Here is a 72,089-nt window from a genome sequence, read left to right as displayed (position 1 = left end):
TAGTATTCAGACAAAGGTAATAGATATTGGGAAAGCAGAAGCCCCTCTTTCTCAGGTTGTCAGTAGTCATAATTTTTTTTTGCAAGAGGATCCATAGAAAAATATTAATTTTGGGAGTCAACCCATGGTGCCAAGTCTTGGCCTAGCATGGAGTACGAACTTGGGATTGAGCTAGTAAAAGGACAACAAAAGACACGGAGTAGGTCCCAAATGAAGTCCCACGCCACACCATCTAGTCTTTCCTTCCCAAATTTAAGACTGCATGGTTGATCATTAAGTTAATTTGCTTGAGTTTGGGATCAATGTAAGTGATATCCACCCAAGAATGGTCTCTGCAATAGTCCTCGACTTTGGTACCTATCTTCTCTTTGCAATTTTGGATGAGTGTTTGAGTGGTCATCTTATTAAGAGGGGCACCTCCAATCCAAACATCATCCCAAAAGTTCACCTTCCTTCCATCACCAATGGTCCAGACGCTGCCGAGAAAAGGAATATCTTTAGCCTAGATAACACTATTCTAAATGAACGAACCACTTGGAATCTGATTTGAAGCCAAGAACTCCTCAATAGTGGGAGCATTCCTTAGGTATTTAGCCTTCCAAATTTAATTTCATTCCCCTCTTCCTTGATAAGTCATGCAGATTTGTTTGGCCAGGAGAGTTTTGTTCAAAATTCTGATATTCCTAAGTCCCAATCCTCCCATCTTTTTAGGTTTACAAATATTTTCTTAGGTAATGAGGGCCATTTTCTTCTTCTCCTCCACTCTTGACAATAGGAAAGCTTTCTATATTTTCTCAATGGCATCAGCGAATTTACCAGGGATTTTAAAAAGGCTTGAGGCATAAACTGGAAGGCTTTGGATGGAAGATTTTAAAAGTTGGATTTTCCCCTGCTTGACTAAGAAGGGTTCCTTTCCATCTTGCCCGCTTTCTGCTTAATCTATCAACAAGAGAATTCCAAAACAACTCCAAAGGTTTCAAACCCAAGGAAAGGCCAAGCTATACAACAGAACACCTACCCAATTAACAACATAGGATCCAAGCCAATCTATTATTTCTATCTTCAGGGGTATTAAAGAAGAACACAAAACTTTTATCCTAGTTAATAGTTTGAACCATAGCCATACTATAGGTGTTAAGAAGGTGTTTAAAATTGGAGGCTTCTTTGATGGTGGAGGTACCCATTAGAATGGTATCATCCATAAACTATTGGTGGGTGCAAGCTCTAAATCCCAAGGAAGGCAAAATTCTACAGAGGAGCCCTTCAGAAATAGAGTTGCTGATAAATCCACCTAGACATTCTGCCAGAATAATGAAGTGTATCGGGGATATAGAATCTCCCTGTCGAATGCCTCTAGAGAATTTGAAGAAGGTGGAAGGCACTCCATTGACAATGACCAAAAAACAAGGGGTAGAGATGAGTTCGTCGATCAAATTAATGAATTTCCCATGAAAACCAAAAGAAGACAACACCTTGCCCAAAAAACTCCAATGCACCCAGTCATAGGCTTTAGACAGGTCCAGCTTCATCAGAAATCCTTTTTTTTTTAGTCCACCAATGAATGAATGTTTTCATGGATAGCAGTGATGGAATCAAGGATTTGTTTTCCAGGAACAAATCCACTCTGTTGGGGCGAAATGATCAAGGGAAGAATCCTTAACAACCTACAGGTAACCACGTTTGAGATGATTTTGTAGAAGGAATTGTAAAGACTTATTGGTTAGAACTTATCCATAGAGAACGCACCCAGAAATTTGGGAATGAGAACCAGGAAAGTAGCTTTAAGTTCCTTTAAGATTCTTCTAGCTCCAAATAACTCTTGCACACCTTTGACCACATCAGCTTTGAGGATGTCCTATAAAGTTTGAAAGAAGAAAAGCGAAAATCCATTCGGGCCCGGGGCCTTGTTCCCATCAAAAGAAAAGACAACATTCCTGACTTTTTCCTTAGAGGGGATAGCCACAAGATCCTTATTTTTCTCCTTGCTAATGATAGGAGGGATGGAGTCAATGATAGTTTTCTGAAACTGACCATTCAGACCATGGTCCACCTAGAGCATAGAGGTAAAGAAATTCTTGGCTTCCTTCCCAATCTCCCCATCCTTCCTAATTTCATTTTCCCCATTTTTTAACTTAGATATTCTGTAAGCTTCTTTGTGTTTCAACACAGTCATATGGAAGAATCTAGTATTTCTATCTCTTGCTTTAAGCCATAGGGATTTGGATATTTGTTTCCAAAATTCTTCCTCTCTTCTGATAATCCTATGGAAATTCATCAGAACTTCATTTTCCTCATTGATTGAGACTTCCTTATATCCGCTACTTTGGATTTTATCCTGCATTTCCTTGAGTTCCATCTGATTTTTAGTTTTGGCAACAAACAGGTCATCGAAAACATCCTTATTCCAATTCTTGATGTTGTCCTTTACATGTCTAAGTTTCTTAGCAATTCTATACATAGTTGTACCTTTAACCTCAATAGACCATCACTTCTCAATGGCTTTTGCAAGGTTAGGGTTCTTTAGCCACATTCTTTCAAATCTAAATGGGAAATTTCTCTTAACATTGGTGTTAGCTACAATAAAGATAACAGAGAAGTGGTCAGACCCTATACGGGATTCATTCTTCATGTTGTTAGCAAATTCCATGCATAATTTATCTTCACCTCCAAAAATGATATCATCCACAAATACTTCAATAATCAAAATATCATCATCAGTGATCTTGCAATATAAATTACTGTCAGTACTGCCTTTAGTAAAACCAAGCTTCAAAAGATATTTATCCAACCTTGCATACCAAGCTCTAGGAGCTTGTTTCAATCCATATAATGATTTCTTTAACCTACAAACCATATCTTTCTCATGTGTTAGTGAAAAACCATCAGGTTGCTCAATTTATACCTCTTCTTCAAGTTCACCATTCAAAAATGAACATTTAACATCTGTTTGATAAACCTTATAGCTCTTATATGTTGCATAAGCAAGAAATAGCCTAACAATTTCAATTCTAGCTATAGGTGCAAAAGTTTCACCATAATCAATTCCTTCCTTTTGAGAGCATCCTTTAAAAACCAGTCTAGCCTTTTTTCTTACAACTTGACCATCCTCATTCAATTTATTTTTGAAAACCCATTTAGTTCCAATAACATTCTTATTTTTAGGTCGGGGAACTAAAGTCCAAGTCTCATTATTCTCTATCTGATCTAATTCATCTTCCATAGCTTTTAACCAATGTTTATCTTTACAAGCTTCAATAAAAGATGCAAGTTCAACTTGAGAAATAATACATACCTCTTAATTTGCCAGTCTTCTTCTTGTCATAACTCCCTTGTTCCTATCTCCAATGATTTAATCATTAGAGTGATTTGACCTTACATACCTTTGTGTCCTCTGAATTCCAAGTTCACTGATCTGATCATCAGTCACACTTGAGTTTTCAAACTGTGCTGGTGTAACTATCTTAGTGTCCTATACTAGTTGAGGCATTGTCGATTCAGTTATGATCATTTCCATTATCGGTTCCTTGTCATATGATATAGATTGATTTCTTTATTGCTCATCCACTTTCACATTTGCACTTTCCACAATTTTCTACGATCTTTTGTACAACAACTATATGCTTTGCTTTGAATTGAATATCTAAGAAAAATTCCTTCATCACATCTAGGATCAAAATTCCCAATTGAATCATCCCTTTTGATATAGCATTTACTTCCAAAAATTCTGAAATATTTAATAGTAGGTGTATGTCCAAACCATAATTCATAAGGGTTCTTACCTGTTTCACCTTTGATGTGAACTCTATTGAATGTGTAGACTATTATACTCATTGCTTCTCTCTAATAGATATGAGGCAATTTGGCTTCCATCATCATGGTTCTTAGACATTCGATTTTCAATCCAGTTTCACTTTCTACCTTCGCTTTAAAGATCTTGAATTTCTCAAAAGCTTCATACTTCTCCCTTAGAAAAGTCACCCACATCATTCTAGAATAATCATCAATTATTAGCATGAAATACCTATCACCTTGAAAGATTCTAGTCCTTGCTAGACCACATAAGTTAGTATGAATTAAATCAAGAACATCATTAGATTTATGTTGTATGATCTTAAAAGAAGCTCTAACTTTCTTTCCTGATTGACATTCCTTACATATTGGATTATGAGGCTTCATAATCTTAGGTATATCTCTAACTAGCTTAGTTGAACTGATCTTAACAATACAATAAAAAGTAACATGACACAAACTCTTATGCCATAGCTAACTCTCATCAATATGAGCAATCAAACATGTCTTATTACTAGTGTTCAAGTGAAAGATATTACCTGTAGTCTGAATACCGGTACCAATCTCCAAACCAGTCTTGTTGATGATTTTGCATTTTCTATCCTTGAATTGAAGTTGGAATCCCTTATCCACCAATTGACCAACACTCAAAATATTGTCCTTTAAACCTTCTACATAATAGACATTGCCAATATTATACTTACCATCTAGAGAAATAGTACCTCTACCTCTGATCATACATGCTTTGTCATCTCCAAATCTTACTTGACCGCCATTGTCATCTTGCAGGGATAGAAATTTCCTTTATCTTCGGTCATATGATGTGAGCATCCACTATCAATTACCCATTCATCCTTATCTTCAACTTTTGTTGCTAGGGCCTTTTCTTCATTCTTGATAGCCGGTTCCGGTTCATCTTCTTTTAAAGCATAAAACACCCATTCCTTTGCATTTTTGGATCCACTAGCAGAGTCTGTTACCAGTTCATCCTCATAGTCATCACTTACTCCTTCCTCATCTACTATGTAACATTGTTTGTTTCTCTTGAATTTATATCTATTTTGATTAGGCTTGAATGATTTCTTAACTCTCTTCAAATCTTATATTCCTTTCAGGACATATAGATGCAAAATGACTATTCTTATGACATGCAAAACATTTAAAATGTTCTTTTCCTTCATACTTACTTCTTGTCAGTCCTTTAGGTACTCTTGTAGAAAATAAACCTTCAAGTTGCTCAAATTCTTCATCTTGTTTCCTCATATCTTCCAATTCCTTTCCATATAAGGCTTTCCAATCATTCTTGTTGGTAGATGATGATGATGATGATGATGATGATGATGATGATGATGATGATGATTCATGAAAAGAAGGTTCAGACTTTGCAGCTCCAGAAGGTCCAAATTCTTCAAGCTCAAAAGCAGATAACTTCCCAATTAGAATGTCTCTCTTAATTGAGGTGTTTGCCATTATTCTCAATTCAGTAATTGCAGTTGCCTTCATCTTGTAAGCTAGTGGAAGGGCTCTCAAGACTTTGGAAACTATTTCATCTTCACTCAGAGATCCTCCACAATATTGAATTCCCATGACAATCTCATTTACTTTTTCCATAAATGTAGAAATTCTTTCATTATCGTCCATCTTCAAGTTCTCATATCTCACCTGATAGCCATCAAGTTTAGCAATTTTTACAGTAGGGTCACCTTTATTCAAAATTTTCAATTTATCCCACATAACCTTTGCAGATGATTTATCAGTCAATCCCATGATCTACTGATCAATAAGTGCACATAGGAGGGCTTCTCTAGCTCTGCAATCATTTTCAATGTTTTTATCCAAGTCTGTAGGAGCAGGATTGCCAAATGCCAGATCATTAGGTGTGTATCCTTTCTCAGTGATCTCCCAAATATCGTTGCCAAGACATTTAAGATGAGTCTCCATTCAGATTTTCCATATCCCATAATTTGTTCCATAAAGATTAGGGATTTCTCTTCTAAAGATAGTTGTCGATGGATTAGTTGCCATAGGATCTACCTCAAGTGGTTAAGCTTCTGCAAAAGAGGACCAAGGCTATGATACCAATTGTTAGGATAATTGGTGAACAACTAAGAGGGGGAGATTGAACCAGTTTTTAATAAATTATAACAATTAATCCACTATACAACCATAAATTGGAGCACATAAACATTAAATACTGGTAAAGAAGAAACAAATGTCAGTAAGAATAGATACTGGTAAAAAAATTAACAACTAAATAGATAATCAATGCAAAGAAACCATACCACATATCACCTTGATTTGTACGTGGAAAACCTAGAAAGGGAAAAACCATGATGGGAAGCCTACCCACAGTTAGATGATACTTCTGCAGAAAGTATGTGATACAATGAGGGGCATGCACATTTAGGAAGGCACACTTCATAGAGTGCACTGCTCATTAAAAAAGAGTCTCACTGACTATAGAGAGGTGAAAAGCACCACAAGATAATTGGACAACAATCCAATAGAATGAACTACCAGAGATAGTATCTACCATGCCTGATTACAGTCTCGGTTAAGCTCAACACCAGAGGCCTTTTACCTCTTCCTTAAACCCATTTGGATCCTCAATGATTGACAAAACTTCTTTGCGTATGATATTACATTACATGACCACGATACACATTTCCATTCCCATACCCATGATCTACAATGAGATATTACATCAATTTATACCAATCCTAAGGCCTAAATCAATTATGTCAGCCACCTAAAAGATATTACAATAAGATCATTACATATATCAATATTACAATGATATTCCATGTTAGCTTTAGACCAAAATAACATTAACCAATTCATAAATCACCCTAGTAACATGTAGAGAACACATTAACATGATACCGGTCCATAACCTATATAGGCACCAGACTTAATCTAGGTCCACCATGTCAAAGTGATGTCTCCACCAAGTTGAAGTGTGATCATAGAACATCTTCAGCATCCTGAAAGATGTACCAACACCACTTATGCATCCAGTCAAAGACTCTGTTAGAAAAGCCTTAAGCCTATGCCGGTAAGGGTTTACAAGAGTGTATGATAGCATCCGGTCACCAAGAAAATACCAAATGACCAAGACATGCTCCAAGAACATGTAACACATAAAATCAAACATACTCCATTGATCCAAACATGTCGTAAGTGTCCAATAGATAGTCCCTTATGCTGGTAACAGTAGATCTTCTACCGGTAACCAAAACCTATCTGCCGGTGACCAATCATAACAGCTAGTGTTGACATCAATGACAAAACTTAAATATAGCACATAATCAATTCCTCCATAATGCCAACAATCTCCCCCTTTGGCATTGATGGAAACACTAGTTGTAGAAAACATCTAAGTACCAAGAAATGACAACCAAGTCTCCCCCAATGGAAGACAAACAACTAACTCCCCCTTTGAATAATATCTCTGAGAAGTTCTGAATTTATTTTTCACATTACTATCACTCCCCCTTTGACATCAATGCTAGAGATCTAACAAAAATATCAAAGCAATAATATAAGCCTTTGATTGTCAAAGCTGACTACTCCCCCTAAGTAGTAGCACCACTCATCAGTGTCAGAATGAATAGTATCTCTGACAATGCATATCAAACTAATGTCGAACTGTATCAATCAAGTCTCTGTCAGAGGGGCAGAAACCCCCAACCTGTCTCTCATATACTCAAATGATTCCTTAGACAAAGTTTTAGTGAATATATTTGCAATTTTCTCTTTAGTGTTCACATAAACCAATTTGATTTCTATTTCTTCTACCTTGTCCTTAAAAAATTTATGCTTTATTGATATGTGCTTAGTCTTGGAGTGAAATACCAGATTCTTAGACATGTCAATAGCTACAGAGTTATCACAATAGATAACTATCGGTTTACTATAATTTACCTTGATATCCTTCAACATTTGCTTCATCCATAGGACTTGTGTACAATTGGTTGTTGCTACAACATATTTAGCTTCTGGAGTAGATAAAGAAATGCATGAATATTTTTTGCTGATCCATGAAACCAAATTATTTCCAAGAAAGAAAGCTCCACCAGAAGTGCCTTCTTGTCATCAGTATCTCCTACCCAATCTGAATCTGTATATGCACATAAAGTGAATTTATCATCTCTAGAATACCATAATCCATATTCTGTTGTTCCTTGTAGATACTAAAATATCCTCTTTACTGCACATTCATAATTTTGTTTAAGATTACTTTGATATCTTGAAACTGTAAATGATGTTCAATTTACATTCAATATGCAAGTTATATTCTACTTTAATATTTGCTTTATCTATTACTGAATTATTATATAAATTTGATTATCTTCTTTTATGTGCCAGGAGAGGAGGAGCATTTATAAATTTCAATGTCCATTCTCACACATTTCATTCGGCATATATAGTGGGCTGGGTACGATCAAGCGATGCCTTGACTGACCATGTCTTTTGGACATGGCCAATCAAGACATCACTTGATCATGCCCCCTCACAATAATGGTGCACGACATTTTATTTACCAACCTGTGCATATTAAAACATCGGATAATTATCAGTGGTGCATGGTTATATTAACACCCGATATAATTATCAGTGGTGCATGGTTATATTAACACCCGATATAATTATCAGTGGTGCATGGCTATATTAACATTATCTTTTACACCCGATATAATCAGTGTATGCCAAATGGTGTTATATTAACACTATCCTTAATACCAGATATAATCGATGTGAACATAGACTAATATCAATATTAAACGATAGTCTAACTGATAATTGTTCAGTCTTATTTGCAAGAGTTAACTTGATTTGTCAATCGGTGAATATGAATAGATTATCAAATTTGGATACTATGATAATGAATAGTTAATATAAAGGGAATGTTTATCAATTAAATGCTTGAGTTTATTCATTTTAATAATCGATATGATAAATGATTGAATGAGAGACTTCATTTATCTCTCATTCAATCATTTATCTTACCGAAGCTATCTATACATTAACACTCCCTCTTAGCTAGGTAAGATAAATAAGAGTAGTGTATCAAGCATCACAATTCAACTCATGGTTAGCATTCATTTACATATTTTAATTTTCTAGGGGATCATATCATCTATTCATGAGATATGAAGTATCACCTAACCACGTGATACAAAATTTCTATCACATTAGTCTTGTGATGAAAGGATGTCACCTCGGCACGTGATACCAGTATTACCTAATCACATAATACTTAAGGATAATCATATGAGAAAATCTTCAATTCTCACCTTTATCCAGGTTATGGTAAGTGCACTAACACTTCATATGAATGTTTTACCATAACACAATCATGGCTTCATCCATGATCTACTAGAGATCCAACATGATAACTGGTTTGGACATTATAAGATCGTCACCTTATAATGTCTCCATACAAGTGTTCATTATCTTGAGAGATTGTCATCTCTTAAATATGAGCCTAAGGGATAAAATCTAGGTATGTCCTATCATGACAAAGAGGTTTACACATTAAACATCTTATAGATATGCAAATATAGATTACAAAGCAAATTACCTTTCTATCACACCTAAACCTTTTCTAAAGTGATCAACCTTCACTTTGGAAAGCGGTTTGGTCAAAATATCTATAGTTTGATCTCCTGTACAAACATATTCTAGCTGGATTGCATTCCTATCTACCATATCTCACACATAGTGGTATGGAATCTCAATATGCTTGGATCTGTCATGAAACACTGGATTTACTGAGAGCTTTATGCAGCTCTGGTTGTCATAGTGTATAGTAGTGGGTTTCATAGGTTCACCAAACAACCCCACAAGCAACTTCCTAAGCCATACTGCCTCTCAGGCAGCCATACAAGCTGCGATGTATTCTGCCTTGGTGGAGCTTTGAGCTACTGAAGTTTTCTTCCTATTGATCCAAGATATCATGGCTGAACTTAGACTGAAGCAACACCCTAAAGTGCTTTTCCTGTCTGTCACACTTCTAGCCCAATCTAAATCTGTGAATCCATGTAGGTCTATATCAACTTTCTCATATTTGAGACCAAGGTTTAGGGTACCTTGTAGGTATCTCATAATGTATTTTACTGCAACCAGGTGTATCTCCTTTGGTTTACACATAAACTAACTTAGAGTATTAACTGAATAACAGATATTTGGTCTTGTATTTATCAGGTACATCAGGGACCCAATCATTTGTCTGTATTGAGTAGGATCAATGGGTGATGACTCTGTTGCTGCTTCCTTAAGTTTATGTAAATTGGTTTCCATAGGAGAGGTCACAGATCTACAGTTTAGCATTCTGAATCTCTTCAAAATATCCAAGGTGTACTTTCCTTGGTTTAGTATAATGTTGCCAGAATTCTGCCATACTTCCAATCCTAGGAAGTAATGAAGGAGTCCTAAATCCTTCATATCAAATTATTTGGATAGATCATTCTTGCATTGATCTATAAGGTGATCATTTCCTATGATTAATAAATCGTCAACATATAAAATCAATATTAGCATATCACTTTTATTTCTTTTGTAGTAGAGATTAGGATCTGCATCATTTTTGGAGAAGCCTAGCCCTGAGAGATAGGTGTCAATTCTTTCATACCAGGCCCTAGGAGCTTGTTTGAGCCCATAGAGAGCTTTATTGAGTCTACACACATGAGACTCTGCATCATGAATTTCAAAACCTTCAAGCTTCTCTAGGTAGACTTCTTCTGAGATCTCACCATCTAGAAAAGTTGTCTTAACATCCATTTGGTGTACCTTCCACCCCTTTTTTGCTGCAATGGGTAATATAGCTCTTACTGATGTATATCTGGCAACAGGTGCAAAACTTTCCTCATAATCTATTCCTTCCCTTTGTGAGAACCCTCTAGCTACAAATCTGGCCTTATGTTTTTCAATACTGCCATCTGCAGCATGTTTGATCTTAAAAAGCCATTTAGATGAAACCATAGATTTCTTAGTTGGCCTAGGGACAATCTCCCAAACATCATTTTTCATAATGGAGTGATACTCTTCAGACATGGAATCCTTCCATACTTGATGTTCAAGTGCATCTAATACATTGTTTGGTTTGGCTTTAGAGAGATCATTCACAAGGGAAACATAGCTAGTGAATTTATTAGGCCTTTTGCTTTCTTTGAAGGTTCCTAAAGGAGAAACAAATTTTTGAGCTTCTTCTATAGTTTTGGCGGCCCATAGTGGTCTTTTCTTAAGGTTTTCTCTAGGTGGACTTTGAGTCATAGTTTCCTCAGGATTCTCCCTCTGAAGCTCAAGAGTAGGATCTTTATCTAAGCTAGGGGTGGGGATATAGACTTTAGGATCTAGAGAGCTTTGGGCTCTTTTGAAGGCTAAGTTTTCTTCAAAGATCACATCCCTACTTAGTTCAATATTCTTTTGACTAGGTATATATCATGTAGGCTTTGGAGGTTTCACTATATCCTACAAAGATTCCCCTTTTCCAGAAGGCTCTAATTTTAATCTTTTCTCCTTAGGTACATGAATATAGACAGGGCATCCAAAAATCCTAAGGTGGCTTATATCTGGTTTTGATTTAGTAAAGACTTCCTCAGGGGTCTTATTTTCAAGATGAGAGTGAGGACATCTGTTTTGAATATATATAGTTGTGCTAGTTGCTTCTTCCCAAAGATTGATATTTAGATTCTGATCAAGAATCATAGCTTTGGCAGCTTCAACGATTGTCCTATTTTTTCTTTTTGCTATCCCATTTTGTTGAGGGTTGTAAGGTATTGTTAACTCCCTCTTAATCCCTAAATTTTTATAACTCTTTAAATAATTCTGATGTGTATTCCCCCCCATTATCAGTTCTTAGGGTTTTAATTTTGTTTCCTGAGTAGTTCTCTATTAGTGATTTGAATTCTTTAAACCTATTAAGGATCTCTTCTGATTCTTTACATTTCAGAAAGTAGATCCAGGTTTTCCTAGAGTAGTCATCAATAAATATTACATAATACAGAAATCTCCCCAATGAATTTACCGATATTGGTTCACATACATCAGAATGAACTAAATCTATAATTTTACTTATTTTCCTATTACTACTCTGAAAAGCACCTTTAGTATTTTTACCTAGGGCACATCCTTTGCATGCTTCTGAATGATATTGCTTTACCTTAGATAGACTTGTGACAAGGTCTCGCATTGATGATAAAGCTCTAAAATTTAGATGGCCTGGTCTTCTATGCCAGATTTCATTAGCATCTATAGTTTCATGAATTAGGGCTAAATTGGGCTCTGTGCATAGCTCATACAAGTAGCCTTGTCTTTGACCAATTGTTTTATCTTTATTGATGGATGAGTTCTTTGACCAATCCAATACTTTTTTTTCCATGAAGGTCACTCTATATCCATTGTCCACCAGTGTTGATATTGAGACTAGATTCCTCTTAATGCCTGGAACATATAGCACTCCTCTAAGTTGTAATGATACACCTGACTTTAGTTTGATGGTGCAATTTCCAACTCCTTTGATAGGGTGTGTAGAGTCATCTCCAATGGTTACCTCCTCATCATTCTCCTCTTTCATGGAGTCTGGTACTTCTCTGAATCATGTGATGTGTCTAGATAAGCCAATGTCGATTACCTAGGAGTTCACTTTGTTTGATGCTTGATTTGTGGGTGCTGAATAGAGCACATACTTCTCAGAGTCCTCTTCCCTTTGGATTTTCCTGTTTTGGCAAATGTGGCTTGTTTAGCTCTTTCTGGACATTTGGCAACATAGTGCCCAAATTTCTCACATCTGTAACACTAAATTTGAGAGAGATCCTTCTTGAAGGAGTTCTTGCTGTGACGACCTTTTCTCTTCCTGAATTGCCTCTGCTTGCCTTTCTTGTTTGAGTTCGTATTTAGAACTTGTAGGTCTTTATCTATATTCTTCTATTTGATCCCTTTCTTATTTTTCCTTGATTCCTCTTGGAGACAGTCAACCTTTAGCCTATCAAATTTAGGAAAGTTGTCCCTTGCACCAATGCCTTGGACAAATGTTTCCCAGATGCCAGGCAACCCATCTAGAGCAATGAGGGTTAATTCTTTTCTTTGGATCTCATATCCAAGGGTTGCCAGTTCAGCCCTTAAGGTAGATATTCACATGTAGTAGGCATTGACTGATTCTCCTTTTAACATGGCTATGTGATTTATCTCTCTTTTTAGAGCCAAGGTTCTATTGCCATTGGATATCTTAAAGTCATCTTCAAGTGCTTTGAACATGTTGAAAGCTTTTTCACGTTTTCTTATAATGGGCACAATATTGTTCCTTACCCCATCAACTATGATTTTGATAGCCTTATCATTTCCTTCTCTCCGAATTGCTTTGTTAGGTTCAGTCTCAAGTTCTTTAGTTTCAGTCTTTACAAATGATTCAATTCTATTCTTTTAGAATCATTTGAATTCTGAATTTTCATGTGGAGAAATTATCACCTCCTACAAGTCTGTCTTCAAATCTAATAGCGCTAGCCATTGATAGGATTGTGATGTTGAATATATACTTGATTTGAATTTTACGTAAAATTGAACAACCTCAGGTTCCATTTAACTATAGCTCTGATACCATGTAAATGATGTTCAATTTACATTCAATATGTAGGTTATATTCTACTTTAATATTTGTTTTATCTATTACTGAATTATTATATAAATCTGATTGTCTTCTTTTATGTGGTAGGAGAGGAGGAGCATTTATAAATTTCAATATCCATTCTCACACATTTCATTTGGCATATATAGTGGGCTAGGTACGGTCAAGTGATGCCTTGACCGACCATGTCTTTTGGACATGGCCGATCAAGACATCACTTGATCATGCCCCCTCACGATAATGGTGCATGGCATTTTATTTACCAACCAGTGCATATTGAAACACCCGATAATTATTGGTGGTGCATGGTTATATTAACATTATCTTTTACACCCGATATAATCGGTGTATGCCAAATGATGTTATATTAACACTATCATTAACACCCGATATAATCGGTGTGAACATAGACTAATCTCAATATTAAGCGATAGTCTAATCGATAATCGTTAAGTCTTATTTGTAAGAGTTAACTTGATTTTTCAATCGGTGAATATGAATAGATTATCAAATTTGGATACTATGATAATGAATAGTTAATATAAAGGGAATGTTTATAAATTGAATGCTTGAGTTTATTCATTTTAATAGTCGATATGATGAATGATTGAATGAGAGACTTCATTTATCTCTCATTCAATCATTTATCTTACCGAAGCTATCTATACATTAACAAAAACAATACTCACTGCATTCATAATATATGGTCTAGTCTAAGTTAGATATAGCAAGCCATCAATCATAGACTTATACCTTGTTGAATTTACTAGTGTAGATATATCTTTTATAGATAATTTCCCACTTGTCTCCATAGGAGTACTTACCGGTTTGGAATTATCCATACCAAACTTCTTCAACAATTCCCTTAGATACTTAGTTTGACAGATAAAGATGCCTTCGTCAATTTGAGTAATCTGCACATCTAAGAAAAAATTCATTTCACCAATCATGGACATTTGAAATTCATTCTTCATGTTGTTAGCAAATTCCATGCATAATTTATCTTCACCTCCAAAAATGATATCATTATCAAATACTTCAATAATCAGAATATCATCATCAGTGATCTTGTAATATAAATTATTGTTAGCACTACCTTTAGTAAAACCAAGCTTCAAAAGATATTTATTCAACCTTGCATACCAAGCTTTAGGAGCTTGTTTCAATCCATATAATTCTTTCTTTAACCTACAAACCATATCTTTGTCATCTGTCATTGAAAAATAATTAGGCTACTCAATGTATACCTCTTCTTCAAGTTCACCATTCAAAAATGCACATTTAACATCCATTTGATAAACCTTATAGCTCTTATATGTTGCATAAGCAAGAAATAGCTTAACTACTTCAATTCTACCTATAGGTGCAAAAGTTTCACCATAATCAATTCCTTCCTTTTGAGAGTATCCTTTAAAAACTAGTCTAGCCTTGTTTCTTACAACTTGACCATCCTCATTCAGTTTATTTTTGAAAACCCATTTAGTTCCAATAACATTCTTATTTAAAGGTCAGGGAAGTAAAGTCCAAGTCTCATTATTCTCTATTTGATCTAATTCATCTTGCATAACTTTTAACCAATGTTTATCTTTACAAGCTTCAATAATATATGCCAGTTCAACTTGAGAAATAGGACATACCTCTTCATTTGTCATTCTTCTTCTTGTCATAACTCCCTTGTTCCTATCTCCAATGATTTGATCATCAGAGTGATTTAACCTTACATACCATGGTGTCTTCTGAATTTTAGGTTCATTGATCTGATCATCAGTCACAGTTGAGTTTTCAAATTGTGTCAGTGTAATTAACTCAGTATCTTGTACCGGTTGAGGCATTTCCAGTTCAATTATGATCATTTCCACTATTGGTTCCCTATCATATGATATAGATTGATTTCTTTATTGCTCATCCACTTTCACATTTCCACTTTCCACAATTTTTTGCAATCTTTTCTATAACATCTATATGATTTTCTTTGAATTGAATATCCAAGAAAAATTCCTTCATCACATCTAGGATCAAACTTTCCTATTGAATCATCCCTTTTGATATAGCATTTACTTCCAAAAATTCTGAAATATTTAACAATAGGTGTATGTCCAAACCATAATTCATAAGGGGTCTTACCGGTTTCACCTTTGATGTGAACTTTGTTGAATGTGTAGACTGTTGTACTTACTGCTTCTCTCCAGTAGATACGAGGCAATTTGGTTTCCATCAGCATCATTCTTGCTGCATTCAAAATGGTTATGTTCCTTCTTTCCACCACTCCATTTTGCTAAGGGGTCTAAGGTGCAGATAACTCTCTCCTGATTCCATTTGTCTCACAATAATTGTTAAATTCATGAGAAATGAACTGAACCCCTTGATATGATCTTAGACATTTGATTTTCAATCCAGTTTCAGTTTCTACCTTGGCTTTAAAGATCTTGAATTTCTCAAAAGCTTCACACTTCTCCCTTAGAAAATTCACCCACATCGTTCTAGAATAATCATCAATTTTTAGCATGAAATACCTATCACCTTAAAATCTTGTAGTCCTTGTTGGACCACATAAGTCAGTATGAATCAAATAAAGAACACAATTAGATTTATCTTGTATGATCTTAAAAGAAGTTCTAACTTGCTTTCCCAATTGATATTCCTTACATACCAGATTATGAGGCTTCATAGTCTTAGGTATATCTCTAACTTCCTTAGTTGAACTGATATTAACAATACAATCAAAATTAACATGACACAACCTCTTATGTCATATCCATCTCTGATCAATATGAGCAATCAAACATGTCTTATTACAAGTGTTCAAGTGAAAGATATTACCTCCAGTTTGAATACTGGTAGAAATCTCCAAACTAGTCTTGTTGATGATTTTGCATTTTCTATCCTTGAATTGAAGTTGGAATCCCTTGTCCACCAATTGACCAACACTCAAAAGATTGTTCTTTAAACCTTCTACATAATAGACATTTCTAGTATTATGCTTACCATCCAGAGAAATACTACCTCTACCTCTGATCATACATGCTTTATCATCTCCAAATCTTACTTGACCGTAATTGTATTCTTGCAGGGATAGAAATTTCCCTTTATCTCTAGTTGTATGATGTGAGCATCCACTATCAATTACCCATTCATCCTTATCTTCAAATTTTGTTACCAGGGCCTTTTCTTCATTCTTGATAGCCGGTTCCAGTTCATCTTCTTTTAAGGCATATAATACCCATTCCTTTCCATTACTAGATCCACTAGTAGAGTCTGATGTCGATTCATCCTCAGAGTCATCACTTACTCCTTCTTCATCTGCTATGTAGCATTGTTTGTTTCTCTTGAATTTATATCTGTTTTGATTAGGCTTGAATGATTTCTTAACTCTCTCTTCAAATCTTGCATTCCTTTTAGGACATCTAGATGCAAAATGACCAATCTTATGACATTCAAAACATTTAAAAGGTTCTTTTCCTTCATAATTACTTCATGTCAGTCCTTTAGGTACTCTTCTAGAAAATAAGGCTTCAAGTTGCTCAAATTCTTCATACTCTTTCCTCATGTCTTCCAATTCCTTTGCATATAAGGCTTTCCAATCATTCTTGCTGGTAGATGATGATGATGATGATGATGCATGAAAGGCAGGTTTAGACTTTGCAGCTCCAGAAGATCCAAATCCTTCAAGCTCAAAAGAAGATAACTTACCAATCAAAATGTCTTTATTAATTGAGGTGTTTGCCATTATTCTCAATTAATTAATTACAGTTGCCTTCATCTTGTAAGACGGTGGAAGGGCTCTCAAGACTTTGGAAAATATTTCATCTTCACTCAGAGATCCTCCACAACATTGAATTCCCATGAAAATCTCATTTACTTTTACCATAAATGTAGAAATTCTTTCATTGTCATCCATCTTCAAGTTGTCATATCTCACTCGATAGCCATCAAGTTTAGCAATTTTTACAATAGGGTCACCTTCATTCAGAGTTTGCAATTTATCCCACATAACCTTTGCAGATGATTCATCAGTCAATCCCATGATCTACTAATCAGTAAGTGCACATAGGAGGACTTCTCTAGCTCTGTAATCATTTTCAATGTTTTTATCCAAGTCTACAGGAGTAGGATTGCCAGATGTCGGATCATAAGGTGTGTATCATTTCTCAGTGATCTCCCAAATATCCTTGCCAAGACATCTAAGATGAGTCTCAATTTGGATTTTCCATATCTCATAATTTGTTCCATCAAGCTTAGGGATTTCTCTTCTGAAGATAGTTGTCGGTGGATTAGTTGCCATAGTATCTACCTCAAGTGGTTAAGCTTCTGTAAAAGAGGACCAAAGCTCTTGTACCAATTGTTAGGATAACCAGTAAACAACTTAGGGGGGGTGAATTAGTTGTTAACAAATTATAATAATTAATCCACTATACAACCATAAACTGGAGCACATAAAGATTAAATACCGGTAAATCAGAAACAGATTCCAGTAAGAATAGATACCAGTAAAATACTTAACAACTAAATAGATAACCAATGCAAAGCAACCATACCACATAACACCATGATTTGTATGTGGAAAACACAGAAAGGGAAAAACCATGGTGGGAAGCCTACCCACAATTAGATGATACTTCTCCAAAAACTATGTGATACAATGAGGGGCCTACAAATGCCAGAATGGACACTTCCTAGAGTGCACTGCTCATTACAAAAGAGTCACATTGAATACAGAGAGGTTAAAACCACCTCAAGATAATTGGACAGCAATCCAATAGAATGAACTGCTAGAGATAACATCTACCATGCTTGATTACAGTCCTGGTTAAGCTCAACACCGGAGGCCTTTGACATCTTCCTTAAACCCAATTCGATCCTCAATGATCGACCAAAACTTCTTCGCATATGATATTACATACATGACCATGATACACATTTCCATTCCCATACTGATGATCTACAATGAGATCTTACATAAATTTATACCAATCCTAAGGCCTAAACCAATTATGTTGGCCACGTAAAAGATATTATAATAGGATCATTACATATATCCATATTACAATGATATTCCATGTTGTCTTTAGACCAAAATGACATTAACCAATTCATAAATCATCCTGGTAATGTATAGAGAACACGTTATCATTCAATAGCAGTCCATAACCTAGATAGGCACCGGACTAAATCTGGGTCCACCATGCCAAAGTGATGTCTCCACTTGGTTGAAGCATGATCAGAGAACATCTTCATCATCCTAAAAGTCATACCAACACCACTTATGCATCTAGTCAAAGATTCTTAGTAAAAGCTTTTCTAGTAAAGCCTTAAACCTATTCCGGTAAGGGTTTACAAGAGTGTATGATAGCATCCGATCACCAAGGAAATACCAACTTACCAAGACATGCTCCAAGAACATGTAACACATAAAATCAAACATACTCCATTGATCCAAACATGTTGGAAGTGTCCAACAGATAGTCCCTTCTTCCAGTAACACTAGATCTTCTACTGGTAACTAAAACCTGTCTATTAGTAACCAATCATAACAACTAGTGTTGACATCAATGACAAAACATCAATAAAACACATAATCAATTCCTCCATAATGACAATATTGGGTTTTCTTTAGATGATGTCGCCTTCCTAAAAAAACACTGAAGGATAATTTTAAGGAAGATTTTGACCGATTATTTCAGCCTTGTGAAGGGGTTTCTAAATTGAAAAGTGGCTACAATTGTGAGGAGCTCTCGAGTATTTGGAAGGAGGCTTCTTTTCTCTTCATTAAATAATTCACACTCGATGGTAGGAAGTGGAGATTTCACCTTTAAATCTTCCCTATGTTGAACCACCTAAGCCATGGACTTTCCGTACTAGGTTTTATTTTCCTTGTCTCAAGCTATCTCTAGGGCTGTTGCTAAGGGAAAATGCCCCCCACATTAGGGTCTTATTTTAGGCTGTATTATTTTCATTTGGACCAAATGCCCTCGGGTGATATTACCAGTATTGAAATTGGGTCCACCTATGGCCCCAAATTGTTTTATGACCTCATTGTCACCCCCTCCAACTCTGCTAACGTGTCCCATTCAGGTCCTAAATTTCATAATATAAAAAGCCCCACACACATGGCTAAATTCAAAGCCATTGTTACCTCTAAAAAATAGCCTTGTTGAGGAACCCTAGATTGAGGAGCATAAGGATGTAGAGATTGTTGATGACTTAGAGTCTGACCCGATTTCCTTTAAGGAATAAAACTCCTCTAAAACCACAAGTTTGAATTGTTCCTCAACCAAGAATATTAATTTCAATGCTAACCCTTGCTCTCCTCCCACAAACCCTCCCCTTCAACAAATAGTAAGCCCTTGAGCTTAATCACAGTCCTCACCAAGCTTGTGAAGGGCATTCTTGATGATGTGCAAACATAGGATGATCTGCTCAAATAGATTTTTGGGCAAATGAATGTAGCAATAAGGAAGATAAATAGGTTTAAGGCAGTTGTTGAAGCCAAAGCTAGGGCTAATGCCTAGATTGAGGGAGTGGACAAAGATAGAGTCTAGAAGGTGTCTAATGAATTTATTGTTTTAACAAAGAGTTGTGATGAGGTGAACAAGAGAATGAACAACCTGTATGGTAAGCTTGAAATGGCTAGGACAAAATTGAATATGGAAGAAATTAGGAAATCCCAAGAGGCCCTTAAAATTAAATTTGAGAAGGCTATCTAGACCATTTAGGATAAGATTAAGAGGAAAATGGAGAAGTGTAAGTAGACCGAGGCTATAATCACAAGTGCAAGCACCATAGAGTCCTTGGTGAAAGCTACCCTAGATTCTGCTATGGCGTCTTCTAGCTTTGCATTTGGCCTTCCAAAAAAGTGTCATTTTATGACAAAGTCCTAATTTTATGCCAAGATTGGTAGGATAAAATTTCACCCATGTATTTGGTCATCTCTTTGGGCCTTTCATGGGTGGTTTTACTAGTTTTTGGTTTCTAGATAGTTTATTTTTTGGTTTTGATCTTACTATTTTTTAGATTCTTTACTAGTTCTTCGGTGTCCCTGTTGGGTTTTTCTTTGTATTAGAGGGGAGTTTCTTATTAGGCTACGCATCCTCATGCATCCCAAGTGTTTCTTTATGGATATGTAATGGTATGGGACTATCCCACTTTTATTAATCGAACCATGATGATCTGGTGATCCAAAATCTATAAATTATGGTAGTCGAGGCTCAAAATAATAAAATAAACGGAAGTACCCTACTCAAGGGGTGACAAGTTTTGTCTTAGGTATTTCACCTGTGCATTATCTCCTATTAACTATAATTGAAAATGTGGGAATTCTCAAACCTATGGAGCTAGGTGGAGTCAATGCCCTATACTTGTAGTCATTGAAACATTCACACATCAAGTGTACTTGATCATGTGCATATATAAATAATCAAAATAACTCAAACCATTGAAGGGGATATTTACATTGTATGCATTTTCATTTAATCTTGAATGATACGATATCATCCCTTTCACATCAAATTATCAATTAAACTATTTAATTTTAATTTCATCTAATTACCTGTATTAAACAACATCATGAATATTATTTCTTTACAGTAATGAGCATACAAATATTCCCTAGATAGGGTCAACATCATAACGTCATTAGTAATATGATATCTCATCAAATCAAAATAATATGGAATATATGATTTATTACTTTTAATCAACTAATCTAGTTAACATCATTTTTTTGACTCTACTCATTACACAAATCAACATTTATATCCACATCTCTCATATGGTAATTTGAATCAGAACATTGGTCCACCTCAATCTTGTAGCACAATAGGTCTATCTCATTCCATAGCAACCACCCAATGAACAAGTACCCAATTTAGTCATGCAATAGTTCTCACAAATAGGCACAATAATAAAACATGCATCTTATTGTGACAACATAATCAAATCGCCATGAAGAAATCCAACACGTGACTAGTCAAGAATGATCACAAACACATAGAAAAACCAATCATAAGATAAACAATTAAAATCTCATTTTACAATAATAAAGAGTCCAAAGAAAGATCAAGAACCACACAACGATCCATACCCAAGCTACAAGAAACACAACCTAAGACACAAAGCCAAGTCCACATAAAGAAGTATGCATATCAGAAAGAAGACAAGAGGGGCATTAAACAAGGGTAAAACAAGGGAATTAGATCAAATTTAAATTTAAAAAATCAAAAGAAAAGTGAGTTCATAACTATATGAATCTACAACTACGAAGTAATTGTTAGAGGTAACTAGTGGTTTCTCTAGGTAGCATTGTGACATTATAAAAATAAGGACATTAATAAAGAGTTTAAAGAAAATGAGTAAGAACTATATTAAAGGTGTGTGACTTTGGTTTGAACATAATATATTATGTTAACTACAAATATTTAAAATTAACAAAGAACGGATAAGATTATGAGATTCTAATTAATATAAATTTTAGTGGTGTACAAAAATGATAATTATGTGCGACCATGATAGGACCCATATAGTGAATTATATTTCCTCTAATTAACCAATTTGAAGTGATAAGTAGAGAATTTAAATTTCCACTTATAAATACACCAAACAATTTCACACATGCATGAACATATTAACTTATAAGTTAATACAACTTAATTAACTTATCCCCTTTCTCATAATAGTACAAAATATGCTTAGATCATATTCTTGTTGTTTAAGAATCCCCAACATACATGAACATGATAAAGACCTATCAATTTAGACGTGAATAATAAATGAATACTTAGTGTTGTGTGCCATTATGAGAAATAATATAAAATTTTGGCTGATCAAGAAAACATTAGAATCAATCATATAATAGAGTTATTCTTAATGTGATTCATAAATATCCATGGCATATGATTCCCTTTTCTATGTAATGATTCAGGATAAATGGATCATCTTTGCAAATTATGTATGATAATGGGCACGTTAAATTATCAACTAGTATTGTGCATGTACATTATGACATTCCTAGGTTATATTGTGGGTAGGTGTACTAACTAAACTAATAGATGAAGAAAATACTCTATTGGTGAAGAGAAGAGGAAAATTATAGAATGGTTCATAAAGATGACCAAATATAAAAACTATCTATTGACAAAGAGAATAGGAAAATTCTAGAATGGTTGAATCCTTGAGGATCTTAAATTTATACATTACATTTTTGAGTTTTACTTCACACTAAAAAACTGAAAATGATATAAAATTCATTCCTAATATGTGGGAAGAGGCTTATTCAATTAAGAAACTCATCTTAAAGTGGAGGCATAATAGCATTCAATATCCATCATAAAGAAGGAACTAATTGTTGTATTATTATGTTTGATGTCAAAGTTGTAGTTTGTTGTTGTAATTAATTATTATATTTGATACATCACAATGAATTATTATGTTTGATACCTCTCCTAATGTTATCATGTTGATCTACAACATTGTTTGTCCTTAATTGTATAGCATATTGTGGAGGTCTATAAGTGTCTACGCTATGTTTCTAAGCTCAATTGTTTAGAAATAGTTCATACACATACTTACACTATCATAGTGTTTGGTTTGCATTTTTCCATAGCTATGAGATATGGATTGGATTTTGAAAGTAAAGTTGCATAGGGTCTATCTTATCATAGAGTTTCAGAGGTTGAGCTTTAGTATACAAAAATTTATGAGTAATAAAATGCATACTATGATAATAGATGCACCAGAGAATGATAACATGCACTAGTTGGAGGAAGCATGTGAAGGTACTGTTGAACCTATTGGGTTTTAGTTGGGTAATGCATAGTGTCTTCCCATTTGTGGTGTAATGTGTTTTCTTTAGGATTGAGATGACTACATGTTTGTTTAAGGAATTTTCTTGTGGCCAACATGTATATTGTAAATATATTCTATGCCAACTTGGAAATGTAAATGATATTGTAATACATATATTGTTGATCTAGGTTCATTCCAAAGAGTGGTTATTGGTGGAATTTAAAAATTTGTCCAAGTTGTTTAATTAATTAGGAGTAGTGTAGATATTTTGAAGTGTGCAAAATAAGATGCACATCATATGCACGCTGTGAATGTGTTTTGATGCAAATTAGATCATAAATATGTTAAAAATTTTGTTGTGGAAGTTAGTGTAATATATCCTTTGTATCTCTTTCTCATAATTGAGTTTGGTGCCTCATTATCTAAGTCGGTGCTCAAGTCATTGGATTAGGGGATTAGTGTCTCCTATAGGTTGGTTCTTTTACAAATATGCCTAGGAATTTGTTTCACCATCTGAGGTTTTAATTAATGTGGGTTAGTACCTACAAAACATTTTAAGTTTTTATTTTCTTTGTGAGGCTATATTTGGGTAGTAGATCTAAACAATTACTCCAACCATGGGTTTTCCCTTCTAGGTTTGTATGTATATCTAGTGTTCTCATGTAATGATGTGTGATTAAATTATCATTTATATATATTTCTTAATAATAATGTGAGATCCAATAATGATTTAGATGTTATATTCATTTTGAAGTTGAAATTTAAATATAATTATTCACCCTCTCTCAATATATCTATATCTTGAACAATTGGAATTAGGTCAAACTTCCTTGGAGAAGCTTAACAACTTTATTTAGATATAAGATAGCATGTATACAATAGTTTAAAAAGGTATTTCTTCAAATAATACACCACTATTTTATGGAGAATAAGGATGGAAGAATATTTAATAATATATTGTAAAGATTTTGAGATCTTGGAAAATTATTGAAGTAGTCAAGTAGGAATAAGAGCATTTGAAACTAATATGAAAGAAAGGAATGCTATTTTATGTGGTTTTTTTTACTTTGCATTTGTGAATATACTGCATTGTACGACTGCAAAAGAGATTTGGGATAAGAGTTATAATATATATGAAGGTAATGATAGAGTCAAGAAAGAGAAACTTCAAACCTACCAAGAACTATGTGAAAGTCTAAAGATGAAGCAAGAAGAAAATTTAATTGCATACCTACTCCAAGTTGTTTAATTTATCAATAACATTTGAGTGCCTGGTGAAGAAGTGAATAAATCAGTGATTGTGAAAAATGAACTCATATCCCTTCCCTCTAAATTTGATTCAAAAGTATCTATGGTAGGGGAAGAATTCCTAAAATGTTAAGAAAAATTTGTTAAGACCAAGTTTCCTGACACCTCCCGGTCTCGCACTTTTTGCACCAAATTTTGGTAGAATAATTGGGTGGTCCTACCCTATTCAAATATAGCTCTATGTGAAAATACACTAAATATAAGTTGGTTTAAAGCTAGTAAATCCCTATATAAGGAATCCTCCTTAATTCATTTTCAACATCTCATCTCATGCTAGCATTATCAACTAATTCAAGAGAATTTATTCTTCTTCAAGAGTATACATGATTCAATGAGCAACAAACTACATCAAGGAGTCTTCATGTTATGTTTTAATTATTATTTCATGATGGATTTTATTTTATTTATCATGTTATTGCATCAACATGTGTAGGAATTATCCTAAGAGAATTGAATCACCTATTGAAGGTATTATCACTTACATTTAAGCAGTTCAATTTCAGATTTAGCCTTGCCCTCAAAAGGCAAGATTTCCAATTCAACATATTTTAATTAGGGTTAATTCAAAACCTAGGGTTTCACCTAGGAGAACCACTATCCACAAAACTCTACCATTTTCCATCATTCAGGTTCAACTACATGTACCTGGTGGAGCTAGGGAGATTAGAAAGTGACCAAGGCCCAAAAATGAAGCACCTTGCCAATTTTCATTAGAAAGTGCCTAGACTAGGGTCTTTGGGAACCATTATCTTGGACTAGGGTATTCTGGGAACCATGGTTCTCTGAGAATAGGTACAGATTTGACTGGGAGTGTTTATAGTGTCTTAGAGATCCAATTTCAAACCCTTGTTTAAAAATTATGCTATTTGGATAGGGATATTCCTCAAGCATTGTCATTACATCAATATCAACTAAAATTTTAGAAAAGGTGCACTTTTGGATTTTCTTTTTATTCCTATAAGTATTCTACAATTTTCATTTCAATATTATACAACATACCCAATCTAGGTTGCTTGTTCATGCATGCACTTTCTTATCATTGATCTAGCATTCAATTTATATCTTTTCGATTGTATCTTCCACTCAAAAAAATAGAATATGATCCAATTTGCATTCAAATATCTTTTTAATAGAATTGAGGTTGGATATGTTGATTCAATCTCCCTTTTAATGTCACTTGTGTGAAAAAGGACTAATTCCTAGCTTACCTAGCTAAACTTATGAACCCTTCTTTTCATCCATTACACCTCTATCTAATGTAAGGAGCCATAAATCTTCTACATTTTTCTACAATGTGGCCCATTTCGTTCAAAAGAAAATGATTTTTAATCAATAAGAAAACCCTAACAAATTTTCTCCTTAAAAGGTTTTGACCTTTTCAAAATATTTCCCTCCTTGGTGCATAGATGGGTAACAAGCTACAAAGAATCTTAAACATATTTTTGGGAAAAGATTAAATATTTATCAAATTTTGAAAACAATAAAATCCCTATTTTTTTCTAACTTCAAAGGTCATTTTGGGGTGTGTGCATGAAGTTGTGTCCACTTTTTGGAAGTTTTTTTTTCTCTAATTTTTTAGAATTTTTCATATTTGACTTAAAAATTTAAAGTACGTAAAGATTGAATCTTGATGCAGTCAAGGTAGGGAGATCCAATGTTGAAGGATAGCCCCACCTTGCAGCCTATAACTCAAACACCATGAAATAACAAAGAAAAACAAGATCATTCAACACTAGATATACCTTGGGAAAACCCTCAAAGGGAAAAACCTAGCCTCAAAGTTCAATCCTTATATTATTTTAATGGATTGCATATGCCCTCGGAATTTACACATGCTAGGCTACAACCCACAATCACAAAATCATTGAAACATCTCAAATATATGATCTGAAAATCATTTGTTTAACATCTCTGTCTCTAGTAATGTTGTACTGATCCGGATCTGAGTCCACTAGAACAGAAAACCACAATCCTCTAGAATGTAAATGTTGGAATTTTGATGATGGTGTGATTGTCATTGATGGACACACACTTGTTTTATGATCACTTCCTTAAGTATGAGTTATGCTCAACTGGTAATTTTTCCAACCGGTATTATATATTATAGTCTTTAGACTATCGGTGTTTTGCAAAAGGTGTTTACCGGTTGCAAACTGACTGAAGACCCAAAGCGGTATGAAGACCTCAAGTGGTTCAAGGAACCCAAAGTGGTACGAAGGAACAAAGCGATAGTTAACATTTTTCCAGTCTTCATTTTGACAACCGGTAATTGGTAATGAACCGGTATTACTCTGTGATGAGTTACCAACTGGTATTTCTGTGATGAGTTATCATCCACCGACACTTTGGCAGTGATTTTTTGTCGTGTTACCAAATGTGTCTAGATGTACTGAACCTAGGAACTTGTAATGTAATCCTTTTGGACCAACATGAAATCAGACTTCTTATAAGGACATCATGTCTAGGGTTTTAGGGTGTTGATGAGGTTTTTCTATGTTCGAATATAGAAGAGAAGATTAGGTTTGTGTGAAGAAAAGAGTATGGAGATATTGAAGATTGAAGTAATGCTAAATATGCATTAACAATGAGCTATCAAGGATCTAACCAAGCATATTGTGCTAGTATCTAGATCATCTACTTGTTGATTACTCATATCTTCGACAAGTTTGAAACCCTTAACTGGGTAGGCCCAGCAAAGCCTTTGTAAAACCTCTAACAAGGTGGTTCACAATTGTGAATTTGAAATCCTCTCACAAGGTAGTCTTTAATAGGACTTATCTCCTAACAGAGATCTAGATTCCTAACAGGATCTATTTTGGTGAAGAACATTGTATGACCTTAACCGGTCCGGTTTCTATTCTGCAGATAGTTACTTGTGAGTTTCTACTCACTATGGTTTTTCCCATTCAGGTTTCCATGTCAAAACCTCTTGTGTTATGGTGATTGTGCTCTTGTGGATGAATGCTTTATTTGTTGTTTGGTTTGCATTTGTCTTAACTGGTTTGTTAGTAAATCTGTTATACCAGTTAAATGCTAAACTGTTTAAGAGTTTAAGTTCAGTATTTTTTGGTATACTAATTCACTCCACTCCCTCTTAGTATTCATCACTAAATCTTTCCTGATTCTTTTCCTTCGCGGACCTCTTTCATCCTAAATAAATCTCCAAAATTCCTCTTTATACTATCCAAAAGCCTCAACAAGTAAATCAAATCAGCCAAAGATGCACCGGTTCATAATGAAATGTGAGAACCCTAACATGTCAGCCAAATATCCAAGAACACCTTCAATAATGCTTATAACTTCGCACAGATCTCCAACAACATTGGTAAGTTCCAAAACTAGGAGAATTTGCCAAGATCTAGAGGCAATGGAAAGCACAAATAAGAGAGAACAAAATATATGATAGGAATAAACTGTATTCTATCAAGATGCAAAATATGATCAATTGGATCATTACAAGATGTTGATTGATTGCATGTACAAAAAAAGTAGATGAGTCTTCTTATATAGGCAAGGCTATATGGATAAGTGAGCACACAAACATGACATGTGGCTCAATAAGAAACAAGGGTAGGTAGGAAATAGGTGTGGGTGGGTAGGAGAAACAATATAATATTCTACATTGTTGGTATTATGGATGTGTTGCATTGGTTTTGTCATTGATGTCAACACTTGTCAACACTTGAGAACACTTGGAGATCTTTGGTTATGTTCATCGACATGTTCAGTGACTTATGCACAGTCACCGGTATCTAGTTCACTGACAGGTTATATTGTCCACCGGCACTGAGGATGATCTATTATCATCTAGAGATCACTTGGTTATGTCGAAGACATTGTTTGGACACTTGGTTTTGGTTATTTGATTATTGGTACAATCGGGTTTGCATATTTGTTGTTACCGGTAAATAGGTCTAGGTTATGGACCGGAAAGCATTATCTATTCCAGATCAGCACGACACATTATGGAGATTATTTGTTATTGTTGTAAATGCATTGAGCTAACACCATGCATCACATATTGATTCATTTGTAATTGATTTAATTGTAATATCTTAGTAAGTCGACCTACACATTTGGTCTTAGGTCCTAGTATACATGTAAGATCTCATTTGTGAGATTAAGTAGTAGTAGAGGAGTGTGAAAAAGGATTGTAATAAGGTATATGCGAATATAAGAAGATCTATACATGCAGACATCATTTGAATATTCAAGGAGGCTTTTGGAGAAGGCAAATCAGAGCTTAACCGGTACTGAATCCAACATATGAAGATGCTATTTTGAGCAGTACATTATCATTAGATTTAATCATCCAATTGTAGTCAGTGTGACTCCCATTTTGTGATTGAGCAGTGAGCTCTAGGCAGTCAGCATTTTTGCATGTGCAGACCCCGTTTGTACACACATACTATCTGCAGTAGTATCATCTGATTGTGGGTAAGGTTTCCCACCGTGGTTTTTCCCCTTACAGGGCTTCCACGTACAAATAACTATGTTATGTGTTGTGTATGTTATTTGTCTTTATGTTTCATGCATTAAACTTTATCGGTATAACAATTAACTGTTAAATTGTCTACCGGTATTAAAGTTTGGTTTACCGGTATTATTCAATAAGTTTGGTTAAGTTAGTTTTGGTTTGAAATTCATAGACAACTGATTCACCCCCCCTCTTAGTTGTCTCTGAGACCTAACAGTTGGTATTAGAGCTTAGTTCTCTTTTTGCAGAAGCTTAACAACTTGAGGAGATCCTATGTCTACTAACTATTTCAGGAAGGACAGTCTAATGCTTGATGGAACCAACTATGGTATATGGAAGATAAGAATGGAGACACATCTAAATTGCATTGGAAAGGACATATGGGATGTTACAAAGAATGGCTATGTTGTTCCTACTCAGGGTCAACCTAATCCACAAACCTTGGCTAAAGATGAAGGAGTTACTGATGATTTTGATGAGGAACCGGCATACAATGGATGGGCTTTTGTTGCTATAACAGAAGATCAATCGGCACCTACTATTCAACCAGTAGAGCAGACCCTGGTAGCTAAAATTGAAGAAAAGGATGAATGGATTATTGATTCCGGATGTTCACATCATATGACTGGTGATAAGAGTAAATTCTTAACCTTTCAAGAATACAAAGGAGGTCTAGTAAGATTTGGGGATGACAAAGCTTGTTTGAGTAGAGGAAAAGGTACTATATCTTTTGATGGTAAGCACAATACTGATAATGTTTACTATGTTGAAGGTTTGAAGCATAATCTTTCGAGTGTTGGTCAATTAGTTGAAAAAGGATTTCAATTACAATTCAAGAATAGTAAATGCAAAATCATGAATAGAACTAGTTTGGAAATTGTAACTCGTAATTAGACTAGAGGTAATATCTTTCATTTGAATAACAATGAGAAGACATGCTTGATTGCACATATTGATGAAAGTTGGCTATGGCATAAGAGACTGTGTCATGTAAATTTTGATTGCATTTTGAAAATCAGTACAACTAAGGTCGTAAGAGATTTACCTAAGATTGTTAAACTTCACAATCTGGTATGTAAGGAATGTCAATTTGGAAAGCAAGTTAGAACAACTTTCAATAGTATTCTAGAAAAATCCAATAATGTTCTTGACTTGATTCATACTGATTTATGTGGTCCTGCGAGAACTAGAAGTTTACAAGGAGATAGATATTTTATGCTAATCATTAATGATTATTCTATGATGTGTTGGGTTACTTTTCTTAGGGAGTAATCAAAAGCTTTTGGGAAATTCAAACTATTCAAGGTCATGGTAGAGAATGAAACCTTTGCACCGGTAGCTAGAATTGAGGCAATCAGATTATTCTTGTCTTTTGTAGCACACAAGAACTATAAAGTAAATCAAATGGATGTTAAATGTGCATTTTTGAATGGAGATCTCGAAGAAGAATTTTACATTGAACAACCTGATGGATTTTCTTTGACAGATGACAAAGATATGGTTTGTAGGTTAAGGAAAACTTTATATGGATTGAAGCAAGCTCCTAGAGGTTGGTATGCTAGATTGAACAAATATCTTTTGAAGCTTGGTTACACTAAAGGTAGTGATGACAAAAACTTATATTGCAAATTGACTAATGATGACATCTTGGTTATTGAAGTTTTTATTGATGATATAATTTTTGGAGGAGAAGATGGATTGTGTAAAAACTTTTCTAAAAAGATGCAGGAAGAATTTGAAATGTCTATGATATGAGAGATAAAATTCTTTTTAGGATTGTACATTTCATAGACTAATAAAGGTATATTCATAAATCAATCAAAGTACTTGAAGGAATTACTTAAGAAATTTGGCATGGAAAACTCTAAACCGGTAAGCACACCTATGACTACAACTGATAAACTATCTTTGAAGGATGAATCAACCCCTGTTAATCCAACAAGATACAAGTCTATGATAGGAGGTTTACTGTATTTGACACAAACAAGACCTAAATTATGAATGCAGTATGTATTGTTTCAATATTTCAGAGTAACCCTAAGGAAAATCATGAATCAGCAGTAAAAATGATTTTTCGGTATCTACAAGGCACAACAAATCTTGGTTTATGGTATCCTAAAGATGAAAATTTTGATTTATGTGCATACACAGATGCAAATTGGGAAGGAGATGTAGATGACAGAAAAAGCACCACCAGCAGAGCATTTTTTCTTGGCAGCAGACTAATTTCATGGTTGAGCAAGAAATAAAGTTGTACATCACTATCAATAGCATAATTAGAATATGTTGCAGCAGCAACTAATTGTACACAGGTATTATGGATTAAGCAAATGTTGAAGGACATAAAGGTAAAATGCAAGGAACCTATAATCATTTACTGTGATAATATGGCATCAATTGATATATCAAAGAATCTGGTATTTAACTCAAAAACTAAACATGTTTCTATCAAATTCAATTTTCTAAAAGAGAATGTTGAAGCAAAAGAAGTGAAATTGGTTTATGTGAATACTAAAGAGCAGATTGCAGATATCTTTACTAAACCTTTGCCTAAGGAAACTTTTGAATATCTAAGAGAGTAGCTGGGAGTTATACCCTCACTGATAGAAACTTAGACAGTTGGAGCATGGCATCAAACCAGCAGAATTAACAAAGATATTTTTTCTGGCTTTGATGAAGGAGAGCTACTTCTCAAGGGGAGTAGATTGAATAAATGTGGTTATAACAATTGGTATTTGTAACAAGTTCTTTGAATTGATTGTATTTGGTTTTGTATTGTTTTGGCATTTGATGTCAAAGGGGGAGAGATATCTATGGAAAAACACATTAAACTTTTGGGAGAGATTATTCATTGGGGAGAGATTGTTACTCTCTGTATCTGTATTTTGATGATCTCTTTGGGAGATTGTTGGTTTTTGGTTTTTGGCATTTTTGCTTTGGCACTTAGATGGCTTTTTCATCGTGTGTTTCCATCAATGCCAAAGGGGGAGATTGTTGGTATTATGGATGTGTTTCATTAGTTTTGTCATTGATGTCAACACTTGTCAACACTTGTCAACACTTGGAGATCTTTGGTTATGTTCACTGGCATGTTTAGTGACTTATGCATAGTCACCAGTATCTGGTTCACTGGCGGGTTATACTATCCAATGGCACTGAGGATGATTTGTTATCATCTGGAGATTACTTGGTTATGTCAAAGATATTGTTTGGACACTTGGTTTTGGTGATTTGATTATTGGTACAATCGGCTTTGCATATTTGTTGTTACCAGCAAATAGGTCTAGGTTATGGACCGACAAGCATTATCTATTCCAGATCAACACGCCATGTTATGGAGATGATTTTTTATTGTTGTAAATGCATTGATCTGACATCATGCACCGCATATTGATTCATTTGTAATTGATTTAATTGTAATATCTTAGTAAGCCGACCTACACATTTGGTCTTAGGTCTTGTTATATATGCAAGATCTCATTTGTGAGATTAAGTAGTAGTAGAGGAGTGTGAAAAAGGATTATAATAAGGTATATGCAAATATAAGAAGAGCTATACACGCATACATCATTTGAAGATTCAAGGAGGCTTTCAGAAAAGGAAAATCAGAGCTTAACCGGTACTGAATCCAGCATATGAAGATGCTATTTTCAAAAGTACATTATTATTGGATTTAACCATCCAATTGTAGTCAATGTGACTCCCATTTTGTGATTGAGCAGTGAGCTCTAGGCAGTCAGCCTTTCTGCATGTGCAGACCCCATTTGTACACACATTCTATCTGCAGTAGTATCATCTAATTGTGGGTAAGGTTTCCCACCGTGGTTTTTCCCCTTACAGGGCTTCCACGTACAAATAACTATGTTATGTGTTGTGTATATTATTTGTCTTTATGTTTCATGCATTAAACTTTATCGGTATTACAATTAACTGTTAAATTGTCTACCAATATTAAAGTTTGGTTTACTGGTATTATGCACTAAGTTTGGTTAAGTTAGTTTTGGTTTGAAATTCATAGACAACTGATTCACCCCCCCCCCGTCTCAGTTGTCTCTGGGACCTAATATACATGAGGTAGAATGTAAAAACAAGATAAGATCAACACCATAAAAGGTGGAAATTCTCCTACACACTATCCCAATGTGGTACAAACACCCAAGTGTCTCATACCCAAACTACTATTAAATGTGTGTACCTAAGTAAACTTAAGTAAGGTGTAATAATATCCAAGATGAATAATTATTTACACCAACAAAAACAACATCTCCCAATGATCCGCAAGTTACGAAAATGATTTGCAACCCAATTCACACTCTACCAACTCAACACAACTAGAACAAGACAATCTGGAACCATAATGGAATCGATATCTCACTAGAATCAAATCCAAATTCCATTAATCTTCAATATGTTTAAGAAAATGATCTCCAAATGCTAAATCCAAATCCACAACTCTAAATTCACAAACATGAAGAATTACAACAATCTCCAAGAAACTCCACTGCTAACTACTCCAATCGAATGAACTACTTAGATGCCCCTGTATTAGACTCTCGTGGTTTATAGAAAATTGATTCCCATCACTTGATCTGCAACATGCCACAATCAATGCTATTTCTGGAATTGGTTCGGTGGTCTGTTCATAGATACTTGCAGCTACCTCAGGTTTGGCGGTCTGACTACAAGTTCCAATTGCCTCTCCTCTATGACCTGTTGGACACTCTTGCAGCCTGCCTCAATTGGTGATCTATTCAAGACAACCTACCAACTACCTCAAGTTCATTCTCTTAGGTTTTATGGTCTTCTTGCAAGCCTTGCACTACCACAACATTCGATGACCTAAACATCTTTAGGCTGCCTAAAGTTCTTTTCATCCAACTGGTTCACAACTAGCTCTTCCTCCATCAACATGTTCATAAAATGCTTTGACACCACTTGATGTAGTCAAGGTAAGGAGATCCAATGAAGGACAACTCTACCTTGTAGCCTATAACTCAAACACCATGAAATAACAAAGCAAAACAAGATCATTAAACACTAGATATACCTTGGGAAAACCCTGAAAGGGAAAAACCCAGCCTCAAAGCTCAATCGTTATATTATTTTGATGAATTACATATTCCCTTGAGCTTTACACATGCTAGGATGCAATCTAAAATCACAAAATCATTCAAACAACTCAAATCTATGATTCATAGATTATCTGTTTCACATCTCTATCTCTGGTAACGCTCTGTTGATCTTGACCTTAGTCCACCGAACCAGAACACCACAATCCTTTGGAATCTATATCTTTCTTGATTCTTCTTATTTGTGGACCTCTGTCCTCCCAAATCAATTTCCAAACTTATTCTTTATACTATCCACAAGCCTCAACAACTAATCAAGTTGGCCAAAGATCCACCAGTTCATAATGAAATGTGAGAACACTAACATGTCGCTCGAATCAACAAGAACACCTCCAATAATGCTTAGAACTTTGTGCGGACCTCCAGGACCATCGGTCAAGTCCATAATAAGATCTCCCAATAATCTACAAGTTACGAAAATGATCTACAACCCAATTCACACTCTGCCAGTTCAACACAGCCAGAATAAGCCAATCGAGAACGATACCAAAAATGATATCTCACATGAATCAAATCCAAATGTCATGAATCTAGAATATGTTTAACACAACTAACTCTAAATGTTAAATCCAAATCCACAACTCTAAATTCACAAACATGAAGAAACATAACAATCTCCAAGCAACTCCACTACTAACTACTCCAACCAGATGAACTACTTAGATGCTCCCACATCAAATCTTAAAAAGAGTCAAAAACATGAAATGTAGTACTCAGAGTGTAGTTTCTAAATATATAATTTATTTTAGTATCTATATGATACAAATTGATTTTGAAGATGCATTTCTAAAAACCATTGTGTGAAAGTCACCTTTTTAAGGACCATACCATACATGTGCACGACAAACATATTTTAACTAAAGGAATTTTTTTGAATCCTCTTGGAAAAATATTTTTAAGACAAAATATTGTTGGGAATATTTTTTTGTAATTTTTCAAAATATTTTTAATAATTTTTTTATTGGCCATAATTGCTATTTTGAAAACCCCTCATGTACAACAAGCATAAGTAGGCCTAAACTTATCCTTTTTTGAAACTTTTTTAATTGAATAGAATTGCTTGTAAATTGTTGACATATAATTTTGTTTCTCGAAAAAAGTAAAAAATAAAAAGTTATTAAAAAAATAAGAAAAGGTATTATTTAATTAATTTACAGCTTAATGGTATATGCAAAAGGGTTATCGAGGTTCCAAGGGGCCCCCCATCTGGCCAGAGAAATGTAAGTGAATTGGCATCTTCCTCAATTATGATAGCTAACCCGGTTTGGAGAAGGAAATAACAAAACCCTAGGGCACCATTAAAGAGACAGGAAAATCCTTTAACATAGAAGAGAGAGGAATTTCTTACCATCCCGAAGGCTTCTCTCGATAATTGTTACCCTAACAAAGGCAGTGTTTCATATTCACCATACATTCATGTGGAGAGATTCTCTCAAGCCCAAAATGATGTTGCATCAGGGGCAAACAAAATAAAATTAGGGTTAAGAAAACCCACCATGAAAAGCTCAGTCAGTGGTCCAAAATCTGCGCAAGGAAGGATATAACCCAAAATCAGAGGAGATGGAAACCTCTGGCCGTCACAATTATAAGGAAATTAAGCACCCTATGTCAGATCTACCTTCAAATTCCCCAGCTACTCCTAACAGGTTGGTCATTGAAATTGATAATTATACTCAGGCTAGGTATCAAATGCATTGCAGCGATAGAATGATCTTTTCTCGATAGAAAGGTTGGGGGATCCTGTCGGAACAAATTGCTAACTGGGTGTCATCCTCCTTCAATAACCAGGTAAGAATTGACATCCTTCCTGATAATTTCTTAGCTGTTGAATGTGGTAATCAGAATCTTAGAAATTCATTTCTTAATGAGGATATATTAAAATTTAAAGGTCTAGGGTTTGATTGCAGGGAATGGCAACCTCTCTTTCTCTCATCTCAATTCAATTCTTGCATGGTTAATAGAGCAATTTCACTTGATAAATTCCTTGTAGAATTGCGCAATAATGACTTTTTAAGAATAATAGGCAACAAAATAGGTAAATTTGTTGAAGTCAAAAAATCAGCCCCAAGCTTCTTTAACCAGCTCTTAATCCTTAAAATGAATATTAACATTAAATCTTTAGAGCCTATAACTCTGAAATGTGATAAATCTTGTTTAACCCTAGAATTACCCTTTTATAATGTTCCCTTCGAAGATTCTATTCCAAGGAAGATCCCCTCTGAGAAACCTTTCCCTGTATCGTTGCTCAAGTCTAATGGCACTCCATTCAGATTTGTGGAAGGAGGGGGTTTCACCCTAGAGGGCTATAAGATTGATATTAACCCTAATCATCTTACCTCTTACCTATATCCTCATAGCTCCCTTGTTAAGCCCTCTCGCTTCCCTCTTCCTTCACTACTAGCTATAAATTCACCTATAGCTGACTCTCTTCTGGGGGGTCGAGATCTAGAAGATGGTGAAATCAATGAGGTTATCCCCCAGAAAGAGCAGCTTGACTTGACAAATTTGTCATCATCTAGCTCTCTCATTCCACCAGAGAGGTTGAGTCCCTTGGGGTCTCCCCCTTTAATGGAACAAATTGCCTCTAAGCAATCAGTAGAGCTGGATAGGCTTTCCCTGGATCCAGGATTGGCATCCTTACAGGGTCAACCAATCTCTCTAGTCTCAAGTATGGAGGGCTTTGAGGAGGCAGAGGTTTACCCTCCATCTTTGAAGGCTATTTCTGATCCAATTGTAGAATCTGAGAATGATCAAGTGGATAGGGAATTTAAAATCATTTCCAATTTTGTAGGGGAAGAAGTAGTAAACGACCTCATGGACCTATTGGTTGATGAAATCTGTGATGATGAGGAGTTGGAAAGACAAAGGGATTTCTTGGTCAAAAATCTTGTGGATGTTACTAGAGTTGACTTAGAAATAGATGAACTCTTTGAAGCATTAGATAACTTAGAAAATGATAACCTAAATATTCTAGGCATTCTCATCTCTGATAGAAGCAAACACTCTCCTGACTATGCTAAACATAGCAAGAGAAGAGGTTGGAGATCTGATGTAGAGCATCATGAAAAACCAACCAAGAACCCCAAATCAACCATGGAGTCCCAATCCTAGGGTGCTCAATGACCCAAAATAATCATCAATCTGCAACCTTGATATGTTTGAGGCATCTAAAAAATATTACTATCGACCAAACAATCCAATATCAAATCTTTCATATCATTTATAACCCTTTAAACATTATTCAAGACCCAAACAATGCATTATGTTGTCCCAGTAAATGACAGTTTGATATACCCGTACTCAGTTATTGATAACTTTCAAACCCAAGCATATTTGGAAGCTCGCTTCGGTGAGGCTGTATAAAACTAGGTTTATAAAACCATATCAAAACTTGAGAACAATCCAACTGTGGAGTTACGAGTTATGGTCTCTGCACCGAGACCATTTTGACTATTATAGAAAACACAAGAAATTTGCATTCTGAGTCTGCCTAGGGCATCAAATATCTCATGGAATACTTAACCAATCAAATTGAAACTTAATTAATTTTAAATATAATTCAACCCTATATCAAACACCAAATTTACAATGATTTTCAATGGTTCATTCAAAATATTTTAGTGAAACTCTCCACAAACCCCAATTTGGAGGGTTTTTTGACAGTTTTCACAAAATCTTGCACAACTTGCTTCAAACTGATTGAAATTAAATGAAACCAAAGGGAAAATAAAGTTACCTCATGCCATTATCATATGAAATACATTTCCAATGGATACAAATTATTTTTTCATAAATAAAAACATGAATGATCAGACTGCAATACCCAAAAAATAATGTGGAGTGTGTAAAAACTTCAAATGCTATTCATTTCCTTCATCCAATCTTACACACACCCATTGGATTCGACCAAATAATGGTTTTTATAACCACCACACATCCATATGGTAGTTACAACTACCCAAGATCAATTACATCCTTGGTTTGCAACTTTATAATGCAATTTGTGTTTGACAACATTTTTGACATAATTGACAATTTTGACATTTTGATAAATATGACCCCTAATCTTTGCTTGTGCACTTGAAATACATTTAGATGGACTCAAAAAAAACTTTTACATCCTATTTACCCTTCCATGGGCATATTTTCACAATATGACCTCCTAGACCATATTAGGACTCAAATACACATCTTGAGCAAATCTCTTACAATGCTTCACAAAATGACTCAAAATACATTAAAATGACCATATAAACTCAAATATGAGTGAAATGATTCATGGCATGATCTTTAACCTCCCGGTGTACATTTGGGTTAGGTTCTCCTGCACCAAGATCCCTTGCTAAACTAAGATCAAAGGATGGAGAAGCCAAGGCTCAGTCTAAAATATCTACTCTTTTTAATGTAGGGGAGGGGAAGTTCCTCCCCACAGAGCCATGAAAATCATAACCTGGAATGTTAGGGGTCTGGATGCCCCTAACAAATAGTGCATCTTAAAGCATTGCATCTCTGATTCTAGACCAGATATAATGTTAATCCAAGAGACCAAAATGAACTCCTCTGATATGGCCCTTTTTGAGAAAAAACTAGGAGTTAGACAACTAAAGCACTCCCCTACTACAGGGGCCTCAGGGGGCTTAGCCATCATCTATGACTCTAGATTCATCTCGTTTACACCTTTAGAGATTAAGAAAAATTGGATGGGAGGAGAAGTAGTAAGTTATAAAAAATAACCTAAGATTCAAATTGATTAATGTTTACAGTCCTATCCAAAATAGGGATAAGGATAGGGTGTGGGTGGAACTGGAGTCTTTCCTTAGAAGTTTCCCAAATGATGTATGCATCATTGGGGGAGATTTCAATGCTATCACTAAGGTAGCAGACAAAAGAGGAGGTAGCAAAAAACTTCCTCCAGCGGCTATAGATTTCAATCATTGGATCAATAGGAACTCCCTATTGGAAATCTAGACGACAGATGATGCCTTCACCTAGAACAACAGAAGGCTTGGTTTCTATAACATTGCTGAGAAACTAGATAGGTTCTTTATCCATGGAGGGCTCTCAGAGTTTAACTTTACCCTGAATGCAGAACCCCTCCCTTTAGCAGGATCTGACCATTTCCCACACCAGCTAATCATATTATCTAACCACTCCCCTAAAAAATGTCCCTTCAAATTTGAGAGCATGTGGTTCTGAGATGATAACTTTTTAAACTTAATTGAGAACTGGAAGGAGCACCTCTATTTTCTTTGGTTCAAAAATGTTTATTATCACAAGCAAGTTAAAGCTTATCAAAAGGAAGCTCTTAGAATGGAACAGGACTAATTTTGGAAATATTTTTGATAAAAAAACTCCTAATAGAAAATGATCTTAAGAATGTTAACATTGAGGTTATTGAGAAGGGGATGGATGAACATCTCTTCCTCAAAGAAAAGGCTCTAATCTCTGAGTATGAAAAGACACTCTCAAATGAAGAGATCTTTTGGAAACAAAAATCGAGGGAGACTTGGTTGAGTGATGGGGACCGAAATACTAAGTTTTTCCACAATAGTACTAAGTAGAGGCGATGGATCAATCGAATTGATAAATTTAAGAATTGCTAGGGTTCCATCCTATCTGAAGCAGATGATGTTGCCTTCGAGGAAGCAAGGTTTTTTGATAAAATCTTAAACAATATTGAAGGCTCCAACCTCAAAGGCCAACTCAATATTATCAAGAATCTTCCAAAACTCATTAACGATGACCACAACAAAATCCTGTCAAAGAAATTCTCTTAGGAGGAGGTTAAATCTGTCCTTATGAAGATGAATCTTGACAAGGCCCCGGGTCTGGATGGCTTCCCCACTAGCTTTTTCCAAAAATGTTGGGGTTTTATGGGGATAGAGATCACAGACATCTTAGAAGGTATTAGGAACTCTGGTAAGATTCTGAAAGAAATCAACAATACCTTCTTAGCTCTCATCCCCAAAAAAGAGAATCCTGAAAGCTTTAATGACTTCAGACCAATAGCCCATTGCAACACTCTGTACAAACTCTTAACTAAAAGTCTAGCAGCCAGACTCTGGAATCTTCTCCCCATTATCATTAGTGAAGAAAAAATCAGATTCATAGCAGATAGATCAATCTATGATGGGGTTATTCTAGCCCAAGAGGCCATTCATTCGGTCCAGCTCAATAGGGCACCAAGTATGCTAGTCAAATTAGACATAAGCAAAGCTTACGACAAAGTTGACTGGCACTTCCTATGCAAATGCTTGGAGGCCTTTGGATTTTCCAAATCCTAGATCAACCTAATCTTTGAATGTATATCCACCCCCAAATTATCGGTCTTGGTTAATGGTTCCCTGGAAGGTTTCTTCAGCAGCTCAAGAGGGCTTAGGCAAGGAGATCCTATGTCTCCCTTCCTCTTAATCATCATGGATAAAGCCCTAGGTAGATCCATCTCTAAGGCCAAAGAGGAAGGTGGGATCCAAGTAATCCCCATTACTAGTAGCCTCCCTCTCTTTACGCACTAGCAATTTGTCGACGACACAATGCTTTTTGGGCAGGGAAGTGTAAAGGAAGCGAGAGCCTTCAAAGGCATCCTTAATTCCTATATGCTAGCTCAGGTCAAGAGGTGAATTTGGCCAAGTCTGCAGTTTTTATGTTCAACATAGACCCCTCCTTAGGAAAAGTGATCAACAATGTCCTAGAGATTAGTGAAGGAACTCTTCCTTGCAAATACCTAGGCATTCCCCTTGACAAGGGTAGAAGACCCTCAAAATTATGGGACAACTTGGTGGATAAAATCAAGTCTAGGATTAAAACTTGGAAAGGAAAATGGCTCTCATCTGCAGGTAGAGCAACCTTGGTTAGATCAGTCTTGTTAGCTATCCCCATTTACCAACTCTCCTGTCAACATTTATCTTCTTCTAAACTTGCAAAGCTCAATAAGCATCTCAGGACTTTCTTTTGGCAAGGTGCTAATGACAATCATGAAATATCACTCATATCCTAGTAAAAGATATGCAAACCTAAAAAAGAAGGAGGAGTTGGCATTAAAAACCTTCGCGATCAAGGCAAAGCCTTGGGTGCCAAGTTGGCCTGGAGGATGTTAAGAACCCCCCACCTCAAATGGGCTCACTTGCTACACCACAAATACCTTAATGGAGGGAATCCTATCCAAATCTTCAGAGAAACCAACCCTCCCAGAGGGTCCTACCTATAGAATTTTATGTTAGATTGCAGGAGGATTATCTCTGATAGACTTACTTAGAACCTGGGGTCCGGGGATAAAGCTCTTTTCTGGTTGGATTCTTGGGTGGATGTAAGGCTATTGATAATATCCATGACGTTGGCTCTACTTGTATCCTTCTTGAATCACATAGAGGACCCTTGTTAAACAACTATATCTCCCCTTCAACAGATGGGGCCGGTTGGCAGTGGATCGAGAAGGAAGATGAGGATATCCCAGTAAGGGATGAACAAAAACTTATGGCAATTCTCAAATCAAGGAACATTGCCTTAGGTCATAGTGAGGACAAGCTCGTCTGGGATGGCTCCCTAAGAGGAGAATAAAACTCCAAGGACGGGTACTCTCTCATCTCCAAATCATTTATAAGACCTATGACTGAGCTTCCCTTGAAACTTTCTTGGGATAAATACTGTTTGCCTAAGGTAGGTATCTTCTCCTGGCTTGCAGTTCATAACAAGCTCTTAACTGTGGACAAATTTAGAAGAATGGGGTATGAGGGCCCTAGTAGATTTCCTCTTTGTGAGACAGATGAGGAAGACACTAAGCATATCCTCCTTAACTGCCCCTTTGCTCACAAATGTTGGATTTGGTTCACCAACAAACTTGAATGGTCTCCAACCTTCCCCCACACCATCTTTGGAATGCTCAAGGCATGGCCCCTCCTCAGGCATGGCCCCTCCTCACGCATGGATGTCTCTTTGAAGGTTTATGGATAGCTCTTCCCTCTTCCATAATATGGGAACTATGGAAGGAGACAAATAGATGTCTCTTTAAGAATGAAAAGCTAGAGGCACCTAGAATCATTGACAGAATAGAGTCAGCTATCACTGAGCTCATGAACAACTGACTATCATCAGGCACATTAAAGAATGCCTCTATCACTTATTGGGATGAAAAAATGAAAAAACATTGGGAAGGCTTATCCTTTCCTCCCTATGTAGGTGTTGGTCCTATTGCAAGTCTTCGATCAAGGGATGCATGTAGATGGCAGCTCCTAGGCAAAGGTTGGATGAAGCTAAACTTTGATGGGGCATCCCATGGCAACCTAGGGCAAGCAGGGATAGGATGTGTTGTTCATAATTGGGAAGGAAAGGAACTAGCAACCCTTGCCTCTCCGGTTGGCATCAACACCAACAATTGGGCAGAACTTATGGCCCTGGTTGAGGGTCTGCATTTATGCAGAAAACTAGGAGTTAAGAACTTGGAAATTGAAGGAGATTCGGCTATAATTGTCAATGCTCTAAGGAAAGTTAGTATGCCTAATTGAAGACTAAATACTTTGCTATCAAAAACTCTTGAACTATGCAGAGATTTTGATAGGTTCACAATCAATCATATTTATAGGGAGGGCAATAAAAGAGTGGATGATTTGGCCAATTTGGGAGCTGATGTCATCAATCTCTTGTCTGTGCCGCCTTAAGGCATCAATATTTTGTTTTTGTGTCCTAAGTTGTCATTAGCATGTTCCTCCTTTCATCACCTTGTGTTTCTCTTGCCCAGACTCTGTTTTAACCCCCTTATTTATTCCTCTTCCTGCCCCCTATATTTTCGTATAGATACTCAGACAAAAATTCAGTTTAAATATTGGATTCTCAACATAAGCTATTAACTAACACTTTTGTTTCGAATATCACTTCGATCACGTATTTCCTTCATTCATCGATATATTGTTTTCGATCACTGGGGTTGTCTCCTCACTACTTCCTATCTGATATCCATCAAGTTTTATGTCGATGAAACTTTGGGCTTCGGTGACCTCCTTTATTTTTCCATCGAAATACTTCTTCCATTGATATCAATGCCCCGTCGATGAATGGATCTATTGTCTCACCAAATACTTCTTCCTCCAATAAACTTGTATCGGTGAAACAACACATATCAGAGACATGCCTTTTAGCCTCCTTGAAACCTATTTCCTTATCGATATCTTTTATTGATGAAACTGCCTTTTGTCTAATCGACCTTATTCTTTTTATGTGAACATTTCTTTTGGTGACCCTTTGTACCAATGGTATTATCTCCTTGAATACCTTTTCCCCTCAATGAAAACCATCTCCACCTTCATCGATATCTTTTATCGATGGAGTTGCTATCTTCGATGAGTCCTTTCTAAAGTTTATCAATGTTTCCTTTCTTTCAATACCCTTTTATATCGATGAGACATCATTGGGTCTCATGTCGAAGAAACCTTGGGCTTCAGTATTTCCTTTATCCTTCCATCAAAACACTTTTTCTATCGACATCACTACACTCCTTTGATGAATGGGTCTATTGTTTCATCGAGGCCATCTGCTCTTTAGCTTCCTCGAAACTCATATTCTTATCGATATCTTTTATCGATGTAGCCTCCTTCTGTTTGATCGTGATCATTCTTTTGATCAGAATGCTTCTTTTGGTAAGTCTCCTTCATTGCACCAATGGTATTATTTCCTCGGTAGCCTTTTCCCATCGATGAAAACCATCTTTTCTTTCTTTGATATCCTCTTTCGTTGGAATCAATTCTTTCAATGAGTCCCTCTGAGGTTCATCGGTGTTCCCTTTCCTTTGCTACCCTCTTTATATCGATGAAACTCTCTTATGTTTCATTAACCTTTAATCTTTCAATGAAAATTCCACTGTCAGCCAATAACTTTAGTATCTCTTCGACACCCTCCTTTCTCGAATAGTCCTTTCAATGAAACCTTCCCCAGTTTCTTTGATTTCATCATTTTGGTAGAACTATCTTCTTTGTTGTACTCATTGCATATCCTACCAATTTTGAAGTTTCTTCATTAGCCCTGCTTCGTCGATGGAACCTCCTTTGGTTTCATCGATATACCTTCTATCGATGAAAACAATGCTTTTGATAAGTCCCTTTTGAAGTTCATCAAGGCCCAAGTCTATTTGATAAATCATCTTATCGGTGAAACACCGATAGGTTTCTTCGATTCCCTTTTTTTGATGAGATATCATTGGGTCTTATGTCGAAGAAACCTTGGGCTTTGGTAACTTCCTTTATCCTTCCATCAAAACACTTTTCCTATCGACATCACTACACTCCTTCGATGAATGGGTCTACTGTTTCATTGAGGCCATCTATCTTTTGTTGATTTTCTTCCACTATCATCTTTCATCGATGAGCTCATTAGTAATCTTCCTCGATAAAGTTGCATCGGTAAAACCACACTCATCGGTAATGTACCTTTTAGCCTCCTCGAAACTCATATTATTATTGATATCTTTTTGATTGATCATACTTTCGATAAGAATGCTTCTTTCAGTAAGTTTCCTTCATGTTGCGCCGATGGTATTATTTCCTCAGAAGCCTCTTCTCGTCGATGAAAACTGTCTCTTCTTTCTTCGATATCCTCTTTCGGTGGAATCTATGCTTTTGATGAGCCCCTCTTAGGTTCATCAATGTCTCCTTTCCCTCGATATGCTTTTTATACCAATGAAACTCTCTTATGTTTTATTGACCTTTTATCTTTCGATGAAACTGTCTCTGTCGGCCAATAACTTTAGTACCTCTTTGACACCCTTCTTCTCTCGAACTGTCCTATCGATGAAACCTTCCCTAGTTTCTTCGCTCTCATCTTTTTGGAAGATCTATCTCCTTCGGTGATTTCATTACATGTCCTACCGATACTGCAATTTCTTTGGTAGCCTTGCTTCATTGATAGAACCTCCCTTGGTTTCTTTGATAGCCTTCTATTGATGAAAAATAACACTTGCGATAAGCCCCTTTTGAATTTCATCGATGCCTAAGTCTATCTGATAAATCATCTTATCGATGAAACATCAATAGTTTTCTTCGATTCAACACATGCATCATTTTGGTAAAATAAAAGCCCTCATTTTCTGCATGTGTTGGCCTGTAGGAACCCCTAAGTGCCCTGCCATATACTCATTTGATACTTGCTACTGAGCTTTCTATAATTGAATGGTTATCTAACAATCCACAGACTACGGGTAATATGTGGTTCTACCATAAAACTCATCTACCTCTATTACCCTCAACTGGACTCAAGCAAGACAGAAGTCCCATTTACCCCCTTTGTATCCTAGATATCATCCATTTTTAGGGATAGCATCTGGGTACATAAGAAAAAGGTGGTAAATAGGTGATTCATAACTATGGATGATCACTTCTCAAAATGGAAATTATCTAGAAACTTTGTTTATGAATATGCCATATTGATGACTTTATAATTTCATATATATGAGGTTGAGAATTTAGACACATCAGAGAAGGATGTCAAATCACATTGGAATACTACATGTGACTAACAATCTAGGCAAGTGTTTTGAATACTAACCATGCAGGAGGGCAGGGCCATCTTGAACAAATGACAGGATGAAAGTTGCTAAAATGATAAAAGACTACACGCAATCAAGGCTCAAACTCTTAAACAAAGCACAAGGAGAACAGTGACAATTGAAAAATAGTAATATGGGCCTGTAAGGGAAGAAAATATCTTCCCACTTGCTCACCCTAGCCCGAGGTGTTATTGTATTATTCTGAATCTATGCTTATTATAATTAGATGTAGAAACTATCTGGACTACGGTCCCGGGCAACGCCGGAGGTTTTCTCGCCTCCACTCTTTCCTACTAGTGCCCGCACGAGTGGAGTGATGTAAAAAATTAATTTTGATCAATAAATTTTTTGGCTACGACCTCTTACCGATCAAAAAAAAAGAAAGGGTATTATTTCAAGTTTATGGACTAGTCTCATAAAAAAAATTTAAAAATAAAAAAAATAATCAAACAGTAAACTAAATTACATATTTGGGATCTACGTAGTCTCATCTATATAAAATGTCTTCAAACACATGTCCAAATTCACTATTTTCTAGTGATATTGTCATGACATTCAAGTTGTAGGTAAAAGTAGGTTTAAGGCTCAGGGTCAGCTCCTCAAGATTTTTTTGAGCCAAAAATATTAGCAAAAGCAAGCCTTCAATTCAAATTTTAAAAAATGAGATCCTATTTGATCTTGGTATGTTTTTAAAATGAGATCCCACTTTTTTTTATAAATGGGATCGCGTTTGAAAATGGATCCCATTTTTCAAACAGGTTCACATTTCTTTTTAGACCATTTTAAATTTTTTTTATACAAAAAGTAATTTTTAAATGATGAGATCCCACTATTTAAATAATGGGATCCTATAAAATAAATGATGAGATCTTGTTTTGCAAATTTAGGCTAGAGACCCCAAAGCATAATGGGATCTCATTTCTAAAATAATGGGATCCTATTTCTAAAATAATAGGATCCCACTTCTATCAGTGTATTTTCATGTTTTTAGTCAATTTCAAAACTTCCATGATAAGTGGACTCAACTTCATGCTTTTATATGAGTTCTACATTGATTGATAGCCAAAATAGACCAAGACTTTTGGCAACCTTTGAGGGGGTTTTGCATGCTAAAAATAGATTTAGATTAGTTGTCTTGCATATCCATTATGCATGGAGTCATGAGAGACATGAAATAAACTCAAACTCAGAACATACTACAATTAACAAATCAAAAGTCAACAACTTGACGAAAAATACTACCATAACTAACCCTAAAACTAAATGATTATGCCTCACCACTTCGAGGAAGAAAAATGACTCAAATTTGTGCAACAATAGTTATTGGAAAGGAAAACTAAACTAACTTAAACTAACCAAAAATGAAACATTCTTAGTGTTAGGTCCCAGAGACAACTGAGAGGGGTGGGGGGGGGGGGGGGGTGAATCAGTTGTCAAATAAATTCAAACAAAAAACAACTTAACCAACCAATGCTTAATACTGGTAAACCAGTTCAATATACCGGTAGACAGTTTTAACACTTAATTTCTATACCGGTAAGGATTAGTGCATGAAACATAAAGACAAAGTCATCCACAACACATAACACCAATATTTGTATGTGGAAAACCTACAAAGGGAAAAACAACAGTGGGAAACCTTACCCACAATCAGATGATACTACTGCAGATAGTAAATGTACATAAATGAGGTCTGCACATGCAGAAAGGCCAAGCACCTAGAGCTCATTGCTCAATCACAAAATGGGAGTCACACTGACTACAGTTGGATGGATAAATCCAATAAGAATGTACTGCACAAAATAGCATCTTCATATGTTGGATTCAGTACCGGTGTAGTTCTGATTGTCTTCACAAAAACCTTCCTTCAATCTTCAAATGATATCTACATGTATAGCTCTACTTATTCTTGCATATACCTTCACACAATCCTTTTTTGCATTCCACATTTGATCTTACAAATAAGATCTTACATTTATACCATAACCTAAGACCAATTTTAGTAGGTCAGCTCTACAAGATATTACAATAAAAACATTTTACAAACAATACAATATCCGATGCAATAATCGATTCCACATTTCGGCTTAATGCATTTACAACAATAATTAATCATCTTCATAGTGTGTTGTGCTGATCTGGAAAAGATAAACCTGCTGGTGTAACCCTAGACCTATTTGTCGATAACAACAAATATGTAAATATGAATATACCAATAAACAAAACTCTAGGACAAGATGTCCAAACGATGTCTTCGACATTACCAAGTGTTTTCCATATCATTCCAAGTGCCGATGATCATTATATATTGCCGGTGTACCAAATACCAGTGACTGTGCATGAGTCACCTGCTTGTCGGTGAATGTTGTTGATTCTCCAAAGTGCTAGAGTTGATAAGTGTTTAGTAGGTGTTGACATCAATGACAAAACCATACGAAAATACCAACAATCTCCTCCTTTGGCATTGATGGCAACACAAGAAGGAAAAACCATCAAAGTGCCAAAATAGAAATGCCAAATACCAAAAACCAACAATCTCCAGAAAGAGATCATAACCAAAAATCAAAATACAGATACAGAGAGTAATAATCTCTCCCAAACAACAATCTCTCCCCCTGGGAGCAACATGTGTTTTCCTTGTGTTTTTCCATACCAATCTCTCCCCCTTTGACATCAAATGCCAAAGTTACAACAAAACATCTTACCAAGCCAAGTTCATATACAAAATACCAATCACATTAGTATACCAACTACTCCCCCTGAGAAGTAGCTTCCCATCAAGGCTGGAAAAAATATTTCTCTGTTAATTCAGCCGGTTGATGACAATCATCAGCTTGCTAAGTCTCTACCAGTGGGGGTATGACCCCAAGCTAATCTTTGAGATATTCAAAAGTCTCCTTAGGCAAAGGTTTAGTGAAAATATCTGCAATCTGCTCTTTAGTATTCACTTAAACCAGTTTTATCTTCTTTGCTTCAACATTTTCCCTTAGAAAATTTAGTTTGATAGAAACATGTTTTGTTTTAGAATGTAATACCGAATTGTTAGATATATCAATTGCTGCAGTGTTATGACAATAGATAGTAATAGGTTCCTTGCATTTTACCTTTATGTCTTTCAACATTTGCTTAAGCCATAGTACTTGTGTACAGTTAGTTGTTGCTGCAACATATTCTGATTTTGTTGTTACAACTTTGTTTCTTACTCAACCAAGAATCTAATCTGTTTCCAAGAAAGAATGCTTCACCGGTGGTGCTTTTTCTATCATCCACATCTCCTGCCCAATTTGCATCTGTGTATGCACATAATTAAAAGTTTTCATCTCTAGGATACCATAATCCAAGATTTATAGTGCCTTGTAAGTATTAGAAAATCCTTTTTACTGCTGATTCATGATTTTCTCTAGGATTACTTTGAAATCTTGAAACAATACATACAACATTCATAATATCAGGTCTAGTTTGTGTCAAATACAGTAAACCTCCTATCATAGATTTGTATCTAGTTGGATTAACAAGTGTAGATTCATCCCTTAGTGATAGTTTTTCATTTGTTGTCATAGGTGTGCTTACCGGTTTAGAATTCTCCATCCCAAATTTCTTTAGTAACTCTTTTAAGTACTTGGATTGACTCAAGAATATACCTTTATCAGTCTGTGAAATCTACAATCCTAAAAAGAATTTTATTTCTCCAATCATAGACATTTCAAATTTGTGCTGCATTTTAATAGAAAATTCTTTACATAATCCATCTTCTCCTCCAAAGATTATATCATCAACAAATACTTCTATAATCATGATATCATCATTAGTCACTTTATAATATAAATTGTTGTCTGCATTTCCTTTAGTAAAACCAATCTTCAAAAGATACTTATCCAATCTTGCATACCAAGCTCTTGGAGCTTGTTTCAATCCATACAAATCTTTTCTTAACCTACAAACCATATCATTGTCATTTGTCAAAGAAAATCCATCAGGTTGTTCAATGTAGACTTCCTCTTCAAGATCTCCATTCAAAAATGCACACTTAATATCCATTTGATAAACTTTGTGGTTCTTGTGTGCTGTAAAAGCCAAAAATAATCCGACTGCCTCAATTCTAGCTACCGATGCAAAGGTTTCATTGTAATCAATTCCTTCTTTTTGAGAATAGCCCTTACACACTAGTCTTGCTTTATTTCTGACAACCTTACCATCTTCATTAAGTTTTTTTCTCAATACCCATTTGGTTCCAATTACATTTTTATCTTTAGGCCGGGGAACTAATGTCCAAGTGTTATTTTTCTCAATTTGTTCTAATTCTTCTTCTATAGCTTTAATCCAAAATTTATCTTCACATGCCTCATTAACAGATGATGGTTTAATTTGAGAAATAAGACATACCTCTTCATTTGTCAATCTTCCTCTTGTCATAACTCCTTTAAACTTGTTTCCAATTATCTGATCTTCTGAATGATTCAGTCTTACATATCAGGGTGTCTTTGTTTGTTGTTGTTCCTTAGTTACTATGGAATCCTCAGATGATACCGGGGTAACTGGATCTTCATTCTGTATTAGTGGATTCAAAGTAGGTTCATTTGTCAAAACTTTTGTTGCCGGTTTAGAGTCTATATACCTGGAATTTCCTCTGAATTGTTCATCAATCTTTACATTTGTACTTTTAACAATTTTCTGCAATCATTTGTTAAAACATCTATATGCCTTTCTCTTAGATGAATAACCAAGAAATATTCCTTCATCACTTCTAGGATCAAATTTGCCAATATACTCATCTTTTCTGATATAACATTTACTTCGAAAAATTCTGAAATATTTAAGAGTATGAGTATTACCAAACCATAGTTCATGAGGGGTCTTACCGGTTTCACCTTTGATGTGAACTTTGTTGAATGTATTGACTGCTGTACTGACTGCCTCTCTCCAATATACATGTGGTAGGTTTTCTTCTAATAACATACTTCTTGCTGCATCCAAGATAGTTATGTTTTTACTTTCAACAACTCCATTCTGCTATGGTGTCTGAGGTGCTGATAGTTGTCTTCTGATTCCATTTACTTCATAGAATGTATTAAACTCCTTAGATGTAAATTATCCTCCTTGATCTGATCTTAGACATTTGATTTTCTTACCGGTTTCATTTTCTACCATTTCTTTGAACAGTTTGAACTTTCCAAGTGCTTTTGATTTTTTTCTGAGAAAAGTAACCCAACACATTCTAGAATAGTCATCAATGATTAGCATGAAATATCTATCACCTTGTAAGCTTTTAGTTCTAGTTAGACCACATAAATCAATGTGAATCAAATCAAGAGAATTATTGGATTTTTCTGGAATACTTTTGAAACTAGCTCTAACTTATTTTCCAAATTGACATTCCTTACATACTGTATTCTGAGGTTTGACAATTTTAGGTAAATCTCTAATTGCCTTAGTAGTACTGATTTTCACCATGTAATCAAAGTTTACATGACAGAGTCTCTATGCCATAACCAACTTTCATCTATATGTGCAATTAAGCATGTCTTTTCACTGTTATTCAAATGAAAGATATTACCTCTAGTTTGATTACCGGTTGCAATTTCCAAACCTGTTTTGTTCATGATTTTACATTTTCCATTTTTAAATTGTAACTGAAATTATTTCTCAACTAATTGACCAATACTCAAAAGATTATGCTTTAATCATTCAACATAGTAAACATTGTCAGTGGTATGCTTACCATCAAGAGATATTGTACCCTTACCTTTGATCAAACAAGCTTTGTCATCTCCAAATCTCACTAAGCCTCCATTGTATTCTTGAATGTTCAAGAATTTACCTTTGTCTCCTTTCATATGATGTGAGCATCCTGAATCAATGATCCATTCATCCTTTACTTCAACTTTAGCTGCCAAGGCCTGTTCTACCGGTTGAGCAGTAGGTGCCGGTTGATCTTCTGTTATAGCAACAAAAACCCATCCATTGTCTATCGAATCCTCATCAGAATCATCAGTCACACCTTCATCAGCAATGTAACAAGATTTGTCTTTATTCTTCTTAAATCTGTATCTCTAATATTCAAGGTTAGGCTTGTATTTTCTTCTAGCTTCTTCTCTTAGTCTAGCATGTCTATCAGGGCATTTCGAAGCCATATGACCAATATTATTGCAGTTAAAACATTTAAAGGGTGCTTTACCTTCATACTTATTTCCAACTAGACCTTTAGGCATTTTCCTTGCAAATAGTGCTTCAAGTTCATCAAGTTCTTCATTTTCTTTCTTGCTTTCTTCAAGTTCTCTTGCATAAAAGGCTTTCCAATCAGATTTATCAAATGATGGAGTAGATGATGTTGATGCTTTAATGGCCAAATCTTTCTTTATAGTAGCAACGGGACCAAATTCTTCAATTTCAAAAGCTAAAAGTTTCCAAATCAATGTATCCCTAGTTACTGATGTATTACGCATTTTTCTTAACTCATTTATAGCAGTGACTTTCATTTTATATGCCCGTGGCAATCCTCTTAAAACTTTTGAAATAATTTCATGCTCACTTAAGGTTCCTCCACAACATTTAATACCCAAAACAATCTCATTTACTCTTTCCATAAAAGCAGAAATCCTTTCATCTTCTTCCATTTTCAGATGTTCATCCCTGACCCGGAAGCTTTCAATTTTTTCAATTTTGACTGTGGAATCTCCTTCATTCAGTGTTTCCAAATGAACCCAAATAGCTTTAGCAGTAGACCTGTCTGATAGTCCCATGATTTGTTGATCTGATAATGTGCTCAAAAGTGCTTCTCTTGCTTTACAATCATTTTCCTCATCTTTAGTCAAGTTGGGTGGAGTGAGCTGACTCTGAGTAGGAGTAGTATAACCATTCTTTGTAACATCCCAAATGTCTTTTCCAATGCAATTTAGATGTGTCTCCATTTTGATCTTCCATATGCCATAGTTGGCTCCATCAAGTTTAGGACTGTCCTTCCTGAAATAGTTAGTAGACATTGGATCTCCTCAAGTTGTTAAACTTATGCAAAAGAGGACTACGATCTGATACCAATTGTTAGGTCCCAGAGATAACTAAGAGGGGGGGGGGGGGTGAATCAGTTGTCAAAGAAATTCAAACAAAAAACAACTTAACTAGCCAATCCTTAATACTGGTAAACCAGTTCAATATGCTGGTAGACAGTTTTAACAGTTAATTGCTATACCTGTAAGGATTAGTGCATGAAACATAAAGACAAAGTCATCCACAACACATAACACCAATATTTGTACGTGGAAACCCTGTAAGGGGAAAAACCATGGTGGGAAACCTTACCCACAATCAGATGATACTACTATAGATAGTAAGTGTACATAAATGGGGTTTACACATGCAAAAAGGCCAAGTGCCTAGAGCTCACTGCTCAATCACAAAATGGGAGTCACATTGACTACAGTTGGATGGTTAAATCCAATAAGAATGTACTGCACAAAATAGCATCTTCATATGTTGGATTCAGTACCGGTGTAGTTTTGATTGTCTTCACAAAAACCTTCCTTCAATCTTCAAATGATGTTTGCATGTATAGCTCTGCTTATTCTTGCATATACCTTCACACAATCCTTTTTCGCATTCCACATTTGATCTTACAAATAAGATCTTACATTTATACCATAACCTAAGACCAATTTTAGTAGGTCAGCTCTACAAGATATTACAATAAAAACATTTTACAAACACAATATCCGATGCAATAACCAATTCAACATGTCAACTTAATGCATTTACAACAATAATTAATCATCTTCGTAGCGTGCCATGTTGATCTGGAAAAGATAAACCTGCCGGTGTAACCCTGGACCTATTTGCCGGTAGTAGCAAATATGTAAATATGAATATACCAATAAACAAAACTCTAGGACAATATGTCCAAATGATGTCTTCGACATTACCAAGTGTTTTCCATATCATTCCAAGTGTCGGTGATCATTATATCTTGTCGGTGTACCAGATACCGGTGATTATGCATGAGTCACTTGCTTGCTGGTGAATGTTGCTGATTCTCCAAAGTGCCAGAGTTGATCAGTGTTTAGTAGGTGTTGACATCAATGACAAAACCATACCAAAATACCAACAATTAGATGAAACCATTAATCAACTCTTTGAAGTAGCTACCCTTTCTTGACAACTTACAATGTTTTACATGATCATGAATACCTATAAAAATATAAATCATGGGTAAAATTCAAACAAGTAGTTGGAACACTTCTTGAAAATACAGATAAACTCACCTACTCTAAAATGAGCATACAAACTATTAGTTTTCTTTGAACAAGTGAGTTGGATATGTTCTTCCTCAACTGCAACCTCATGCTTGGGTGTAAGAATGAATGGTAATTCTTTGTTGGCTTTATCCCTAGCTAGATAGATGTGTGATAGGACATCATCTTGAAGGAAAAAAACTTGACTTATTCTTTCTAATTTCATGTTTATGAGCTACTTCTTCAACTTCACTTTTATGGTTAAAAAATGAGTTATCTCATGTGATTCAAATGGAATCGTGGCTGCATTTTTTGATTTATTATGTTGTTCGCAACTTTCCAATTTGGAAGCACTGAGTTTTGAACAAAAATCCTCTATTATATTTGTGAAAGAGTATTCATCTATCTCATCATTAGGTTCCTCATGCATTATATTTCCTACCTCAATGTAATAACTATTCTCAAGAATTGCCTCTTTAAAAATTGTCTTGTTTCTCATCTTGTTTCATTTGAACAATGTTTTATATATATACAAACATCTTGATCCTTAAAAAAAAGGTTGTCCTTATTTTCTTCTTGAATAACCAACACCCTAACAAAGTGGATAATGACACATAGGAAGACCTCTCAAAGTGAACGATGACATTATCACATGAAGATAAGAACTGTGAAGTGGACAAGGCAATAGGTATAAAGTTCAATGCTAGAGATAAATTTGACGACTCTTATGTGTCATTTTGACATGTGAGAATGCCATTTATGGATATATACATTATACATGGGGGAAATAATTTAGATTATTTATGACACCTTTTGAAGTAGTTATCGAGGTCATAATGAGTCATTTTAGTTCAATCTGACCCCAAGCTCTTTTCCAATTTCAAATAAAGGGAAAAACACATATTTTCTTTCTTTGGAAAGCTAGTAAACTAGTTTTGCAAAGTGGAGTAGCAAAGTAAAGACCAAAGAAGCATATATAGAGGCTTTCGGTGACCTTTTCAAGTCATGGGGAAAATCCAAAGAGATAGTTTTGACTGAATTTGGACACCTTTCAAAATCCATAAGCTATTCACCTTAATTGATAAATAAGGTCAAAAAAATAACTTTTCCTCATTCAAATAACATTTTGGAGCATTTATTAGGCCTCAAAAATAGCCATTCAATACTTTGACACCCAAGGGAGTTTGACCTAGGATACTCAAGTAACATATGTCCTTCTCTTTATTTATTTAGCACATATTCCTTTATTTTAGAGAGTTGTTGCACAAATATAAAGCTCAAGTTTAGGCTTATTTTTTAGTTAGTTTTTGTTATTTTTTCAAAGAGGACTATAACCTAAAATGAGGTTATTTTGGTTGGATATTGTAAAGAGACTCAATTTTAAGATTATGTACTACTACAAAGAAACTTTTATCAACAAAATTTAGTACTTGTATTCCCTTTGTCTACTTCACTATGTGTGGTATATTGATTGATTGGTGTTTCTAATAACACCTATGCATTTCCTTTAATATTGTCTCTTTTAACACATTCAGGTAGGAAAAAACATATGTTTATAGGTTGTGAGTTGTGATAGTTTTGTAATAGTGATTCAGTTGTGAAATATATAATTTTCCTTCTCAAAAACTATTTGTACTTGAACCTTCTTGCAAATCATTGAAGCATTGATGTGTGAAATATGGGAGTTGTGTAAAATCAAATTGGTTATTAAATAATTATGTCCATAATAATAGTATAGGTTTGAAAATTATTTTCATGCATCAACATTAGTTGTAGTTTTTATTTTCAAATCATTTTCTTTCCCTTCTCTCATGTAAAATATAGTTTAGGTGAAGCACTAAAGGGAACCAACCCTCTCTAGAGGTTGATCTCTAATTTTCAAAGCCCACACTTTGAGAGATTTTCCCATGTATCACAAGGTTGTTAAGTTGAGAGATCAACAAGGATGTAGGATTTTGTGATAATTATTAGACAGTTCAAATAAACAAAAGACAACTGAGAGAGGGGGGGGGTGAATCAGTTGTCATAGATTACAAGAACCATTATCAATTTAAAATTTAATACTGAAACCCAAAATATTAATACCGGAATAGAAGATAAACAAATTAAGCCTAAACAATAATCACAGAATAAAAGTCATCCGCATAACACCAAGAATTGTACGTGGAAAACCTGGTAAAGGGAAAATCCACCATGGGAAGCCTACCCATGGTCAAATAATACTTCTGTAGTAAGTATGTGAATTACAATTCAAGGGCATGCACTTGTAGGAAGGCCAACAACCTAGAGCACACTGCTCATCATAAAATGAGCCTCACTGACTACATATAAATCGAAACTACAATCCGAAGAATTGCTAAATTGCAAAAGATAGCATCTCCTATGCTGAGTACAATTCCAGTTTATCTCAATAACGGAGGACTAAATCCTCTTACATAAACCCAATTCAATCTCCAATGATCAACCAACTCCTATGGTTGAATGATATTACATTATTTGCACATATTACATTTCTTGACCATGACCTCTTACATATAACCATGATGATCTACAATGAGATCTTACATCTATTTATACAAAACCCTCAACCATAAACAATCAGGTTTACCATCAAACAATAAACCGATTGCATAATTACAAACCATGCCATCCTTAGACCAAACAAATAATATCAATACATAAGACATCCCAGAAATACATCCATAGGTCCTATCCACATGTTACATTAAAGCTTATCCATAACTTAGATCAACCAGGACCAAGTATAGGTCCATAGGCTTCAACAATGATCTCCAACTAGCAAGTCTCAAACATCTTCACCAACAAAATCCTAAGACACCACCAGAAGATGCACCAACACCAATTATGCAATTCATCAACGATCTCCATCAAAAGCTCTGCTGATGAAAACCTCTCCGGAACTAGAAACCAATCTTCTAAGCAAGAAGGATAGCATCCGATCACTAGACCAAAAATAACTAACCAAATATGAGTATAAGTATCATGAACAAGCCAATTCCATCATCAAACTATACCAGAGCCTATCGGATCATGTCAGATCAAATTTAATTAGAAACCACTTAACCTACTAGGATGACAAGGGTGTCGGTAAAGCATCCAAACAACTAGTGTTGGCATCAATGAGAAACCAACAATGGAAAATATAATCAATTCCACCAAATGCCCAACAATCTCCCCCTTTGGCATTGATGGCAACAATAGACGTGAAAAACATATAAGTACCAATAAATGCCAAACGATTCTCCCCTCTAGAAGACAACCAACAAACTCCCACATATAGTTTTGAATTTCTTTTCCTTGTCAATTTTTCTCCCCCTTTCCTTTTCCTTTTCACATCAATATCACTCCCCCTTTGACATCAATGCCAGAAATCTGACAAAAATATGAAAGAAAAAACATAAGCCTCTGAATCATAAAGCTGACTACTCCCCCTCAGTGGTAGCATCCCACATCAGTGCCGAAATGAATAATATCTCTAACAATGCATGTTAGATTGATTCAAAACCACATCAATCAAGTCTCTACTGGAGGGGCAAAAACTCCCAATCTGTCTCTAAGGTACTCAAATGTTTCCTTGGATAAAGGTTTAGTGAAAATATCAGCAATCTTCTCTTTAGTGTTCACATAAACCAACCTAACTTTATTTTTTTCCACCACCTCCTTCAAAAAGTTATACTTATTAGATATGTGTTTTGTTTTAGAATGAAATACCATATTCTTTGATATATCAATAGCAGCAGAGTTATCATAATGAATAACTACCGGTGCATCAAAATCCACCTTTATATCCTTCAATATTTGCTTCATCCATAAAACTTGTGTACAGTTAGTAGTAGTAGCAACATACTCAACTTTAGTAGTAGATAAAGAAGTACATTAATTTTTCTTGCTAGTCCATGAAACCAACTTCTTTCCAAGAAAAAAAGCTCCACCAGAAGTACTTTTCTGGTCATCAACATCTCCAACCCAGTCAACATTTGTATATGCACAGAAAGTAAAATTATCATCCTTAGGGTACCATAAGCCATATTCTGATGTACCTTGCAAGTATCTAAAAATCCTTTTCACCACCATGTCATGATTTTCTCTAGGATCACTCTGAAATCTTGAAACAATACAAACAACATTCATAATGTTAGGCCTAGTTTGAGTCAAATAAAGCCGACCTCCAATCATAGATTTATATCTTGTAGGATTTACTGGTGCAGACAAATCTTTTCTTGTCAATTTCTCACTTGTAACCATAGGAGTACTTACCAGTTTAGAGTCTCCCATGCCAATTTTTTTCAACAATTCCTTAGCATATTTAGTTTGACTAATAAAAATACCTTTGTCAATCTGAGTAATCTGCAAATCTAAGAAAAATTTCATCTCACCAATCATAGACATCTCAAATTCTTTCTCCACATTCTTAGAAAATTATATGCATAACTTATCTTCACCTCCAAACATAATGTCATCAATAAATACTTCAATATTCAGTATATCGTCATCAATGATTTTATATAAATTACTATCAACACTTCCCTTAGTAAAACCAAGCTTCAAAAGATATTTATCTAGCCTTGCATACCAAGCTCTAGGTGCTCGTTTCAATCCATATAAAGCTTTCATTATCCTGAAAACCATATATGTATCATCTGATAGTGAAAAACTATCAGGTTACTCAATATAAACTTTCTCATCAAGATCCCCATTCAAAAATGCACATTTAACATCCATCTGATAAACCTTTTAGTTTCTATAAGCAGCATAGGCAAGAAATAATCTTACAGCTTCAATCCTAGCTACACGTGTTAAAGTTTCTCCATAATCAATTCCTTCCTTCTGAGAATATCCTTTACAAACAAGTCTAGCCTTATTCCTTATAACTTGACCATCCTCATTCAATTTATTTCTAAAAACCCATTTAGTTTAAATAACATTTTTACTTTTAGGTCAGGGAAGCAAGGTCCATGTGTTATTTTCTCAATTTGATCTAATTCTTCTTTCATAGCTTTCAACCAATATTCATCTTTACATGCTTCAATTACTAATACCGGTTCAACTTGTGAAATTAAACATACCTCATTAGTTTCCAGTCTTCTTCTTGTCATTACTCCATTTCTCTTATCCCCAATGATTTTATCTTCAGAATGATTCAATCTCACATACCTAGGGGTCTTCAGACTTTTTGTTCCTCTTCGGTGTTGTTCACTTACTATATAATTCTCTGATGTTTTCGGAGTAACTGGTTCAACTCTCTGTTCTAGTAAAGGTACTACCAATTTAGATATAATCATTTCCACTACCGGTTCCTTCTCATAAACTCTGATTTGACTTTTGTTTAGCTCATCTACTTTGATATTAGCACTCTCCTCAATTCTCTACAATCTCTTGTTATAACATCTATATGCTTTTCATTCATTAGAATAACCAAGAAATATGCCTTCATCACATCTAGGATCAAATTTCCCAATAATATCATCTCTCCTGATATAACATTTACTACCAAAAATTCTGAAATACTTAACTATAGGTGTATTAGCAAACCATAATTCATAAGGCATCTTACCGGTTTTCCCTTTGATATGTATGTTGTTGAATGTATAAACCTCTGTACTCACTACTTCTCTCTAGTATATATGAGGTAGACTAGTTTCCATCATCATTGTTCTAGCAGCATCCAAGATAGTTCTATTCTTCCTTTCCACAACTTCATTTTGCTAAGGTGTTCAGGGAGCATAAAATGATCTCCTTATACCATTCTTGTCACAAAAGTTATTAAACTCACTAGATGTGAATTCTCCACCATGATCTAATCTCAAATATTTTATCTTCAATCCTTTCTCAGTTTCCACTTTAGCCTTAATGATTTTAAACTTTTCAAATGCTTTAGATTTTTCTCTCGAAAAAGTAACCCACATCATTCTAGAATAATCATCAATGATTAGCATGAAATATCTATCACCTTGAAAATTTTTAACTCTAGCAGGGCCACACAAATTAGTATGAATAAGATCAAGAACACCATTTGATTTATCTTGTATACTTCTAAAAGAGTTTATGACCTATTTACCCATTTTACATTATTTACATACCGGATTATAGAGCTTCATAATCTTAGGTATATCCCTAACTGCCTTAGTTGAATTAATCTTCACAATGCAATCAAAATTCACATGACAGCCTTTTATGTCATAGCCAACTCTCATCAATCTGTGTAATCAAACATGTCTTTTCATCGGAGTTTAAGTGAAATATATTACCTTTTGAACTTGTGTATCGGTTGCAATCTCCAAGCTAGATCCGTTAATGATTTTACATTTTCCATCCTTGAACTGCAATTGAAATCCCTTATCTACCAATTGTCCTACACTCAAAAGATTATGCCTCAAACCTTCAACGTAATAAACATTGTCAATATTGTTCTTACCATCAAATGATATAGTTCCTTTTCCTTTGATCATACATGCTTTGTCATCTGCAAATCTGACTAGCTACCATCAAATTATTGCAAAGACAAAAACTTCCCTTTATCTCCAGTCATATGTTGTGAGCAACCACTACCAATTACCCATTCATCCTTGTCTTCAATTTTAAAAGAAAGTTCCTTCTCTTCAAGTACATTCTCTTCCAGTGTCATATCATCTTCCTTGATAGCCAGGAACACCCATTCCTTCCCATTGCCTGATCTACTAGCAGAGTCTTCTATCGGTTCATCATTTGAATCAGTAATGCCTTCCTCATCTGCTATGTATCATCATTTATCTTTTTTTTTCTTATATTTATACTTGTTCTGATATCCAAGGTTAGGATTAAATGATCTTCTAACTCTTTATTCAAATCTTGAATTTATTTCAAGACATCTAGATGCAAAATGACCAATCTTATTACATGCAAAACATTTAAAAGGTTCTTTTCCTTCATGCTACTTCCTACCAGTCCTTTAGGTACTCTTCTAGCAAATAGTGCTTCAAGTTTCTCAAACTCATCATCTTCTCTCTTCATATCTTCCAATTCTTTTGCATATAAATCTTTCCAGACTTGTTTACCGGTTTTAGATGTAGATGCATGAAAAGTAGGTTCAGTCTTCACAGTTCCAAAAGGTCCAAATTACTGAAGCTCAAAAGATGATAGTTTCCCAACCAAAATATCTTAGTTGATAGATGTATTAGCCATTGTTCTCAACTCATAAATAGAAGTAGCCTTTATTTTCTAAGTTGATGGTAGGGCTCTCAGGACTTTAGAAACAATTTCATCTTCGCTCAAAGTTCCACCACAACATTGAATTCCAATAACAATTTGGGTATGTGCAAGATCATGGGGGGCCAAAAAGTGGCAATAGAAAAAAAAATGTGTTTTAAACCTTTCCAAACATGCCAAAATCCGCTTTGACTTTTTGTTTGGAGCGACCAAAATTTGAATTTGGTTTGGTAATACCAAACCAAATAGGATATCAGTTAATATCAAATATCCAATTTGTGATGTCACTATTGTGATGTCACCATTGTGATGTCATACTTTTTTCAAATCGGATATCCGATTTCAAATCAGATATCCATTTTTCTCAACATAAAAAATATAGTTTAGTAAAATGGGCTTAATGTTTGTGTTTCTTATCAAAATTTTGATTTTTGATAGGCGTTGGAAAGGTAATTTAGAGACCTGTCAAATGGATGAGGTAGTTTGATGATATTATAGAACCAAAATTAATTATAATCATTTTAAGTTAGTCCTTCAGTTTTAAAACTTTAAATACTCACAAATTTTGCATACAAAGTCTCATTTTTTTCCTATCACCTCCTTTATCTATCACTTGTCTATCTATACTTATATAATATATTTTATCTATCTCTTTCTTCTCTACTTATGTCACTTATTTTCTCATCCCATCTAGATAAATAAATTCCCAAGTTACATGCATCTCTGCATATATCTCCATCTTTCTATTCCTATCTCTCCCTCTCCCACTCCATCATTGTCACCCCTTATTTTTATATTTCTCTCTAATAATATCTCTTCTCTCTATTTATCTCCCTCCTCTACCTTATCCTACCTATACTTATATATTACTTGTCTTTATCATCTCCTTTCTCTCCCTATCTTGTCCCCTCTATCTCTATATCCCTATAGATCTATCTTCATGTATATTTATATCTCATTATCTCTAAATCTCACTTATTCACTCCATCTCTCCCTCCATTTGTCTTACTCTCTCTATCACTTTCTATCCATATCTATCTCTATCTCCATCTTCACATCTCCATCTCTTTCCCTATCAATATCTCTTTTTATATGTTCCTCATCTTTATATATCTTTCTCTATTCATGATTAATCTACTTCTCTGTCTCTTCCTCTATCGCCCTCTTGAAGTATCTTTCCCTTTCTCTACCTTTATCTCTTTATTTTCTCCATCTTTATATATCTTTGGCTCTCTCCCCACATCCTTCTTTATAGTTCCTTTATATATCTCTATATCTTCCTATTTCTCTCTCTCCCTCTCTATATATCCTATCTATAATCTCTATCTCTCTTTCTCACTCTCTTGCACTATCTATAGCTCTCTATCTATTGATATTTCTCTTCCTTTATATCTCTCTATCTCTTCCTTTTTTAATCTCTCTTTACCCCTCTCTATCCTTTTTTCTCCATCTCTTCATATATTTATCTTTGTCTTTACCTCTCTCTTTCTCTATATCTATTCACCTCCCTTTCCCTTTATCTTTATTTTTTATCTCTATCATCCTCTCTCCTTTTTAATATCTAGATATGTCTACCTCTTTCTATACATCCTTGTCCTTTAGTTTTTCTCCCTCTCACTTCATACTCCTTAATATCTATATCTCTATTTATGTCCTTGTCCTTTAATTCTTTTCTCTCTCTTTAGTTCTTCATCTCTTCACCCTTATATCTCTCCTTATTCGAAACTTAGTATATATGGTCTCCTAATGGGCCTAAGGGGTCATAGAACATCATATGACCCCTTAGGACACAATATGACCCCTAACGACACCATATGGTCTCCTAAGGGGTCATAAAACACCATATGACCCCTTAAGAAACAATAAGACCCCTAATGACACCATATAGTGTCCTAAGGGGTCCTAAGACACCAAATGACCCCTTAGGACACCATACAACCCCTAATGACACAATGTGGCATCCTAAAGGGTCATATGGTGTCCTAAGGGGTCATAAGACACCATATGACCCCTTAGGACACCATACAACCCATCACACAATATAGTGTCCCAAGGGGTCATATCTTGTCCTAAGGGGTCATAGAACACCATATGACCCATTAGGACACAATATGACCCACGATGACACGTAAGGGGTCATAGGACACCATATGACCCCTTAGAACACCATACGACCCCTTACGACACCATATGGTGTGCTAAAGGGTCATATAATACCATATGACCCCTTATAACAAAATAAGACCCATAACGACATGATATGGTGTCCTAAGGTGTCATATGGTGTCAAAAGACACCATATGACCCCTTAGGACACAATATGACCCCTAATGATACCTAAGGGGTCATATGGTGTCCAAAGGGGTTATATGATGTCCTAGGAACCTTTAGGACACAATATGACCCCTAACGATACCTAAGGGGTCATATGGTGTCCTAAGGGGTTATATGATGTTCGAGGAACCTTTAGGACACAATATGACCCCTTAGCACACCATACAACCCCTAACGACACCATATGGTGTCATAAGGGGTCGTAGGACACCATATGACCCCTAACAACACCTAAGGGGTCATATTGTGTCATAAGGGTCATAGGACACCATATGACCCCTAATGACACCATATGGTGTCCTAAGGGGTCATAGAACACCATATGACACTGTAGGACACCATACGATGCATAATGACACTATATGGTGTCTTAAGGGTTCATAAGACACCATATGACCCCTTAGAGGACCATACAACCCATAACAACATAATATGGTGTCTTAGAGGGTCATAGAACATCATATGACCCCTTAGAATAGCATACGACACCATGTGGTGTCTTAAGGGGTCATAAGACACAATATTACCTTTTAGGACATAATATGATCCCTAACAATGTCATATAGTGTCCTAAGGGGTCATAGGACACCATATGACTCCTTAGGACACTATACGACTCCTTACGACACCATATTACCCTTTATGACACCATATGGTATCTTAAGGGGTCATGTAACACCATATGACCCCTTACAACACAAGAAGACCCATAACGACACAAAATGGTGTCCTAAGGGGTCATATGGTGTCATGAGACACCATATGACTCCTTAGGACACAATATGACCCCTAATGATACCTAAGGGGTCATATGGTGTCCTAAGGGGTTATATGATGTCTTAGGAACCTTTAGAACACAATATGACCCCTAACCACACCAAACAACCCCTAACGACACCATATGGTGTCTTAAGGGGTCATAGGACACCATACCCGTTAGGACACAATATGACCCTTAACAACACCTACAGGGTCATAGGACACCATACGACCCCTAACGACACTATATGGTGTACTAAGGGGTCATATTGTGTCCTAAGGGGTCATAGGATACCATATGACCCCTTAGCACACCATACAACATATAATTACACCATATGGTGTTCTAAGGGGTTGTATGGTGTCCTAAGGGGTCATAGGACACCATATGACCTCTTAGGAGACCATTCGATCCATAACAACATAATATGGTGTCATAGAGTGTCATAGAACACTATATGACCCCTTATAACACCATACGACCCATAACGACACCATGTGGTGTCCTAAGGGGTCATAAGACATAATATGACTCCTTAGGACATAATATGACCCCTAACAATGTCATATAGTGTCCTAAGGGCTCATACAAAACCATATGACCACATAGAACACCATATGACCCCTTAGAAGACCATACGATCCTTTACGACACCATATGTGTCCTAAGGGGTCATATGGTATCCTAAGGGGTCATATAAAACCATATGGCCCGTTAGAACACCATATGACCCCTTAGAACACAAGAAGACCCATAACAACATGATATGGTGTCCTAAGGGGTCATATGGTGTCACGAGACACTATATGACTCCTTAGGACACAATATGACCCCTAACGATATCTAAGGGGTCATAGGACACTATATAACCCATTAGGATAGAATATGACCCCTAACAACACCTAAGGGGTCATATTGTGTCCTAAGGGGTCATAGGACACCATATGACCCCTAACGACACAAAATTAAGCCTAATGATACCTAAGGGAACATATAGTGTTCTAAAGGGTCATAGGACATCATATTACCCCTTAGCACACCATACGACCCTTGATGACACCATATGGTGTCCTAAAGGGTCATATGGTGTCTTAAGGGGTCACAGAACACCATATGACCCCTTAGGACACTATATGATGCATAATGAGACCATATGGTGTCGTAAGGGGTCATAGGACACCATATGACCCCTTAGGAGACCATACGACCCATAACAACATAAAAATGGTGTCCTAAGGGGTCATAGAATACCATATGACCCCTTAGAACACCATACGACCCATTACGACACCATGTGTTGTCCTAAGGGGTCATAAGACACAATATGACCCCTTAGGACATAATATGACCCCTAACGACATCATATAGTGTCCTAAGGGGTCATAGGACACCATATGACCCCTTAGGACACAATATGACCCCTTAGGACATAAAATAAACCCTAATGACACCTAAGGGGTCATAGGACACCATACGACACATAAAACTACTAAATGGTATCCTAAGGGGTTATATGGTGTCCTAAGGTATCATAGGACACCATATGACCCCTTAGGACACCATACGACCCATAGAACCATATAGTCTCCCAAGCATATGGTTTCCTAAGGGGTCATACGACACCATATGACCCATTAGGACACAATAAGACCCCTGGTGACACCTAATGGGTCATATAGTGTCCTAAGGGTTCATAAGACACCATATGACCCCTTAGGACACCATACGACTCCTTGTGAAATCATATGGTGTCCCAAGGGGTCGTATGGTATCCTAAGGGGTCATATAATATCCTAAGGGGTAATATGGTGTCCTAAGGGGTTATAGAACACCATATGACCCCTTAGGACACCATACAACCCATAACGACACCATATGATGTCCTAAGGGGTCATATGGTGTCCTAAAGGGTCATGGGACACCATATGACCTCTTAGGACATAGTATGAGCCATAACAAAACATAATGGATCAAATGGTGTCTAAGGGATCATACGATGTCTTGTGACCCCATAGGACACAATATGACCCCTTAGCACACCATACAACCCCCAACAACACCATATGGTTTCCTAAGGGGTCATAGGACACCATATGTCCTGTTTAGACACAATATGACCTCTAACAATACCTAAGGGGTCATATGGTGTCCTAAAGGGTCATAGAATACCATATGACCCCTTAACACACCATACGACCCCTAACAACACCATATGGTGTCCTAAAGGCTCGTAGAACACCATATGACCCCTTAGGACACCATAAGACTTATAACAACATAATATGGTGTCCTAAGGTGTCATATGGTGTCCTAAAGGTTTATGAGACACCATATGACCCTTTAGGACACCATACGATGCATAATGACACCATCTAGTATCCTAAGGGGTCATAGGACACCATATTAACCCTTAGGAGATCATACAACCATAATAACATAATATGGTATCTTAAGGGGTCATATAACATCATATGACTCCTTAGAACACCACATGACCCATAGCGACACCATATGGTGTCCTAAGGGGTCATAAGACACAATATGACCCCTAATAACATCATAAAGTGTCCTAAGGGGTCATAGGACACCATATAACCCCATAGGACACAATATGACCCCTTAGGACATAAAATAAACCCCAACGACACCTAAGGGGTCACAGGACACCATATGACTCCTTAGCACAACATACGACGCCTAACAACACCATAGGGTGTCCTAAGGGGTCATATGATATCCTAAGGGGCCATAAAACACCATATGACCCCTTAGCATACCATACGACACATAACAACATCAAATGGTGTCCTAAGGGGTCATAGGACACCATATGACGCCTTAGGACAACATACGACCCATAGCACCATATAGTGTCCCAAGGGGTCATATGGTGTCCTAAGAGGTCATAGGACACCATATGACCCATTAGAACATAATACAACCCCTGACGACACCTAAGGGGTCATATAGTATCCTAAGGGGTCTTAGGACACCATATGACCCCTTAGGACACCATTCAACCTCTGATGAAACCATATGGTGTCCTAAGGGGTCATATGGCATCCTAAGGGGTCATAACACTATATGAACTCTTAGAACACAAGAAGACCTATAACGACATGATATGGTGTGCTAAAGGGTCACATGGTGTCATGAGCCACCATGTGACCCCTTAGGACACAATATGGCCCCTAACGATACCTAAGGGGTCATATGGTGTCTGAAGGGGTTATATGATGTTATATGAAGGGGTGGTATGGTGTCCTAAGGGGTCATAGGACACCATATGACCCCTTAGGACACTATACAATCCATGATGACACCATATGATGTCCTAAGGGGTCATATGACACCATACATGACCCCTTAGGACACAATATGACTCCTAACGACACCTTAGGGGTCATATGGTGTCCTTAGTGGTCATATGATATCTTATGACCCCTTACCACACCACACAAACCCTAACGACACCATATGGTGTCCTAAGGGGTCATAGGACACCATATGACCCCTTAGGACACCATATGACCCATAAAAACACCATATAATGTTTTAAGGAGTCATATGGTGTCCTAAGAGGTCATAGGACACCATATGACCCTTTAAGACATAATATGAACCCTTAGCACACCATATGACCCTTAACAACATCATATGGTGTCCTAAGGGTTCATAGGACACCATATGACTCATTAGGACACAATATGACCCCTAATGACACTTAAGGGGTCATATGGTAAAGTTAGAGGTAAGGATAGGTATGATAAAGAGATGACATTTGGGGAAGAGATAATTAGAGAGAGTTGGGGGTAATTAGGTGTTGGGAGGAGAGGGGGGATGGGAAAGTATCAACAAAGAGAGAGAGGGAGAGATGAGGAGAGAGGTTAAAAGAGAGAGGTCTAGAGAGAAGGTAATTAGGGCAAGGGGAGGGGGGAGAGAGAGGGAGTGAGTATCAACAAAGGAAGAGGGGGGAGAGATGGGGAGAGAGCCCCCTGATTACCCTCTCTCTAGTCCATCTCTTTGTTAATACTTCCCTCTTCCCCTCTGCTCCTGCTAATTAACCTCTCTCCACATCTCTCCCTCTCTCCTTTTGTTGATACTTACTCTTCTCCCTCTCTTCTTATCCGATAATTACACCCAATTCTCTCTCACATTATTTCTTTCCCTCAATTACCCTCGATCACCTCTCTCCTCCTATGGTTTTATTGATACTTCCCTCTCCCCCTCTCCCCACCCCCTAATTACTCTCTATGTCTCTCTTCACCTTTGTCCCCATATCCATTCTCTCTTTGTTGATACTTTCCCCTCTCCCACTCTCCCCCTCTCCTCCTACCCCCTAATAATCTCAAACTCTCCCTCTCATTCTCTCTTCACCCCAATCATTCCCTCTCTCTCTCTCTCTCTCTCTCTCTCTCTCTCTCTCTCTCTCTCTCTCTCTCTCTCTCTCTCTCTCTCTCTCTCTCTCTCTTCCCCCCAATTAATCTCTCCTTCTCACCTCTCTCCCCCTCTCCTTTTTTTGATACTTCCCTACACCTCTCCTTGTCCCCTCTGAGTTTTGTTGCTAGAGATGAGAAGGAAATGTAGAGAGACTAGTCTAGATCTCAGGGAAGAGAGAGTGACATAGAGGAGGAAACTATGAAGTGGTAGAAATATAAGCACCTTGTAGAGCTTGAGAGATTGAATCAGGTATTCATTGATAGTTAGAGATATAGGTCTAGAAAGAGATGTATAAATATGGACAAAAGAGAGGGAGGAAGAAACAAATAGGTGGAGTGATAGGTTTAGGAGAGAGAGGTGGAGAAAGGAAAAAACATACATAACATGGTTTATCAAAATTTATCGAACTCAATAAAATTCATAAATTTTCTATTATTAATTAATTATTTATTTAGTTTATTTTGAGATGATTGTTACAAAAATTCATGTCATAGGGAAATCATATGAAAAAGTCATGAGTTTTTTATGTTTTAAAATGAAGGATGAATTTAAATTAATTATAACTATTATTTAAAAAAAATAATTGAAAATATACCTATTCTACATAATATAGATCTTAATTACCTTTCCAACGCCTATAAAAAATCAAAATTTTGATATAAAATGCAAAAGTTATGCCCAATTTACTAAAATATATTTTTTAATTTTTTCAAAAACGGATATCCAATTTTAATGGATACCCAATTTTATTGGATATCCGATTTTAAAAGATAAATTTTTCCCTCCATCTTTTGGTTTGGGTTTGCTTTGGGATTTGGCTTGGAAGTGACAAGCTTGGAAAGTCAACTAAAAAACATGTTTTTCAGTATTCCTTGATTTTCCAGACTTTACACTGGTGGTTGACGACTTTTTTTATAGCCAAAATTGGTAAAACGAAAAGGGTTTTTTAAGGACGTTCTCAGCTTTCCAATAATATAAGGCTTGTCTTATTTTGACTTTAATAAATTATTATTATTTATTTTCTAATTGAATTCTGACAAAAGTCCTCATTGATAGACTGATTGAAAAATACTCATAACTTTCAAACCACATAAAAATTTTTGAATCAGAAACATGCATCACATCCTATGCTTCGTCTACTATAGAGAAAAATTTAAAAAAATTAAATTTCATAAGGTTTTGACCAAGTTAAGGTGGTCAGATGTAGGAGTTTCTGAATTTCTGAAAAAGTTGTAGTAAAAAATTTATAAATAATTATTTACTTTATAAAAAATTCTAAAAAAAAATGTGTCACATTTAGACATGAGTCTAATACTTATATTATAAATCTTATAAAAAAATGTTATGATTTGATTGTGATTAGAGTGGTAAGACATGCACCTACTTCTGATGTTTTCCCTGAAATTTTTGTACCACTGCATTGAAATTTGAAATTTTCATCAAATAGGCTTTTTTTTTCAAAAAACAACTAATAGGTTAGAAACTACATTCAATTTTCTATAGATTCTCTGCTTACATATTTTAAAAATAATGTTCAGAACTTATTCAATTTTTCATGTCAAGTTGCATAACTCTGATTTTTTGAAATTTCATTGCCACTTAAGGGCTTGTTTTGGCACACCATGATCCTGCACATACCCATCTCATTTACCCTTTCCATGAATGCAGTAATTCTTTCACCTTCTTCCATCTTTAGGTTTTCATATCTCACCCAGTAACCATCAAGTTTAGCAATTTTTACTGTAGGGTCACCATCATTAAGAGTCTCCAACTTATCCCATATAGCCTTTCCAGATGATTTGTTTGTTAATCCCATTATTTCCTGATTAGAAAGTGTACACAAGAGGGCTTCTCTTGCTCTAAAATCATTCTCAAGATCCTTGTCTAGGTTTGTCGAAGGAGGATTTCTAGATCCCAGATTATAGGGTGTGACACCATTCTGTGTGATCTCCCAAATCTCCTTGCCAAGACATCTCAGATGAGTCTCCATCTGAATCTTTCATACTGTGTAATTTATTTCATCAAGCCTCAAAATATCCCTTTCAAAGATAGCTCCAAAAGAACTGGATGAACTTCAACTATTAGTCACCATAGGATCTTCCTCAAGCAGTTAAGCTTTCTATAGAGAGGACCAATGCTCTGATACCAATTTTTAGATAATTCAAATACCCGAAAGACAACTAAGAGGAGGGGATGAGTCAATTGTCATAGATTATAGGAACCATTAGCAATTTAAACTCTAATATCAGAACCCAAAACATTAATATCGAAATAGCAAATAAACCAATTAAGCATAAACAATAATCACAGAATAAAAGACATCCACATAATGCCAATAATTGTACATGGAAAACCTACTAAAGTAGAAAACCATGGTGGGAAGCCTACCCAAAATTAGATAACACTTCTATAGTAAGTATAAGAATTACAATTGAGGGGCCTGGACTTTCAGGAAGGCCAATAGCTTAGAGCACACTGCTCATCACAAAAGGAGCCTCACTGACTACATATAAATCCATACTACAATTCTGGGAAGTGTTGAACTACAAAAGATAGTATCTCCTATGCCTGATTATAGTTTTGGTTAAGCTCAATACCGGAGGACTAAATCCTCTTACATAAACCCAATTCGATCTCCAATGATCAACCAAATCCTCTTCCTGAATGATATTACATTATTCACACATATTACATTCCTTGACCATGACCTCTTACATATAATCATGATGCTCTACAATGAGATCTTACATCTATTTATATAGAACCTTCGACCATAAACAATCAGGTCAGCCATCAGACAATAAACTGATTACATAATTACAAACCATGCCATCCTTAGACCAAACAAATAATATTAACGCATAAGACATCCCAAAAATAAATCCATAGGTCCTATCCACACGTTATATTAAAGCTGGTCCATAACCTAGATCAACCAGGACCAAGTATAGGTCCATATGCTTCAAAAATGATCTGCAACCACCAAGTCTCAAACATGATCACCAACAAAATCCTGAAACTCCACTAGAAGCTGCACCAACACCACTTATGCAATTCATCAAATATCTCCTTCAAAAGATTTGTCGGTGAAACCCTCGCCGAAACCAGAATCCGATCTCGTATGCAAGCAGGATAGCATCCAATCACCTGACCAAATATGAGTATAAGTATCATGAACAAGCCAATTCCATCACTAGAGTATACTGGAGCCTACCAGATCATGTCAGATCCAAGTTAATCATAAACCACTTAACCTACTGGGACCAGAAGGGTGCTGGTAAAGCATCCAAGCAACTAGTGTTGGCATCAATGACAAAACATCAATGCACCACATAATCAATTCCACCAAATGGCCAACAATAATATTTTTTAGCATGTCTAATGGGATAATTTAAAATATTTGAGTCTACATCCTTCTTGATAGCCCTAAAAATGACCTAGCAAAAAAATTCATGTCTTAGGTGAAATATTGGTTATTTTTATTTTATC

This window comes from Cryptomeria japonica, chromosome 3 (genome assembly GCF_030272615.1).
Source record: "Cryptomeria japonica chromosome 3, Sugi_1.0, whole genome shotgun sequence".
NCBI lineage: Eukaryota > Viridiplantae > Streptophyta > Pinopsida > Cupressales > Cupressaceae > Cryptomeria > Cryptomeria japonica.
The sequence above is the reverse complement of the archived record's forward strand: the minus strand, read 5'-3'. Positions refer to the sequence as shown.